The following is a 72,089-nucleotide window of genomic DNA, read 5'->3' as shown; positions in this document are numbered from 1 at the left end:
CTCAAAAGAAACAATGGGACATTTGTGGACATTTTTTGGCTCTTTTAATTTTTGGTGTTGTTTTACTTCCTAATAAGGCGGAATATGTTGATGATGCTGCTATCCATGTCTTTACCTCTTTCAGAAATTCAAAAGAGGATCCAACTCCTACCATTCTTGCTAATATTTACTATACTATCCATGATCGGTATGAAAAGAAAAGGGGAGCAATATCTTGTTGTCTTCATCTATTGTATTCTTGGTTGACTTCTCATCTTTACAAGGCTAGCTACTTAATCAAAGACTTGACTAGGCATGAATGGTCTCAAAAGCTAAGGGCTCTCAATGCGGATTCTATTCTCTGGTTTGCGAGAAAATTGAATTCTGAAAGAATTATCTATAAATGTGGAGAATTTAATAATGTGCCTTTAATGGGAACTTTGGGTTGCATCAATTATAATCCCGTGCTTGCATTGCGCCAATTGGGTCATTCTATGGATTGTGAGCCTTCCGATCAACAAGTGGAAGAAATGTTCTTAAGTAACAATGGGAAAGGAGATCCAAGGACACTAAAGAAAATCATTCAAGCTTGGAAACATGTTCAAACAAAGAACTATGGGCCGAAGAATATTGTTGCTAAGGAACCTTACACTAGATGGGTTCAAGAGAGAGTTGGGAAAATTTTGCTACCTTTTGTTGTGGATCCCGCGTACAAGCCCGATTCTCCTAATCCTATTTCTCTATCCATCGAAGAGATAGAAGGAATCAAGGCTGCCCTAGAGGCATCCCGTAAGGAAAAGGAAGAATTAGAGCTTGACATACTTCGACTTTCCAACGAAAAAAGTCAACTGCGCTTCGATCTTAAAGAGAAGAACCAAGAGCTTCAAGCTGCTAAAGAAGAAAATGATAGACAAAGGAATAAAAGGAAGCGAGCAACCGAAGGAGTCCTAAGTGCTAACTTTGATTTGATTGCACACAATGAAAGGTTGGAACAAGCGGGCATAGAAATTGCAAGGTGGAAAAGGCGCTATGAGAAAGCTTCCCATGACAAAGCTGAATCTGAGAAAAATCTAGAAGCTGTGGTCTTTGAATTAACTGATAGGACTAAAGATCAAGAGGAGGAAATAAGGAACCTCAAATATGATCTTCAAGAAGCTCGCAATTCTGGACAACAAGAGCGCGCAAGGAGATTGACCACGGAAGAAGCACTTTTACAGCGCACCGATGAGTACAATAGAGCATTCCAAGCCATGGTATCACTTAGGGAAATATTCATAAGACAAAGAGAGGTACACGAGGCAACCCTGAACGAAAGAGACCATTGGAAAAGACAATACACAATTGTTTCTACAGCAAATGAGCATGTGAGCATGGTTCCCAAGATGCTTGAAGAATATGAGAAGTGTCGTGAGAATTATGACAAGCTAGTCTACTTGTGCAATGATTTAATTCTAGACATTCCAAAGGGTTTAGAAAAAGCGGAGTCTTCTCCCATCATCCTTCCCAAAGAAGTGAAGGAGTTCTTGGAGCTTTGTAGGAGCATGGTGGACAAATTCAAGGAGGACATTCATAGGCGTTCTTAGATATTTATTAGTTTTCGCTTTAAAATTAAGAATCTTGTTTATGTTGATGTTTATTTCTTTTCACAAAGTTGAACAATTTTAATTTGTACTTCCTTTAATTTATTTCAAATTAATAAAGTGTGTTTATTTCCGCATTATTCAATTTTCTTGCAATTTTTCACCAAAAAGAATTATTCAAAAAAAAGGTTCCTACTACAAAAAAAAAAAAAAAAAAGAAGAAAAAAGAATATATATATATATATATATATATATATATATATATATATAGACATATATGTTAATATATAAATATATATAAATATATTATAATGTGGATAAGACATGAGCATAGCATTTGCATATCATTCATAGCACGCGCAGCATTGCATTTCTTTTCAAAACATTAAAAGGAAAACTGTCGTCATCTCCAGTCACACCATTGCAACCCGATCACTCATCCAGACTAGAGCTCAGAAGAAGAAAGCAATGGAACAGCTAGAGCAGAACCAAGCCGCACTTCGTGAAGAAATGACCCAGCTGAAAGGTACTATTGAAGACCTCCAGGGAGGAATGGCCCAAGTGCTGAGCTTCATGAAAGACCTCAAAGATAAGCAAGACAAAGCTAAAGAAGTTCATGATCAGTATGAAGAGATACCTAAAGATGGCAACCCATTGTTAGGATATGTTCGAGGCTATGACCCTCACAAAACGAATGCTCACGCATCTAAAAGGGTCACCACGACCCATGAAGAGGGAGAGGCTTCTCAAGAAGGATTTATCCCTACTACTCAGAAAGAAGGGACGTCTCGCACAGTTCGCATTCCAATCAACAATCCGCTTAAGGATGAGGACTACTTGGACCTACAGTATGGGGACACTAATGACACAGATCAAGTCCCTCAACCAAAGCTGACCTCTGCTGATTCTGGGGAGAATTCCAAGGAGAGTGGACAAATCAAGGCGCTGGAAGAAAGGATGAAAGCAATGGAAGGATATGATGCCTTCGATGTGGATACCTATGAAATGAGCTTGGTGCCGGATTTGACTATTCCTCATAAATTCAAGATACCCGACTTTGAAAAGTACAAGGGGCTCTCTTGTCCGAGGAGTCACTTGCGCATGTATGTGCGAAAAATGGCTGCTTATGCTCATGATCAAAAGCTGATGATGCATTTTTTCCAAGATAGCTTGAGTGGAGCATCGGTTGACTGGTACATGCAATTAGAGAAGTCTCACATCCGAAGCTGGACCGACCTTGCTAATACGTTCCTAAAACAATATAAATACAATTTGGACATGGCACCCGATCGGATGCAACTCCAAAATTTGTCACAAAAGAAAGAGGAATCGTTTAAGGAGTATGCACAGAGATGGAGGGAAATGGCCTCCCGAGTCCAACCTCCCCTGTTGGAAAAAGAACTCGTAAAAATGTTTATGGCTACATTACAAGGGCCGTACTACGATAAAATGGTAGGGAGTGTGTCCTCAGGGTTTTCAGATTTAGTGGTTATTGGTGAAAGGATAGAAGACGGAATTAAGAGCGGGAAAATACAAGGAGTATCATCTAACTCTTATCACTCAAAGAGGCCCACCTCAACCTTCGCTAAAAAGAAGGAAGGGGAGACCAACGCAGTAGTACATTAAGAGTTTAGACCTCCCATGACATACTCACCTCAACCAAGATTCCAAGGCCCTCCGAGGAAGTTCGACCCTTTGCCCACTTCTAAAAGCGAGATACTGAAGCATCTATTAAACGAGCAGTTAGTGGAACTCAGGCCTATGCCACCTCCGATTCCCGGAAAGACTATGCCCAATTTCAAAGCTAATGAGAGGTGTGAATTTCACGCCAATTCTCCGGGGCATACATTGGAAAAATGTTGGGCCTTTAGGCACAAGGTTCAGGACCTGATAGAGTCAGGAGCAATTGCTTTTGACAAACCTAATGTGAAGACAAACCCTATGCCCCGTCATGATGGCACAGTCAATGCAATAGAGGTAGTCACCGAGCAAGAGTTTGTTCAACTGCGGAGCTCCCCCATAGATGCCCTTAAGAGGTATCTACTTGCAAAGGGGTTCATCCTCGAACATAACGAAGCCTTTAAGACAACCTTGCAAAGACTCGTGAATCAAGGGGTAGTTCAGTTTAAAGAATATCCTGAGGAAGAGTATGTGGCCATGCTGGACAGGAATGAACCGTTAATGATACCAAGACAAGGGGCAAGGAAGACGTTGATCATCCCTTGCGCCAAAGCCACACTGCTGATACCCGCACAAGTACACACTAGGATTATCCCAGTCAGGGATCCATATCCTGTGGACAAGATGAAAGCAGTTCCATGGGAATATGAGTCTAATGCTAGTACCGATGTGACAAACATCGTCGGGCCTGGGGGTATGACTCGTAGCGGTCGCATATTCAATACTGCTAAATCAAAAGAGAATTCAGCACAAGCAAATGATCAAGCTACTATGGTCCCTACTGAAAGAAGCACACCCATAGACAAGGAAATCACTAACAAAGATGCCGAAGAATTCTTGGCATTAATCAAGAAAAGTGATTATAAGGTAGTGGATCAGTTGCACCAAACTCCATCCAGGATATCACTCCTCTCGCTGTTAATCCATTCAGAAAAACATCGAGACACCCTGATGAAGATCTTGAGTGCTGCCCATGTAACCAAAGACATCACTGTAAATCAATTTGATGGAATGGTGGCTAATCTTACTGCTGGGGCATGCTTAAGCTTCAGTGAACACGAGTTGCCCTCACAAGGGAAAGAGCATAACAAAGCCCTGCATATCTCCATACAATGTGGGAAAGCTCATCTGTCTAGAGTGCTGATCGACACAGGATCGTCATTAAATGTGATGCCAAAGGCCACCTTAGACAAGATAGATTTGGAAGGACTGGTAATAAGACCAAGCCCTCTGGTGGTCAAAGCCTTTGATGGGTCGCAAAGCCCGGTGTTTGGAGAGGTGGACCTCCCTGTGGTAATAGGCCCTCACACTTTCTGCATCAATTTCCAAGTGATGGAGATTGAGCCTGCCTACACATGTTTATTAGGACGCCCTTGGATCCATGCTGCTGGGGCAGTTACCTCTACTCTGCATCAAAAGGTGAAATTTGTGGATGGAAACTCTATAGTAACCGTTAGTGGGGAGGAGGACATATTTGTCAGCAATCTAGACTCATACCGATACATTGAGGCTGGGGGAAAGGCATTGGAGACTTCGTTCCAAGCACTAGAGATTGCCACTGCTGTCACACTACCAATTGAGAAAACACGAAGGGCGGTGACATCCTGGAGAGACCTGCAAGACACAAAGATGGAAGGCTGGGGAAAAATTCCAGAAGTGCAAGAGAAGAAAGATCGTCTGGGGTTAGGATACCAACCAACAAAGAAGGCTGCAAAGGAAGAGCAACGATTCCCTCCGATCGCACAGACTTTTGTTACAGGTGGATATGAGCATGTATCCACGATATCTAGCATGGAGGGAACGTCCAATTTTATCCGGATGATTAGGCCAGGAGAGCAGCTTCAGAATTGGACAAGCCTGGAGATACCGGAGATAGTTTTCATTTCAAAGTAATTTCCTATTGTGTGTTTTATTTCCCTTTTTAATAAAGAAAGACAATAACACTCATGCCTCGCCCGAAGCATAGAGTTAGTTTGTAAGGGCCCCATTTACTCTCAAGTTTGAAGTTTATTAATAAAATTGTCTTTGCATTTTGGTATTGAAAACATTGCCTTTTTCTTTTTCGCATTTATTCCTTTTCCATTTCTGAAAATGACAAATAAATTTCTTGCACAAACAAAGCACATTCACATCTGCATACTAAAAGAAAACAAAACATAAAACATGTGCAGATCACCTTCCGACACCACCGATAATAATACTGCTGAGACTCTATACAAACTCGAGGCTCTCGCTAATCAGGCTGAAGAAGGGAATGAGGAAGACGATGAACTTCCGGAAGAGTTGTCAAGGTTAGTGGATAAGGAATCCAAGAGCATGCTCCCTCCACAAGAGGCCATTGAAATCATAAACTTAGGAACGGATGAAGAACCTAAGAACATTAAGATTGGGGCAACGCTAGGTAAGGACGTAAAAGCAACGCTAATCAAGCTCCTCCATAAGTATGCAGAGATTTTTGCTTGGTCATACCGTGACATGCCGGGGTTGGATACAGACATCGTGGTACACAGGTTACCTCTCAAAGAAGGATGTGCGCCGGTCAGGCAAAAGCGCAGAAGGGTTCGACCAGATATGGATAGTAAGATTAGGGAAGAGGTGCTCAAACAATTTGACGCCGGATTTCTTGCTGTAGTTGACTATCCACCCTGGATTGCCAACATAGTGCCAGTTCCTAAGAAGGACGGGAAGGTACGCATGTGCGTAGATTACAGAGACCTGAACAAAGCAAGTCCAAAAGACGATTTTCCACTACCGCATATAGATATCTTGGTGGATAATACAGCACAAGCTTCGTGGTTTTCCTTCATGGATGGGTTCTCTGGGTATAATCAGATCAAGATGGCTCCCGAAGATATGGAAAAGACGACCTTCATGACATCCTGGGGCACTTTCTGCTACAAAGTAATGCCTTTTGGGTTACGAAACGCAGGGGCAACATATCAAAGAGCCATGGTCACACTTTTCCATGATATGATTCATAAGGAGATCGAAGTATATGTAGATGATATGATTGCTAAGTCTCGCACAGAAGAAGAGCATATTACAAATCTACATAAGCTGTTTGAACGTCTAAAGAAGTACAAGCTAAGGTTAAACCCGAACAAGTGTACGTTTGGTGTAAGATCGGGAAAGCTGTTGGGATTCATTGTAAGCCAGCGAGGCATAGAGGTTGATCCTGACAAAGTAAGAGCCATACAAGCGATGCCCGTTCCAAAAACAGAAAAAGAGGTACGGGGTTTCCTGGGTCGATTGAATTACATCTCAAGGTTCATTTCGCATCTAATAGCTACATGCGAGCCTATATTAAAACTACTCAGGAAGGATCAACCCATCAAGTGGAATGATGATTGTCAAGTAGCCTTCGAAACCATAAAGAACTACTTGCAAGAACCACCTATACTCTTACCTCCTGTACCCGGAAGGCCACTAATCATGTACCTCACAGTACTCGAAAGGTCTATGGGGTGTGTACTGGGACAGCAAGATGAAACAGGCAGGAAAGAACATGCTATCTACTATCTTAGCAAGAAATTCACCGATTGCGAATCCCGATATTCACCGTTGGAAAAGACATGTTGCGCCCTAGCATGGGCCTCCAAACGTCTAAGGCAATATATGCTGAACCATTCCACATGGTTAATATCGAGAATGGATCCTCTCAAATATGTGTTCGAAAAACAGGCTCTTACAGGAAGAATCGCTAGATGGCAAATGCTGCTGTCAGAATACGACATTCAATACGTCACCCAAAAAGCAATAAAAGGGAGTGTACTGGCAGAACATCTAGCTCATCAGCCCATTGAAGAGTATCAGTCTATGAAATTCGACTTCCCTGATGAGGACATTATGTTGGTAAGAGACTATGAAATACCTGGGCCCGATGAAGGACCCGAACCAGGATTGGTGTGGACCCTTACGTTCGATGGGGCCTCAAATGCATATGGACATGGTATAGGGGCAGTCCTGACGTCTCCTGACAATCGACACTTACCCTTCACTGCAAGATTATGCTTTGACTGCACCAACAATATTGCAGAATATGAAGCATGCATACTGGGGTTAGAAGCGGCAATCGATTTAAGGATTAAACTGCTTGAGGTGTACGGGGATTCAGCACTGGTAATCCACCAAGTCAACAAAGAATGGGATACTCGAGATTCAAAGCTAATCCCATATCGTGACCTTATACTGGAGTTAATGGCTGAGTTTGAGACAATCACTTTTACTCATATCCCAAGGGAAGAAAATCAAATGGCTGACGCATTAGCAACACTTTCCTCTATGTTCAAAGTGACCTGGCCAAACCACGAGCCACGAATAACGGTTAGACACTTTGATGAGCCTGCTTATTGTCTCACAATCGAGAAACAAGCTGATGACAAACCCTGGTACCATGATATTAAGGAATACCGGGAAAAACAAGAGTATCCAGAAAATGCCTCCACAATTGACAAAAAGACACTAAGAAGGTTGGCATCTAAGTTCTTCCTAAACGGTAACATCCTATACAAGCGAAACTACGATTCGGTGTTACTAAGGTGTGTGGATAAGAATGAGGCTAAAGAAATCATCAAGGAGGTCCATGAAGGAACCTTTGGGACTCATGCGAATGGACATTCAATGGCAAGAAAGATACTAAGAGCCGGTTACTACTGGTTAACAATGGAAGCTGATTGTTTCCAACACGCAAGAACATGTCATAAATGCCAAATATACGCTGACAAGGTACACGTACCGCCAAATCCACTGAATGTACTAAGCTCACCATGGCCATTTGCGATGTGGGGAATTGATATGATAGGGATGATCGAACCCAAAGCCTCTAATGGACACCGATTCATATTGGTGGCCATCGACTATTTCACTAAGTGGGTTGAAGCTGCCTCCTACACCAATGTAACAAGACAAGTGGTTACCCGGTTCATCAAGCATAACCTCATCTGTCGATATGGGATTCCAAGCCGGATCATTACTGACAATGGGTCGAACCTGAACAATAACATGATGAAGGAACTGTGCGAAGAATTCAAAATTGAACACCATAATTCTTCACCATACAGGCCTAAGATGAATGGCGCTGTTGAGGCCGCAAACAAAAATATCAAAAAGATAATACAGAAAATGGTGAAGACGTACAAGGACTGGCATGAAATGCTTCCCTTCGCCCTGCACGGCTACAGAACTTCAGTGCGCACATCCACAGGGGCAACCCCTTTCTCCCTGGTCTATGGTATGGAAGCAGTCCTCCCTATTGAAGTGGAGATCCCATCCTTAAGAGTCCTAGCCGACACAAAGTTAGAAGAATCGGAATGGGTAAAAACCCGTTTTGATCAGCTTAATCTCATTGAAGAAAAGCGGCTGACGGCTTTGTGTCATGGACAGCTCTATCAGAAGAGAATGAAAAGGGCATTCGACAAAAAGGTCCGCCCTCGAACTTACAAAGAAGGTGATATTGTTCTCAAGAAAATACTATTACCTCGACTTGACGCCCGTGGAAAGTGGACACCTAACTACGAAGGTCCATATATTGTAAAAACAGTGTTCTCAGGAGGAGCATTAGTTCTCACTACAATGGATGGAGACGAGCTACCGCACCCAATCAACTCCGACGCGGTCAAGAAATATTACGCCTAACAAAGGCAGAATTATTGGTCATAAGCTGAAGACAAACTACGAAGGATAGGGATTCGTGCAATCATCTGCTTCTAAGGTCGAAGGATTACTGGGACCCTTGATAAAAAAAGAGCGATAGCAGTATTAATGTCATTTCTATTTGTCATTTTTTTTCTTTTTCTCTCATACCTTAAGTACATTCGCCAATTTAAGGCAGTAATCAATAAAAGCTTTTTCCTTTCACACTGCATATCTCGTCATATCAATACCAAATGCAAAGAATAATTTATTTCTCATAAATTTAAAACTTTGAACTTAAAACAAGAAACTTACAAACTACCAGACTAAAATAAAGGGGGCGAAAACCACGACATCTCCGGTAGTCGATATACACCTGGCCCCGAAAGCATTATCCCAGTAGACTAACTTCAGACGATCTGAGTTGAGACCTGCAAAGCCGTTCGGAAAGCTAAACAAATCCAATGGGTGACAAGAGATGATACGTCAAAATCATCATACATACCCATATTCATATACACTCACATATGTGCCATCTGCATAAGCATGCATGCATCTGCAATAAGTCATAAGCATATACATTCGCAGAGCATCATTTTACAAATAAAGCTGGGTTTCTCTTGAACCCTATTTCAAACTCTATGATCAATTTCAAACCAAATCGTAACCCCCGCGTTACGTCTTATCACGGCAGTGATAACGGCAATTTCAAACCAAATCGTAACCCTCGCGTTGCGTCTTATCACGGCAGTGATAACGGCAATTTCAAACCAAATCGTAACCCCCGCGTTACGTCTTATCACGGCAGTGATAACGACAATTTCAAACCAAATCGTAACCCTCGCGTTGCGTCTTATCACGGCAGTGATAACGGCAATTTCAAACCAAATCATAACCCTCGCGTTACGTCTTATCACGGCAGTGATAACGGCAATTTCAAACCAAATCGTAACCCTCGCGTTACGTCTTATCACGGCAGTGATAGCGACAATTTCAAACCAAATCGTAACCCTCGCGTTACGTCTTATCATGTTAGTCCCTTGGCAGTGATAATGGCACCTTCAACTTCAATCCAAATCATCACCCTCGCAAATAACCCTATGGGTGCAGGTGAACTTGCTAGAACTATAGCAAGCAATCCTATTGGGTCCACAAACTACGAAAGCTTACTGGCAATACGGTAAGCTAACCACAACTGACGAAAAGTCCTCGCTATATAAGACTCAGGCATTAGCAGGACGATCATCTCGCTCACACTCAAGCACGAGGTAAATTTAGGGGTCTTCCATTATTTAATAACTCTTCGATCTGAAAAAAGTGTGAGACCTGCGTATTCTCACGCTGTTCAATCTAAGATAATTAAATAGGGGCAGCTGTCATACCCCAAAATTTACCCGGTACGATTCCCGTTCTAATTTATTAAGGGTGTTAAAAATTAGGAGTCATAGGTTTAACATATCCATTGTTAAACTCGATCTCTTATAAAATTCCCTTATAAATTATTTGAAATAAAACGAAGGTGTTAATAGCAAAATCCAACATGATTTTGGGGCTCATATATTCATCACCATCTAATCATTTTTATCTTCCAAATAATGTTTATATTGCTAATAACTATGAATTATTAATGTTAGTAATTCTTATTATTAATCTTTTTTGAAATTAATATTGGGATTATTAAGATTAATCAAGCCTCATTATTAGTATTAATATAATTATTGATTGTTGCTAATTACTGTCATTAAAATATTTTTGGGTCATTAGAAGTATACTATTAACCAAATAAGTTTATCTTATTGATTAATTAATTTGTTAAATAAGTTAATGGAGATTATTGGGTTTTTTGTTTGTCTGTTTTTTTTGGCGTTTTTGTTGCTGTTTTTGGGCCAAACGAATAAACAAAACTGGGCCATGGATTGGGCCGCGCGTGGATCAAAGCTCGGGTCAAACAGGCGGGTCAAGCTGGCCCGGTCCTGTTCACCTCCTTCCTTACACAGCTTCCACAAACCCTAGCTGCGGCCGCCGCTGCAACAACCACGAAACCCTAAAACAACTCCGCCCAGGCCCATGCTTGAATCAAACGCAATCAAATCGAAATCAAAACGTAATCAAAATCCAATCTTAACAAATATAAAATCAAATCAAATTTTTTATTAAAGAAGAATCGTGTACAAACTCACAGATCTCAATCGAATCAAATCAAATAACTAACTTAATAATCTAATCTAAGTTTTCCTAATTGAATCTAAACCTAGACTATAAGAACAGAAGAAGAGAACAGAAAAGAGGATCGAAAAATTTCTCCAGAGAACCCTAGCCGCCGCCGCTTGTTCTTCGTACCTGCGAATCACACACAGAGAAGGGGATTAAGAGGGGGACGAATTCATTCAGAAACTCAAGACATAAGGTAATCTCTAAAACGAAACCTAGCTTAGAATCTTGATTTGCATGCGCTGTTAGCGATTATTGTTTGAATCTGGGTACGAAATTGGGGTTAGGGTTTATATTTGGGGGTTTAGGGTTCATAGAGTTTGTTAGGGTTCATATGTTTTTGGTACTTCTGGGTAGAAAGTTGTTAGAGGATGTGTTGGGAAGATGAAGATCATATGATCTTCATCGGTTTTCTGGGATTAGGGGTGGTTCGTGGCAGGTTCACGGTGGTTTGAGGCCGTGTTCTGGGTTGATTGAAGAAGGGAAGAGAGAAAAGCAAAGAAAGGAGAGAGAGCGAGATCGGGGAAATGAAACAAATGTGGGTTTTTTTCTTTTTTTTGGTTTAACCCTGCACCGGCGTTGGATGAACGCCAAGTGGCTTCACGATAGCCACTTGGCTGGCAATGAGTCTATGATCTCATGCCATCCTTTTAGCATGCACCCTCAACCTCAAACACATGCAGGCCGTCCATTGTGTGTGGATTAAGATCAGACGGCCATGTCCTTGAGCATACACCCCAGCTCCGTGCACCTGCGTAATACTGGATCCAACGGATCCTTGATGTTAATGGGCTTGGCCCTTTACTATCCGCACACCCTCTAATTACTACCCTTAAAACAATGTACACCCCCTGCGCCTAAAAATTAATTAATGAATAAACCAGTTAATTTTGTGTGATAATTTTAATAATTGTTTAACTATTCTTTTCTTGGTAATTCCAACTAATTTTCTCCCCGAACCGACCATACCTATTGGTCGTATTAGGCGAGAAATAATTTGGATTAATTTGATATATACGTTAATAATGATTTAGTTAAATTGTTTATCAATAATCCAAATAATTCTTATTTAATTCTCTCCTCGACCCGATTGAAACTATCAGTCGCTTTAGACGAGAGATAAAATACTTAAAAATTAAAATACAACTAATTTGCTGCCCGCGATGATCGAATCTATCGGTCTGAGTAACCAGCAATGCCAATAAATCTGTTAGCTATACCGATTGAATCCATCGATCGCCGCATCTAACAGTAACAAATTAAATCAAGGTTGTACGCCAACCTCAAAACACGTTCACCCTTCAAATCAAATTCAACTACGATAGGCTATCCAAAAAGCCTCTAAAAACAATTTCAAATCACAAATTCATCACAAATTCAACCATAAGGCGTACAACCTTGTCCCCGAACTACGTGGACTCTGATCCTCCATAAGGAGGTACGTAGGCATTTGGTAACAAGGCGAGTCTCTCCCCTAAAAATCTCAATCCAGTTTTAAACCTTAATTTTTACCCTTTTCATTTTATTAGCTATAAACCTTATCTTTTGCCATGAACCCTTATCTTTGCAATGTTAGCCTTTAGGAAAGGGTTGAGGGTGCCTAACACCTTCCCTCAACCTGATTATAATAACTTACCCTGAATCTCATATCTGCGTAGGGTTTCCTATTCGCCCTTCAGAATAGGTGGCGACTCGAAAGCTGATAATTTTTAGGCAGGTTGCTACATTGTGGTTGAGCTGGAGCTTGAAACTGGTTTGGTCCTTGCTTTTGGAAGTTTCCTTGTTGGTCCTTCCATGCAAAATTAGGATGATTTTTCCAACCTGGATTGTATGTATTGGCGTATGGATTATTTTTCCTCAACATATGAATCTGTTCAACCTGTTCTTGCGTTGCCACACAATGCATAGCAAAATGCGGTCCACCATATATTTCACACAAAACCGAAGTGACTGGCTCAACCTGTGCTACTTTCTGTTCACCAATATTCATCTTCTTTAACCTTCTTTCTACTTCAGCCGCAATTTGTTCCTCCATTTTAACCACTTGATCTGCGAGCTTCAAATCAATTTTACCTTCCGGTTGGCTCATTGCACGATCATATAACTCAATGTGCTCGTTAGCGGCAATAGCTTCTATGATTCTCTTGATACCAAAGGCTGTTGAAAAATTAGTTGAGCCACCGGCTGCAGTGTCTATAAGCTGTTTTGTCTTGACTCGGAGACCATTAAGAAACGTCTGCATTTGCTCGGTTGGATCCATGTTATGAGTAGGACATGCAACCAAACACCTCTTGAATCTTTTATATGCATCTCCCAGCAACTCCCCTTCTTTCTGCTTGAAATTTACAATATCATATCTTTTTCGAATGAAGACTGAAGCTGGGAAGTACTCATTAAGGAAAGTTGTTTCCATCTGTTGCCATGTTGTGATACTTCCAGCTGGAAGTGAGTAAAACCACTCTTCCGCATCTTCGGATAAAGTGAATGGGAACATCACGAGTCTCTTGGCTTCTTCAGAATGACCTTCTATCTTTAATGATGTTGTTGTGGTGAGGAATCTCTGTAGATGCTTATTCGCATCTTCGTTGATTCTCCCAGCAAAAGGCTTGCTTTCTAACTGGCGGATAGTGGAAGGATGTAGTTGAAAGTGTGCCACATTAACATGTTGATTTACTATGGTCATTCTTCCAAGCGGTGCATTATCCCTTCCATAATCCCCTAAAAGTCTCTCTGGAGGCGGTGGATCAGCTGCCATAGTTTCAGCCTCAGAATCTGACTGCTCGGACTGAATTGATGGTGCTTCTTCTTCCGATTCTGAAACTATAGGTGATTCTTCTTTCGATGCCAGTCTTTTCCTCTTAACTTCTCGGAGTCGTGCTTGCAATGATCTTTATGGTTCTGCGTCAAAAAGAAGTTCAGCTGAGGCCTTACCTTGCATGCAAGATTAGACAATGATTAGATTAGAGTAACACAAAAAAAAAACAAAAAAAAAAATTTCAGAAAAAAATAATAAAATAAAATTTTAATTGCAGAGCAATAAAATTTTAATTGACTAATTAATGACTTATATTTTGGCAATCCCCGGCAACGGCGCCAAAAACATGATCGGAAAAATAGCAAGTGTACTATTTTCACCGGTGTAGTTATAATGGGTTTTACCCCAAGTATCGATCACGAGGATTGCGTAGGAAATACAAGTTATTATACTAAATCAATTAAACAAAAGAGCATAGGGGTGTTGTTTTAAATGATCAACGAAATAAGCTAAAATAATAAAAATAAGCTGAAATTAAAGTTGAACTTTTATATATAAATTTAGAGCAATGCCAAGGTAGGTGTATGATTTTCCTTATAATGACTCTGTAAGAAGATCTCTTTAACAAGTTCATATGATGCAACCATTTGTTCTTAAGGGTGTTTTCCCAAGTCCTTAGTGAAAACCTTTTGGTTTGCAATCCTATTGCCTAAGTCCTTAGAAACATAGGTTTGTAAACCAAAGATGTAAATAATCAAGAATGTTCAAATAACCTTACGGTATCCCTAGCCCTAGGTGATATTTTCAGATTCAATTGCCTAAAAACCTTAACAATCATAGTCCTACAAATTGTTAACCGGAGATCAATCCTTGTTTGTCCAACAAAGAAGGCATAAAAACATTAGACAATTAAATTGCATAATACGAATACTTGATTAAAGAAATACGAAGATCATAGTCATTACAATTCAAATCAGGGACACCCCCTGGCATTGGGGGGGTTTAGCCTCTCATAATATTCAAGAAACCAAAATTGACAAGTTTAGACATTACAAAGATTAGGAGAACTCTGATCTTCAATGGTGTCCACCGTTGAATCTCTCCGTCTTCCAAAACCTTGATGAAGCTATCTTTCTCTTCTCTGGAATTCTATCGTACGATCTCCAAAAAAGTGTCTTCTCCTTGTCTCTCAAATCACTTTTAACCTCTCTAGGTTTTCAGATCCCAGCCAGAATACCCAATTTCCCCCCGGGACTTAAAATTCGTAAAAACATAAAATTCAGAAATTCTGTCCGCACAGCTGATACGGCCGTGTCACTTGACACGGGAAGACCGTGTCAGCTTCTGGTCTTGGGGAAACTATGCTTCGGGAGGCCTGATACGGCCGTGTCAGGTGACACGGGCAGACCGTGTCAGCCTCTTCCTCTTTACTCCTTTTTGTTCCTTGCTTCCCTTTGCGTACCTCTTGGACATGCGATCTTTCATCCATTCAAAGCTAACCTGAAACCATTACCAAACAAGATCAAAAGCACCCAATTGACAATGAAAATGGCACAAAAGCAACTTGCAAACAAATAAACTACAACTAGATAAATTAAAGAAAACATTTGAAAACAAACACAAAGTGTTACCAAACATGACGATCATGTGTAGAATTCATGATGAAATTAAGTGTAAAATGGTGACCGATCAGCAATGAAAAAAGTTTAAGGGCTTACTTTTAAACTAAAATTTAAAAGCTTGAGTATGAGGGCTTAGTTAACCCACCCACACACTGTTGTACATATAGGTGCATATCTATAGTTATAGATACAAACATATAACATAATAAGAGCTGGGAAGGTTGGGAAGAAAAAGTTATAGTTATAGTTATATCAGCAACACAGTAAGGCAACCAAGCATCACCCCCACCAGCATTGAGAGGGTTGGGATGTGAGCAGAATCTAAAACAATAGTTAGTGTAAAATTAATAGAATTATGTAGGGGATCAATAGTTCTCATTTGCATTCAATCCAATATGGTTTTTAAAACATAATTCAATTCGTGGCTTTTGAACTAAAACAACTATTTTAACGTCTTTTCTCTTTCTTAAGAAAAATATAACATTTCACGAGTTTTCAATCAAATTTCTTGGTTGTTGTTACACTGAATTCTTCATCTAATGTAGAGTCGAATAGCTAACATATTCGGGTTGCCGAAATTTTACGGACCATTGCAAAGGCTGTAGAAGTATGGTTTCATGATAGAAAGCCTTTCCATGAGATAGATTATCCTTACCCTTGCTATCCAACTTGTCCCAACCGCAATTCTGAACCTCCTAAAAGCAGTCCAACACTATAGAATCATTTCATCAATATCAATATATAGCCATAGAAAATATTATTTTATTGGTATTAAAATATTTTGTGGTTTAAAATATTAAAAGTAGCATAAATAAGCACAAAAATTCAAAATAGAAATGCAAAACAAATTCAAGAGTTCACTTGGGTCAATGTAAAACTTAACACTAGCAAAGTAAGAAGTAGCAACTATCCCTTCCATCATCTTAATAAGTAGCTTTGTTTGATTCAGAACTTCAAACATCTGTATTCTTTCGACCGCCTTGGTTGTGTTCTTCTCCAAGATCTCAATACTAAAAACAAGTGAAAATTAAATAATAAAACACGTGCCTCACATAAGGCTTTCTACTTGCACTTCCAATCATGGCAACAGGCCTCACATAAATCTATAAAGACCTTTAAATAAAACATATAGTCATTTCTTGAAGCAGCAACAATCAGAGATGATATACCTTCCATGCATTTCTCATGGCATCCACTGTAAAAACAACAATCAGAGATGATATACCTTCACCAGTAACAAAAACCTTGACTATCAGATGCAAATTATAATTATGTTGAACTCAAAAGGATATTTTGTAGTAATTGTAGAGTTTATTCATGATTACAACAATGAGCTATCTAAGAATGCTAAAAGAGTCGTACTCAATAGAAAAACTACGGTATAGATAATAATAACAATTGCAACATAAGAAATGCTTTGTTTTTGCATTCAAAAAGAAGAAGAAGAAAACTCAACTGCTTCAAATACCTGGATTTTATTGTTTCTAGTAAAGGTGTTTTCCCTGCAACAAACTGATATAAGATTGCTCCAACACTCCTAATTTCAATGCAATGCTGAAAAACGAAATGAAAATCAAAATCGAAATCACAATATGAAGATTGCAACAATGGATCGAGAAAAAAAAATATTGAATCATAATGTGACTCAGATCAAAGTAATCGGAATGAAGCATGCCAATTACAACCGATAACTTCTTCAGCGCGATGATCGAGGACAACAAACCTACATGACTTTAAGATGGTTGATAATCTTCAATCTAAGGCAATCAATTGCGTCGTCGTTCATGAGTGATTCCAAAACATCTTCGGGAGTGATTACTAAAGAAGAAGCCATGAATAATTGTAGTCACTATCGAAGTCTATTTTATTTCACGTGAAATCGATGAGGAAAAAATATTGAAGAGTTTTGATATTGGTTTGTATAGTTGAATGGAGACAAAATGTAAGAATTGAAAACACATTAATTGGTGATGTTTTAATGGGGTTCAGTGTTGGTTTAAGGAAATTGGGATTCAAAAAACCCTAATATGGTGAAGGAGGGACGAAGACGATAGTGGAAACAAATCAATATGAACCTTGCATAGCTCGGACAACACTACCTTTAATTAGGAAAGTTATTATGGTTTCTAAGCGTAGAAAAAAAGGAATGAGGAGGAATAAAAAAGTTTAGAGAGAAAGGGGAGGGTAAAAAAGAGAGAGAATATGAGGAAAATTGAAAATTAATGCATTGATTTTTTTCATCTTTCCCATGTGACTTTTCGGTTCAAAAGATGCATTGAAAAGGTTAAGTGTAATTTAAATAAAAAAATAAAAATAGTAAGAAAAATTGGTGGAGTGACATGTCAGCAATATTAAATGTCAAGTAAATGAGGTTTAAGCAAGGCGTAGAATAGTCCTTTTTATCCTTGGAATTAGAAAAGTTTAGGCATTTAATCAGAAGGTTATATCTGGTATTTCCAAGTACTTTGATTTTTATAGATAGATAATAGATTCTCACACATCAATGTTATAGTACATAATCATAATTATAATATGCACATTAACACACAAACAATCACACATGCATTCATAAACCATGATTATATGATTAATAATTTTGCAGCAAATATATTGTAGGACACACGTATGAGCAGATCAACCCACATAGTCCCAGGTTGTGTATAGGGGTGGCAAAGCGGGTGGCCTGCCCCGTTTAAGCCCGTCCAAAAGCAGGGCGGGGCAAGCCAACTTAGGTATCCGAGCTCAATAGTCAAGCCCGCCTCGTTTACTAACAAGTTGGCGGGCCGACCCGCCAATTTTAATTGTTTTTATTTTAAAATTTGATTTACTACATAGTTTACAAAATTTTTAATTATTACCAAAGAGGTCGATAATTTTTTTTAACAACGCACAATAGAACTTCAATATGTCTTAAAGACCAATTACAACAAAAAATACGAAATAAACTCAAGCACAATAAAAAAGGTATCAAAATAAAGAAATAGACAATACATACCATCCTTATCCTATTTAAAAATAACTACTAAAAGAGCCCAATTAAGAATTTACACAAGAAAAATAGTGATAACACTTACATTGCATAATACATCACAATGCATAAAATAGTAGTGCATAAAATATCAACACCTGACTTTCTCACTGTTTACGTCATATAGACTCTTATATTGACCGATTTCTTAATACTTAAATCCTAAATTTGTTACACGTATACACTAATCAAATACTTCTTTTTCTTAAAATCAACATCTATTTCTAAAGAAAACATGTGAGCTAATGTATTGAGAACTCAATAATTATGCATGTCATACAATTGTTCTTTTATTTCAAGTTTTTCCAATCAACACGTGTATTATAAAGTTGTAGAAAGAACATTACAATTATAATTTAATTTATATGTATAATAATTTAGAATATAATTCAATCAACAAAATCCTAAGAGAAGAGTGTTGTTTTTATAATTAAAGTTGCTTTAATTCTAAGTAAAAGATAGAAAGTTTTAATAAAAATCCCGTGGGCAAAACCCGCCCCACCCCGCCTCGGTCCACTTTTTAAAGCGGGTTAGGCGGGGCGGGCCAACTTAAGGTACCGAGCTGAAAACCTCAGCCCAACCCGCCCAAAATGGCAGGTCAAACGGGCCGACTCGGCGGGCCTGACCCGTTTTTCTACCCCTAGTTGTGTATCACATATAAAAGCATCTCCATTATAAATGCAGCAACATTATTACACAATTAGATACTATTTACAAGTGGCAAGATAATCCAAACACTATGAAATCAATATAAAATACAAGTATAAGAAATTAGCTCTGACTTGGATCCTCTTGTTTATTTTTCCCTCATTCTCTCCCCATCCTCTCTATCTCTCTTAATCTCATTCTCACTCGTCATTAAAAAATAAAATATAATCAAGAGAGAGAGAGTGAAATTGAGAGAGATAAAGAGGATGAAGAGAGAAAGAAAAATAAAAGAGAGGATCCAAAGTGAATTAGTTATATGGCAAATAAACTCTCTTTTTTACTTAAAAACATAATAATTATAATGTATATAAAAAATTGAATGTTAAGGAAACATTTAGAGTTATTTGGGTTTCATATTGGCAGAGGAAAACAAAATAAACATGTTATTTGAAAATATATATTCATTTTCCAGAAACCAAACTTTTCTTTCTTCTTTCAATGGATCATATTTTCTCTCTTCAAACCCTATTTTCAAAGAAAAAACCAAACTCTTCGTCTTCTCTTAAATGAAAACACGGCAAACACAACACATATACACCAACACAACCACAATAAAATGTTGAAAACAAGGAATAAGGGGAGAGAAAACAATGAAGGCTACATGTGGCGTTAAAATCTTTACACATGCGAGAGATACCGGCAGTTGTAGAGGGGATTCGCGGTGATTTTCATGGTGGCCAAAGAAAATTGCAGTTTCCATCAAGCTCGATTTTTTCTTGTTTTTTGGTTTTTTAATTTCTCTTTCCTCTTTTTTGTGTTGTTCTTTTTTAGGATAAATATATGTTGCCCCTATCATTAGAGTGAGTTTTGTTTTATACCTCTATTAGATTTTTTTAGATTTCCCCTTATAAAACACAGATTCCATTTTCACTCACCCCTATTCACATGTTTCGTTGACTGGGCATAACAAGCATCCTTATTTTTAATTGCTTACTTGTTGACTGGATTATTTCAATTTAATATAATATCACAATATGGTTCATGTTCTTCCAATCTCTTTCTTCGCTTCCTTATTCATCATTCGTGTTTTTCTTCATCTTCGCATCCTCCGTGATAGTCTCTATCTTCTCGCGTGGCCATTAAAGTGAACTCATTCTTGCACACAATTGGAAGCATGGATGGAAGCAAGTCAGTTGGAAGCAGCAGTACACCTTCCGTTGGATTTCCATGTCTACCTAGATGCGGTTGTGACCGTGCAATAAAGATGTGGGTATCCAACACAGCTCAAAATCGTAATCGAAAGTTTAGGAAATTGTAATGATGGGGTAAGTTTCTTGTTGAATTTCCAGATGTTGTTTACTCAGATTTTGGTTACCCATATGGTCCAATAACAGACGTGTAATTTGTATGTGCAGAAAGGGAATAGTTGTGACTTGTTTTATGGGATGGTGAATTTGGAGACTCGGTGAAAGGGAATAGTAATATTCAAACATTTTGCCAAAAGTGTGACAAGGCAGAAGTGAAATTAGAAACCGCATTGAACAAGTTAGAAAAAGCAAAGGTGAAGGTTGAAGTTCAGAGGAAGATAAATGTGAAGCTGGAGATGGCACTTGTGATGTCTTGGTTGTTTTTTGCATTGTTGTACAACTTAATGTAATTTTATGTGGTTTTTATGTAGGTTGAACTATTGTAATTTTTCCGTTGTTGAACTTATTTATTTTGGTATTGTAATGTATTTGCAACTTTTATGTATTGATGAAAGGCTTAATATTTCTGTCAAACAATTGATTGCACAAAAAACTGTGGATTAGTCATTACTAAATAGCACCAAAAGTGTGCAATAGCCATTACAACATAGAACCAAAAGTATGCAATAGTCATTATAAAATAGCACCAAAATTGTGCATTACAAAATAACACTAAAAGTCAAGTCATTACATTCATTACTAAAGGTTATAAACTAATTTCTTCTTTGGAGCCTTTTTTGGCATTTTCTTTGGAGCCTTCCTTGCACTTTCAGAGCCATTGCCTTCTTGAATCAGAATTCCTCCTTCTTCTTCTTCAGTCAAATACATTGGCAGGTATGGGTTTAAACCAAGCTCAATAATTGGTTTTTGAAACCATTTCTGTTTAATTCTCTCACTTTTCCTCTTCCTCATTGGTTTGGTTTCTTGTTTAACCTTAGCCTTTCCTTTTCTCCTGGTACTTGGTGACTTGTTGGTAGCTATTGTTTGCACAGTTGGATTTATATCAGGTATATTTGACATCATCTCATCAATAATATCTCCAAACAATACTGTATCAGAACTTTTTTGAATTACAGGATCTCCATTAGTCTGAGTTGCAGCATTTGGATCAATTGCACTTAGACCGGCATCATTAGCACTTGGACCTACAACATTTAAACTTGTACCTGCAGCAGACTTCACCTTCTTCTGCAATACACCTAAGATACATAAGAACCAACAATAATTTCTAGAAAAATAATAACGAACAGGTCAAAAACAATAGCTTTCACTTCAAGACATTTGGATCTTGTTTCTTGCTCTTGCATGTCTTTACATTGTGTCAAATCTTATCACACTTAGTGCACCTATAAGATACACCAGGCAACCTTCTTCTAGTATCATCCTCACCAGACTCCCTATTTCTTAATTTTCTAGGTCTGCCAGGACCTTTTTTGTAGCTAGGAGGTAGAAGCTCTTCACTAATTTCAACCTCAGGCTACATTTCTTGTCCGTTAATAGGACTCACACCAAATCCATAACAATGGGCATATTTTTCCCTAAAGTCACATGCATCAACAAACCTTTCTGGATTTTGTTGCCTAAAACTTAGTGCTGTAATAACATGCCTATATGGAATGCCTACTAACTCCCAGAAATTACATGTGCAAGACCTTTTAGCTATATCAACAATGAATTCCTGTTTGTTGTAAGAATGTGCGACCTGAAATTTTTCATCCATAGCCCAAGTTGGCAACCAATGACCACTCATAGCTACCTCAGTATCTATCTAGTAATTGGCATAACCTTTTGTGGCCATTTTTCAACTTGCATGGCAGAAGTATTGCACCTATTCATCAGGTATTTTCTAATCCATTCACACATTATTAGTATATGTTTATATCTAGCTACTAAAATGGTGACATTAAAAGACTCAACAATGTTATTCATTAGTACACCACATTTAGGGTAAAAATAAAATGCATGTTTACACCAACACTTAGGAGGTACTCCCATTAGCCATGACCAAGCCTTTGGATCTACTTACTTCAATTCATTAATTTTTTGCATCCAGCCTTGATGCTAAGTTTCTTTGGCTGCTCCCAACATAAATCTCTTATCAATAATCCACCTCCAAACTTTTTCTTGAAGTTTGCATACAAATGTCTCAAACATAGCCTATGCTCAATTCTTTCAGACATCTCTTCGAATACTGCTACCAAACCATGTAACAATGATGCAAATGAGTTAATTTTTAACACAACAAACATTTAAAAATGAAAATATATTAAACAATGACTACTAACCTTTTGCTCATTTGAAATAAAGACATATCAATTGTCTTTTCCAACATATTCAATTAACAATTGTATAAACCTAAAATTCTTATTAAATTTCTCTTTCCTAAACTTCTCAAACTTAGGCCCTTTTTCATCTTCAGATTTATCTAGATCAGAACTGTCTAGCTCTTCACTAATGTAGTCATCATATTCCAATTTCCTCTTATTGAGACAACATAACAACCCAACTATTATTGGACCCTCACTAATTAGTATAATGACATCAATTCCATCAAATCCATCTACAATAACAGTGGTTCTTTCATCCTCACTGTCATTCAACCCTTCAACTCCCTCTTCGTCACTTACATCTAACTCAACCATTTCATTTACACACCTAGGCCTCCTAACTGTTACTTCTATACCACAGACATCATGTTCCACAAACATTTCCCCATCCACTTGTATCGCACAAGCATAAGCATAAAAATTATAAGCATCGTCATCATTCTTAATCTGAAAAAAGTTTTCATTTATGTCAGTGATTTTGGTCCACATTTGTACGACCCAACTAAGTAACCCCACCCATTAACCATATTACGAATGTGACTCATTTACCACTTTTCAATGTGTTGCCCATAACCTATTGTTGAAACACCACCCCTGTATATGGTTTCACCATCAATCAACCTTACAAACTCTCCTCCATGGTGGAAGACAACATTAAACAGTTGCATATTCTGAAATAAAACATGAAACTAAAAAAATTTGCACATGCATGTTCGATTCAAGAAGCATTGACAAAAATTCAAACTAACCTGAGTGGTTTCACCTGCGTCTTCGCCGTTGTCAGCCATTTCTTCGTCTTTTTCGACACAGTTCGTCTTCAAAGCTTGTGGTTTCCAAATGTGAACCCTAACATTTCATGGGAGGTAAATAGGAAAGGACAAAACAAATGTTTTCTATTTTATTTTTTATTTAATTATGACTTGGGAATTCATTTAATTAAGTCAACAAGTAAACAGTTGACAACAAGGATGCTTGCTATGCCCAGTTAGCGAAATATGTGAATATGGGTGAGTAAAAATGGAGTTTGTGTTTTATAAGGGGAAAATCTAAAAAAAAAAATCTAATAGGGGTGTAAAACAAAACTCACTCTAATGGTAGGGGCAACATTTCTTTTTTTATTGTTTAATGAAAGAGATGTTGGAATGATGACGAGGTTTAGGGTAGTAGTAATTTGTTGTGAATTAGTACGATGAATTTTGATTCCTTATTGATAAGCAACGAAACTTATGGGTTAAGGAATCAATAAGTTCCCACCATTGGAGATGCTCTTATTGATTCATTTACCCTTAAGTTCAGTTGCTTATTTTTTTTAACCATTAAAGTGTGTTGATGTGGCAACATGGGTTGCTTAAGTTTAAGAGATTGGGCTTCCTGAAGCATTCTCAAAAGTGGAGAACTTAACATTAAATATTATTAATTTTGAACTAATTCAATTGAAAAGTGATTATTAAATTAAAGTATAAATAAAATAATATAAATTGGTGGGGTCAAATATATGTTGCTTATTTATAATTATCATTAGAGTAAAAACAATTGAAATTGCTTGAATATTGCTTAAATGCAATGTGGTAATTTGGACCCACAAAATATGACACAGTGAGATTGTGTGATTGTGTGAGTGATGAGTGTGATGAAATGAGAAGAAAAGTGTGAAATGGTGAGGTCTCACATGAGAGAAGGAAATGAAGCGAAAGATATTTTGAGATATTTCCTTATTATCTTTTAGTGCATCATAAAAAATCATTATTAATTAATTAAGTAAAATGAATCAAATTAAATTTAAAATGATTATCCATATTTTTTATATTAATTGTTTCAACTAAAAAAGACCCGGATAAGAGGATTCAAACCGAACAAAACGCGACCCCGCATAAAATGCGAGAACAATCAGCACACCAAATCCACCTACGCACAATATCGTTTAGTAAAACATACAGTCGCAGATCATTTATTGCAGCTAAAAATACTTGGATAAAAGACTTGAACTGAATAAAACACGACCGCGCGCAAAATGTGAGAATAATAAGCACACCAAATCCATCTACCCACAATATCGATAAGTAAAAAATACAGTCGTAGATTATTTATTGTAGCTAAAAATACCAGGATAAAAGACTCAAACTGACAGACATGCAATTGCGTGCGAATGCGAAAAAATAAATGAGCGCACTATACTAACCTACACGTAATATTGTTCAATAAAACATACGGTCGTTGGCTCGAACTTAATAAATTTCGTTCGCAGATTTTCTACGCGATTGTAAATTGCTTCAACGGGACTTTCTGCAAAACTGCATTGTTATTCTGGAGAAAAACAAAGTAAAGATGGTTGCCTGAAAAAGCAATATATTCGGACAAAATTAGGGTATGACACACTCATCCTTATCCATTTATCTTTCCAGTTCAACCCAGGTTTCATTCCTCAAGACTCTGTCACATCAGCCTTAACACTGAGATTAAAAACCCTACCAACATTTTATGGCTCAAGGCCTATTGAAATTTGGGATTTTTTAGTTCTTATTAAACTTTGGGAAATTCTACTTTAATTTAAGTTTTTCTATGTATTCCACCTTTTCACCTGACTCAGAGTGAAATACTCATTGTTCCTCCAGTTTCGGGAACAAGAAATTTTTCACATGTTCTTTTGCACTTCTAATTCTTTTTCTCTTTTTTTCCATGCATTATAAATTCAGTAGCTCCCTTATTTCTTAACCTTATTTACTAGTGTAGAGACATTAACCCAAACAGTATGATCTATGCGTGACGAGAAAAGAAAGATTGCTAAAAAAACTATAAAACACCTTAGAATAAGGCAGAAGGGGCTCTGCGGTGGTCGAAGTTAGAAGTTGGTGGCTAGAGCGCTACGTGGGAAGGAATACAATGACAGGAAAATGACTGGCATGCTTACGAAAGATTTCACGGTGGTGGGTTACATAGGATATTCCATATATGTTTATAGCATAGATGGAAAAAGTGTAAAGCAGTTGCTGAAAAGAGGATACATTCAAGATTAAAATTGTGGAACAACCCAAGGATGAACCACTATTAATTCAATATAGAATTATGTAAATTTCTCCTGTCTTTATTTAGATCAAACTACTTATATTTATAATATTGTTACACTAAATACAATGAATGTTTAATGAATAAGAAATAACTTGTGAAGTTGTATACTCTAGGAATACTAATCATCTATATAGAATATATACAGTCTTAACTAATTCTATCAATGGTCATGAAAGAGATAATTATAGGAAGAAAAAAAGGAACCAAACAAGATTTCCCATTAATGATTAGGATTGAGGAAGAGACAAAATGATCAAGAAAAAGATAAGAGAATATACATTTCTCCAACTATATCCCACTAATATAAAAGCCTTGAAGGATCTTCTAAGATGCGTACAAATCCAACTTAATCGAGCTACCTTGGAAAAAGGAGCCAAATCTCGATTTAGACATGAGAACGCACTACAATTGTCACATAATACATGACCATTTCATTGATGATTGCCAATGATTAAAAATTCAAATAAAAATGTAACATGGAAAAGATATTTACAGAAGTATGTCAATAAAGAAGACTAACCTAGATACTTAGACCAATCTCAAACTTGTAGACGAAGTTTTAAATTATCAATACCTTAGAGAAAATTAAGAAGCCTATTTGGATAGAGAACTATGAAGAGTAATGTAACTTATATAACTAAACCCTAAAGAGGAAAATAAACACATGCCATAACTTATGGAAAAATTGAAGAAAAAAATCAATATAGTTAGTCCCAAAAATATGGCAAAGACCGACACTCAGTTAACAACTAAGGAGGAATCCACCTTGGTACAAACAATAATAAGTAACTTAGCCCTCTTTTCATGGATTCCATTAGGCATTATCAAAATCACCCTTAAGATAGTCTCTTATAGTTTAACCATTAATCACATCGTAGGACCAACATTGTAACTAAAAAGGAAAATGATGGAGGATAAGAAAATTGTTGATCAAGAAGAAACCAAAAATAGCAAAGGAAAGTTTCATCGAAGAGATTACATATCTGACATGGCTAACCACTGTCGTCATTGTAAATAAAGCAATGGCAAGTAACTGATGTGTATATATTACATGATCTTAATAAAGCATGTCATAGAAATGGGTATCCAATACTAAACATAAACACGTTGCTTAATTAAGGTACAATCATATTTGATGAACCCCACGTATGCATCAAACACGACTTTTATGACACATGAACTTAATTTATATTGTCAAGTCATGCTTTTGAGATTTAAGAATGCATAAGCCACCTACCAAAAAATATGGATAAAGTCTTCACAAAACATATATGTGTTGATATTTACATGAAATATATGGTGATAAAAACTGGAGGTAGAAAATCACAATCTAAAAATATAAAAATAATACTTAAACAAGTTTGAAGATATAACATGAGATTGAACAAAGAAAAAACACCTTCAAGGTTTAGGGGGTAATATTCTTAGATTATTTATTACCCATAAGGGAATAAAGGTCACCATGATAAATGTGAGGAGATATTAAAGATGCAAAGTCCAACGTCCACAAAATAAGTGCAACGAATAAGAAGACAAATAATATCTCTAACTCGATTCATGTCTAAGTCACCATAATGTTATTTACCATTCTATCAGTTCTTAATAAAATAATAGGGTTTTCGATCCCCCCACCCGATATGAGTCGACCTTCAACAAACTGATGAGTTCCTTATCATGCATAAAAGACGTCATTAGTTCGATGTTAGTTGAAGAAAAGGAATGAAGTCAGTATCTGTAACACCACATTTCTACCCGGTGAATATTATAAAAATCAGAGTTATAAAATTTTCAACATAACATGGGATGTTACACTTTAAACTTTAAAACAACGACAATTAATTGCAATTAAAACATATACATAACACATCACATTCGGATGAACCGATAACAACATACTTTAGTCTTTGAAACCAAATAACTTTTTATTGCTTACGCAGTGGAATCACAATATTTAATTTTAAATAACATATCATCTTGTTCAACTAAAACAACTTGAAACATCATGGTACTTCTTAAAATTCAACTTAAAAATTCAGCAACATAGGACAAAGGCTACAACTAAACAACTATTGTCCATCCCCCGAGTGTTAGGTATCAGAGCGACATCACCGACTCAAACTATCAAAGCTAACTAGTCTTCATTCTTGTTTACATGCACGTTACCAACATAGGGGTAACATTCAAATAGAATGGGTGAGATATCGAACTATATAAACAAGTGTATGATAAACAATATATTAAAATTCCAGTATATAAAATTACCACTTCATACAAACAGTTACTACTATCTTCACAACTTATTAACACAACAACTCAAATATGCGACTTAAAATATGACTCACGACAATGCACATGCATGTGGTACCATTGGAGTAGAACTCCTAACTTAAAAACGGCCAGTTAATAGAGGCGTCAACAAGGAATAAGCCTTCAACTTGAAAACAAGGCATAAGCCTTCAACTTAATATTTGCCAATCCAGTCCAACTTACTGAGCATCAGCTCCAACTTGATAATGCGATGTATGCGACGCAATATGGATGTCATACAACAACAACAATAATTCGTCAATAACACAACAACTTAGCAACATTGTACCAATAAATAGAGGTACTCATCATCACTTCGACACTGGCCACAGGCCTACAACTTAGTATCAACATATCAACAACAACAAATCAATAACAACATACCAACGACAACATATTAACAACAAATCAATAACCATAAATTAACACAAATAATTCAACGACAATTCAAGGACAAATCAATGTTGGCCATAAAGCCTACAACTTTATCTTGCCAATAATTAGAGGCAATTCAACTAAATTCATCACCTGCAAGTTACATGTTTTCAACAAATATTCAACATACCAATTCAACCGAAACAACCTACACGTGTTCCATAATTATCCGGAAAGTTTTCAACTCTAATCGGTTAATTAATTTTATCGGTTAAAATTACTAATACTCCTATTCGGTACAGTTCTCATCAATTTCCTATTACTGCTAATATTTCTCTATCATTAAAATTTACTTCTGCTATCAACATCTATTATCTGTCATTATTCTACTGTCACCCAAAATGCTTCCGCTGTTAAACCAATTTTCTGCTACTGTTACACTACCTCTGCCAATTAATACTTACTCTGTCATTTATCACCACTGAACTTTGTCAATTATTCCTACTGTCATCAAAAGCTCCTGCTACTAACCAATGCTTTTTTGTTAAAACTCCAAATTGTGCTACCAGCTAAGATGTACATATACTTCTGCCATTTTAATTGAGTTTGTTATCAAATTATTATCCTGCTACTAGTATACGATTTATGAAATCATGCTAAGATATCTATTAATTATGTTACTATATTTACATAATAGGGCTGAACCAATTAGTTTAATTGTTTTCATATCAAGCTAACAATTTAAAAAAATAATTAAGAAAAGAAACAAACTGAGTGGTCCCCCCTTATTTGCTCTGGGCGCCCACCCCACTCCTTGATGGTAGTCTGGGGCGCCCACCCCTTACACATGGGGTGCCCACCCCTTAGTTATGTGGCCCCCGCCACAACTTCTTTCTTCTTCCCAGATTTTCCTTCTTCTTCTACTAATTCCAGAATCCGGTTTCATTCATAATTTCATCGACCACTTAACACAACATCCAGTATTTCCAAAACATCAATTCAGGGTAAATCGACACGAATAAATTTTGCAACAACCTTCTATTGACCGAACATAATCAATTTCCTCATCGATTTTTAGAAAAACATCACAACAAACAACATTAACACAAACAACAACAACATCAAACAAAGTAGAAATTTCAACACCCAAAATCCCACATATCATTCATCATAATCCCGATTATAGAGTTTGAACGTCACCCTTACCTTGGAGACCACTCTATAATTTCCGGTCGAATTTCTTAGCTTCCGGCCTTCGCCTATTTGTTTTTCCTCTTTCTCTGCACTTTCTCACGGCCACCACATTCTAAAATTCTTTCACTTCTCTGCCACTTCCAATTAACCTAATTTCTACTATAACCAAATCTCACACCTTTTATTAGTTCTTTTGGGCTTAACTCCACAATTTTAATTGGGCTTGAATTACACCCCCACATTTCTACTGTCAACCACCGAAACAATCCCAACTAAATAATTACTTCATTATTTCACCACCGGTAATTAAATGATTAATTCCAATAAGGTAATTTAAAGTCCAATATTTCACATTCACTTCATAATTCATCCACTATTTCAAAAATAATTAATTAAATAATTAATCGAATTATTCGGGGCGTTACAGTATCAAATGTACTTTGAAAGAAAAGTGTTGCAAGGAGAAAATACACAATATCCATAATTAGAAAAAATGGCATTTTCATAAGTCATTTTAGCTCTTAGGCACTAATTCTACTCACGCCCGATAGTCTTTAGAATCGATTTTTTTTATCATGAAGATCATGAAAATGTACATGTTATCATAAAGGATGGTGACATGGCCAATATATCTCTCTGAATATCAAATTGAATTCAAATTAGAAAAAGTTATTAAATCCTAAATCTTGACAAGCTTTGTAGTCGATATGATACATCAGTTGAACACACTCTTATATATTATCTTCATTGATGGTTCATTCAAATATTAATAGAGTAGTTGAATGAAGCTCAATAAATAAAAATGTATTATTAAAAAATAAAATACATATTATAGTAATATTTTAAAGTGATACTTATTTTAATATATAAATAAATAAATAAATGGTTACATATGTTTGTGGTCCCTATAAATAACCCAAAATTCGATTTTAGTCCATATAAAAATTTCCTTAAAAGAATTGTCCTCCTAAATTTTTTTGTCCATAATTTTTGTCCCTATCGTCTTTTTGGTTTAACGGAAGTTGACGTGGACTTACATATGGCAAGTATATCTGATGATTCTTTAGACGACATTCTTGAATCAATAAGCATTTCTAATCTGCACACTCAAGAAACCATTAGAAACAAAATTGTTTACATATGAAATATATGTGTTGTTATCATCAAGACTAAGAGATATAGTGCAAAACTAAATCTTGTTGTAACACAAAGCCCAAAGGAACTAATGTTATTGGAACTAAATGGGTATTCAGAAACAAATTGAATGCGAAAGGTGAAGTTATCATAAACAAGGCACGATTGGTTGCACAAGGTTATAGTCAACAAGAGGGTATTTACTACAATGAAGCCTTTGCTCTAGTTGCCAGGTTAGACTCTATTCGTCTTCTAATATCATTTGCTATTAATAATAATATTATCTTATATCAAATGGATGTCAAAAGTGCGTTTCTAAACGGATACATTTCTGAAGAAGTATATGTATACCAACCTCCTGGATTTGAAAGTACCAAGTTTCCTCAAAATTTTTTTAAACTTAACAAATCACTTTATGGTCTAAAGCAAGATCCCAGAGCTTGGTATGATAGATTGAGTGTTTTTATTCTGGAGAATGGTTTCTCAAGAGGCAAAGTGGATACTACTCTCTTCTGTAAAAACTTTGGAAACTATCTTATGATATGCCAAATTTATGTTGATGATATTATTTTCGGTTATGCTAATCCTTCTGTTTGTCAAGAATTTTCTAAGGTAATGCATGCTGAATTTGAAATGATCTTGATGCAAGAGTTAAAGTATTTTCTAGGTATACAAATCAATCAGACTCCAGAAGTTTCATACATCCATCAAAGCAAGTATACAAAAGAACTCCTGAAGAAATTTGATATGACAGATAGTAAACCTGCAAAGACTCTTATGCATCCTACATGCATTCTTGAAAAGGAAGAAATAAGCAAAAGAAGCAGAATATATATATCAACATCAATTTTCAGCACTCAAATGCTCCGGATGAAGAGCCTACTTGAAGACTTTCAGATATACGAGAGTAACATTATGATACTGTTGTTATTTACTTAAGTAAGAATCCTATTTTACACTCAAGAGCAAAACACATAGAACTTAAACATCATTTCATTAGAGATCATGTTCAGAAAGGGAACCTTCTTTTAAAAGTCATATATATATAGACCATCAATGGGTTGATATCTTTACAAAACCCTTAGCTGAAGACAGAATTCTGTTCATTCTGAAAAATCTAAAAATGGAGGTTTGTCCTGAATGAATCTTGACTATGTGTGCTATTTACTTCTGAGACAAATAAGATTCTGATCTTATGCAAGCATGTTTTTCTGTCAAAGATAATTTTACAAGTTAAAAGATGTCTGAATCAGAAATATCTCTAATCAGAAACCTTGTGGTATTCCTGGCTCTAAGAACATTAATTCACGGGTTCTCAATTGAATGAATATGATCTGACTTAGGTCACATATATCATGACAATTTATTTGAACTTAACCTCGAGCTGTGGGAGATTTTTTTTTGAATAGTTGAAATCTTTATATTCCTATCCTATAATGTTTATGTATGAAATTATTGAGACAAGATTTAATTGAGAATAAATCTAGTTAAGCACGACCTTTCACTTTTCTATTTATTATGTCTCTTTGCATTTAATTTCTCTAACAAATTATCTTGAAAATAATGATCCCTTTTATTCTCTTCCATTTTAAAATTTATCTGAACTACTTTGAGCTTTCCAAGGATGATTTGTTACGTAATAAGATCATTTCTCTTATCAGTTACGTTTTCTCCCTTCCTATATAAGTGTTCTTGTTGTTTCTTTTGTTCTTTATTCCTTCATCAATTCGCTATTTTTTACCCCTTCGCTTTCTTTCTTCTCTATGGCAACTAGAACTTTTCATGGAGACGATGACCTTTTGGAAGTCATCAATGAAAAACTTACAAACCCTCAGGGTAATGGTCACGGTTTTTATCTCAATATTCATGTCCAAGGTTGGACAATTTATGTAACTACACTAAGAGGACCCATCTATAGAAACCTTGTGAAATCCTTTTGGAAGTGTGCATTTGTTACATGTGATAACAACTGCATTCAGTCAAGTATTTATGGTTTTCCTCTCATTATCACTCCCTCCTCCATTACTAAAGCCATTGGATGTGCTCAAACAGGTGTTACTACGGAAGAAACCAGTCTCTTGTATACTCTTGCTGAGGAATTTATGACTACCTATGATACTACTTCCAGCTATGAACCAACAATCCAGAAAAATTTCTACCCCTTGCCAAAGATTGGTTTCGCTTTCTGTTGACTAATCTTAAACCTCATGGTGTTAAAAAATACTTTGTGTACCACAATGACAAACTCTTGCTTTTATGTCTTTTTAATCGAATCCCTATTAACCTGCCTCAAACCATCTTTAATCATCTGAAGGAATCTGTATTGATCTCCAAAAGACAAAACAAGTCTTTCATACCCTATAGGAGAGTCTTATTTGAACTGTTCTATAAATCTAGAATTATTGGAATAGTTTGAAGGCTTATGGTTGGTCTAGATACTGCCCTTGTAGATGAAAGATGTGAAACTTTTGGAGGTCAGTTGTTTCAGTGATTGATGTTTTTCGTTCTCTTTCTTTGTATGTCTCCCTCTTGTAATTCGTTTCTTCTGATTAACAATGTGAAATCACTCAAATATTTGAAGCTCTGATTAATGAATGATTATGATGAAATCAAACTCTTATAAATTCAAACAAGGCTTTGATATCTCGTATCTGACTCAGGGGGAACTTGTACATCTCAGGGGGATTTTTCTCTATCTAACTCTGATTTGTTTTTATGATATTACCTTGTGAAGTTGTTCATCAAAATGCATGGTTTTGTCATCATCAGAAAGGGGGATATTATTAGAACAAGATTTGGTTCTGCATTCAATCTTTAAGTCTTGAGTGTGCAGATTCATTATTTTGATTGATTAAGGATTATTGTGCACAATATCATCAGAATCAGCGTTAACACATGTCAGAAGAACTATTCATCTATTTCTGAAGTGACATCAGCAATTATGAAGAATGTTGAATGCTCATCAGAAAAGGTTTTTGAAAGTGTTTCTAAAGATAAAATTCTATCAGATTAGAAGTCAAGATTTCAAGGCTCATATAAGCTTTTACTTCTAGCTCAGAAATCAAGATGCGTTGTTCATATAAGTTGTTGCTTCAACTCTGAAGATTTCATTCTGACTCTGAAGACTCAACTCTCTTGGGACGTCTACATTACCGGATCTCTTCCATGTTATCTTCACTTCAGATTAAAAGTACATTTCAAATAAGAATGATCCGAAACTTGCGCTAGAAGCTAATTTGTACAACAATACACTATCTTCTCCACTACTGAATGGATGTATTGTCCCCCATGATCTTTTTGAGCCGTTACATCAATTGCAAGGAAAGGTACAACTTTTTCTTCTCAACGGTCTCCATTGAAAAAAAAACATTAAAAAGGAAAATTCACTACTCAAGCTATTCAAGCGTTTCAAACATATTAAAACTCAACATACATATCTTCAAAGAGAAAAGGAAGAAAAAAGTATTTAAGAGATTGTTTCTAAACACTCCGTTGTGAGAAATCCAATTCTTATAATCTCTAGAACACAAGAGTTGTTACTCATTAGTTGTATTATCATTTGTTCTTAAGTTTTTGTTTCAATATGCTTATTTAGAAGCAATATCTTATAAATATTTTCGGTTGTAAATCTGTTGAGATTTGTATTCCTCAAGTGACTAGGTTGTTAGTCTGTATACTTGAGAGGGCTAAGGCGTCTTTCTAGACTCTTAGAGGTTGTGTGTAATCTTTCAAGATTAGTGGATTAAATCCTTTTCTAAGGAGAAACCACCTTGGCAGGTGGACAAGATTAGTATTTTTTGAGGTGAACTTGTATAAACCAAATGTGTCAATCTTCCTTCATTTCTTATCTATCTCATTGATTGTGGTGAATAATTTTTCTAGAAGAAAAAGTTTTTTGAAAATTCGATTTCAAACCCCCATTTCTTGTGTTTTTCTCAACCTTCACATTCATCCTTTCTTCTTCACTATCTTCAAAATGTATACTCTTGACAGACTCATCACTAGAATCACTACATGTTTCCTCATCTGCTTCACTTTCCCCCCAAGCTTCTCTCTCTTACTTTCTCCATTAAATTTGGTTCCACTTCATTTAGTTTGGGCTCATTGTTGATTTCAACCTCACATTTATTAATATCAACATATGCAGCTAACTCACGTGCATCCCCATCATCCATAAATGGCTTAAGACCATCTTATAGACTACTACCATCATGTTTCTACCACATTCTCACAACCTTATGCTCATATCCAGGATCCATCCCCTTTATTAAATAACACACCTAAAAAAGGACCAAAAATCAGGATCTTGTAAATGAATGCATATACTTCCCCCCTCATACCTTAACATGAGGTGTTTTACAAAAGCATATTTGGTGTAGAATACTACCTTAAATAAACCCATTCTAAAATTGGGTCAACATTGGTCAATTGCAATCAAATTACAATCCAACACATTCTAAAATTGATACTACATACCAATATTGGACCTACATACAACAATATAAAAGCTAGATTACGATACAAATGGTAAACCCTATATTAATATTCATTAAAAAACGTATAGATTATTATATAAATGGTAAACCCTAGATTAATGTTCATTAAAAACATATTTTTAAAGTTAAACATGTGGACCAACATGATGTTCAATGTCGAGGGACCTCAAATGATGGCTTGGACCACAAACACCTTTCAATAGCACCTTTTCACCACCACACAGTCTGGGACCACAAGAAAAAGTTGTGATTTTTCCTTCTCTCAGACGTGAAATCCTTTGTTTTTGTTGTCACAAAGCTGAAAATAAAACTATAGCAATGAGTTCATGCAAATTGGAAATAGAGTTATGAAACAATGACAATTAAGAAAGACAAACCTTTAGAAGGAAGAGAGACGTTAGGGTTCTTTCCTACACTATTATGTAATTATTTCAGAATAATCAAATTGAAAACATTGTGATTTCATGTCATCTTATCATCTTATTAATTATGTTCAAAGTGGCAGTTGATTATTCAACAATTTTTGTAGGTGTACGTCAGCTTTCATTAAATCAAATAAACAATATGAATCAAAAGTATGTCCGACAAAATTTAGAAGGACCATTCTTTAAAAAAAACTTTTTATAAAAACTGAAATCAAATTATGAATTATTCATAAAACAAAAAATATATTTAACCTATAAATAAAACACTTAAAAAAAACAAAAAATAATTATATGTTTAATTAATATTATATGCATTACTCACAAAATATTCCACCCTAAATTTATGAATTGATAACTGTACGACAGTTTGACACTACAATCATTTTGCAAAATCATTACTAGGGTTCATACTACGGTTCATGAGAAAAATTAGATCAAATCAAATTATTATAAAAATTCACTCGAACTGAACCTAACTGTTTCAATTTACTAATAATCGAACTAAGCTAAAATTATTAGTTTAGTATACTGTTTTGAAATTCTGAACCGTTAGAAGGAAATTTTTCCAAACCAAACCGAACCGTTAAGCTATTTTTTTATTTTTTATTTTTAAATTTGAATTTGTTTTAAATATTTTTTATTTTCAGTTTTGGTTTAATTCAGATTCAATTTCAGTTCGGTTCAATTTCAGTTACAGTTTGGTTCTAAAACTATTTATGCATAATGATTTTGTTCACTAACTATACATAACAGTGTATTATTTTATCTTCAATTCAGTTCAGTTTAACGATTCGATTTAATTCTTGAATTTTTTGAACAGCCTAATGATTACTAATCTATTGATAGTGTTTTCTTACTCAGGAGGAAACGAGTAATTTTAAATGCAAAAATTGTTCAAATCACAGTTTTCAAGAGTTGGTCAAACATGTCATCCCCTTAGATAATTCAACAGTTTTGAGATAGCCCCTCCCCCAACGCCCACGTGCCCCCAAGCAGGCCCCCACCCTCACCAATAATGAAAGAAATTGATTTTTCATCTTATATATTTAAGATATTTTTCATTTTTACAACAAATTTTTTATTAAGTTTTAAATAAATATTATCCACTTAATAAGACTCATATCTATCTCTGGTCTTTTTTAATAAAAGGAAATATATTTTTTAATTAATTTAATAATTAATATATTTACGCTATATATAGATAAATATATTATCATTCTATAAATTTAAAAAATAAATCTTTTATAAGAAGTAATAAAAATATATTTTTGTTAAGTGGTTTGGTGAATATAAATTTTATCATTTTAATATTTTGTACAGCACGATTCAACGGATTAAGACTGAAATTTATATATTTTTAATTATTATTATATTGTTTTACTATTTATAAATATATTTTTAAATTATTAAAATATTAATACTCAACAAAATTCATAGTGTGTTAGTACCTGGTAGGCCCACTAACTTCAGATTGACGCTGCTATATATTCCATTAACTGGGCCTAACTTTGTATATATTGTGGGGTCACATTCTCATTCAAACCCAATTCTCTTACACAACGATAACACACAAACACACTCTTCCATTCTCATCACTTCCACAGAAAAAACCCTAAAATCCATTCACAATTTCCAAACCAAACCCTACCAACAATGACTTCCCAAGTAGCTCCCCACACATTCTCTCAACCAGACACCAAAACCTCCACCGCCGTAACCACCACAGATTCCGATCCCAATCACCATCTCTCCACCGTTCGCAGAACTTCCACCACCGCCTCACGATCCACCAAAGATCGTCACACTAAGGTTAACGGCCGTGGTCGCCGTGTGCGTATGCCGCCTCTCTGCGCCGCGAGGATATTCCAGCTTACACGCGAACTCGGCCACCGCTCCGACGGTGAAACCATCGAGTGGCTCCTCCGACACGCTGAGCCGTCTATTATCGCTGCTACCGGTACTGGCACTGTTCCCGCTGATCCTGTCTCGACTGTCTCACCGGTTTCGCCCTCGACTGTGCCGTCTGTGTCGTGCAATGTTCACCCGGTGTCTTCGGTTGGTCACGGTAGTCAAGGCGTGTTTGCTGCGGTACAGCAGCCGAGCTGCCGGCTTGACCTCTGTCAGCCTTCTGGAATGGACTACGCGGCGGCGGAGAATAGATACCGGCATATGCCGTTCACGGCTTTGCTGTTGCAACCGACTACTGTGGAGGAGAATCAGCAAGAGGAAGCTCTGAGTGAACAATGACATCGTTGTGAAAAGTGTTTGAGTATGGTGTTATGTATGTTTGTGAAATAGAATCGAAATTTGAAGATTTCTTTTTTATTATTTTTATAAATAATTTTAAGGTTAGTTTTAGAGTGTGGTTGAATCAACAGATGTGTGTTAACCTGTTTGGTTACAACATACAACCATAATAATAATTAACAACAAGAACGACAACACCATTTTGTTGTTATTCAATTTATCGGGTCGGAATACAATTGTGTTGTTATTTAATTTATCGGGTTCGGAATAGAGTCATGTGAATGATTAGAATTTGAAAGCATGTGAATTATTGGTATGATGGATTGATCAAGTTCTATGATAATGGCTGAAGTTCCCTTTTGGCAGACGTGATTAATTGATGTTTTTTTAAGTTTTGTTTTGAAAATGCGATTATATTACTAGTGAGGCGAGTATATTAAATGGATCTTGATGTAAGTCTAGTAGAGAATCATGTTACTTCCGGATAAGAGTTTAGACCAGCATTTGACCAAATCATAGTAACATCAATTAAATATGTGTGAGGTTGTGAGCTGAAAAGTTTTTATTGAAGCCTCATAAGATGAGATTATATTACTATTTTGTCTATTTTTTAGTTTTTTCATGCATGGACATTAATATAATTATTTGTATTTTTTAGATAAAAAATGTGCATTATACGTGGGCCTGTTTGTCCTTATATTTTTGCGGAGTAGATTGAGATTTTAGGTTCTTGCCTTACACAATGGCCTTAACGTCTTGTTATGTCTTTTTTCAGACTTTTGTGGGGTGTACTTAAACAGAACAAACATGTTGTTTATCACCCTTACTCATAAGTGAACTTTTACATTTTTATATAACAGAGATAGGTGGCAAAAAAGGTCCACCTGTTGGGCATGTCCATTGCACTTTAGTGCGGAACATATCAAGGATTTACGCTCACGCCCTCTTATATGACTATCATGTTTCGCTTTACTTTTTTGCGCACATACATTTACATGATTTTTTTTTTGTATTTTTATGCCTAAAAGGAGTATTGCTCATTGGTACGCCTTTCCTCCCAAGGTTTTAGACTCGTACCTCAAGTCTGTTCGTCTCGTCCCTTTTATTTGGCTTTTGTGGGACGAATACGTCAGTTTGTCACCTCTTTTTAGAATATTTGTCACCTCTCTTTAGAATATGTCTCTAAAGTTATAAAGATTTTACTAATTAGTGACTGATGGAAAAATTTAACACTTAAGTGTGTTTGACACATGTGGCACATTCGAATCAAATGTTTTGGATTTCATGGGCCGATATTGAATTTTTCACTAAAACAAAATTTTTCTAGTTTTCTCTCTTCTATTTTTTGTTGCCTTTAGAGATATCTGACCCATTTTCTCTTCTTTTAGCTCTGAGTTTTTCAGAGAATTTTTCTTTGAAGAAAAGTTGATTTTAGACAAATTCTTCTATGAGAAATTATTCTCTTCAGATATTCGAATGATCTCAACATAATATTCGTGAGTGGTATTCATACCATATTTTTTGTGTAATTCTACACCAGCACATATATTGCAACAAAGTATCAATATAGTGTAATTAAGACGATGTTTTACTCCGAGAATTTTGTGGTTAATAGTTTGATTGTCTAATTTTTGGCAATGTTGCAAAACATCTTAGAGAGAACACTGCGACCCAATCTAATCATCTCTTTGGAGGAAAACAAATTCAAATTATTTTATTTTAAATAAAAATAATTTTAAAATTTTTCTTTCTGTTATGTTTATAGGAGATATTGCTAATTCAAATTTATTTATTTTATGACTTAAACAAATAATTCAAGATTGAGGGTAATAATTTCGAAAGAGAAAAATAAAAGATATTTTTCTAACTATGAAAATATTGTCATCGTCTTGATACATGACACGTCAGCCATTAATTGAAATAACCGAACAAGGCGAAAAAAATATATTCTAAGAATCACATACACATTTTAATCTATAAATATCTCCCACCTCAAATAATCATTGAATTGAGTGTCTGAGTGGATGTAGGTACATTCCCCCGATGTTGGACCAGAACATGAATACACCTTTTGTTGACTAGGCGACTTCAAACACAAAAGATGATGAATTCTGTTAAATGATTTTTGGATATTTTTTCTTTCAAAAATGTTGATTTTACTTGGTCAATTTTAAGAAAAAGGATAAAACAGAGTTAAACACGGAAGATAAATGGAAAGTGAAGAAGAAGAGTTATGATAGTGCACACCAGGACTTATATTGGTTCGGCCTTAAACCACATTTGCTACTCGAGTCCCCAAGACTTTCCCCTTTAGAATTTCATAATCAACTTGAATTTTTATCATAAGATCTACCCACAAGCCTCTTACACTAAAATTTCTCCAGGTTCAGTTTGCACCTTTATAACAATATCAATGTTACAAGAGAATAATACTCTTGATTTATAGTTACAATACAATTTGAATTAAATTGCATTTACATAACTCTTACTCAAGTCTTTCGTTCTTTCAACGCTAAAATATATAAAAGTGTTTCTAACAAGAGAGTGTGTAAGAAAGTAGAGTAGAATATCACATTTCTTATGTTGTTTAAAAGTGAACACAATGAAGGTTAAGGAAACACAAGAAAAAAGGAGGAGTTTGAATTGGGTTTCAAGAATGAAACTTTTTCGCTACCCAAGACAATCAAACAAAGAACTTAGAATAAAAATAAGGAACACAATATTTTTATCTTGGTTCGCTGTTAACGAAGCTACCTCCATTCCACCCGCTAAGGTGATCTCGCCTTCTTACAAGGATTTAATCCACTATAACCAAACTTGATTACAACCACAAAGACCTATTGTCAATGTCTTCTTGAGAATCCTGACTATACCCTAGTTTGTCAAGGAAAAAATACAACTCAAAAGTTGAGATACAGAGTGTGTTACAAGATTGCTTCTAAGTAAGCAGATTACACAAAATGATACATTGAATAACACAAAAGTGTTTGAGAGCAAGTGTATGAATAAAAGTTATTTTCTTGAAACTTTTCTTTTCTCATAGAAATGTAATATTCACGTTCAAGATCTTGAGACAATGTTATATACTTCTTGTAGAAAATTCTTTTCATTCCATTCTTCCAAGGCACACAAAAGATCTGTTGGAGGGTAGAAGAGGAATTTCAAAATTCTAGTTGTATTCTTACATAACGACTTGTGAAGGTGGGAGACAAAAAGGTACAATAGTAATGTCCTTAATCCAAAAAATTAGTGTAGTGGAAGGAATATTTGATCTTGTACTGTGTACAATTTTTCTCACGTAAAACCTTTTTGATCTTATCTTCTAATCTTCAAAGGCTTCAAAATACGTGTTGGTGAAGCATGCTTAGAAGGATAAAAACACCAAGAGAGTCTTTCTGAACCTTGTCTTCAGAGTCTTCAGAACTTGGTCTTCAGAGTGTTCAGAGCTTGGTCTTCAGAATTTTGAACTTGTGAAGTGAAGAATATCAGAGCTTGAAAGTCTTCAGAAGCTCCTTTAATAGAGTTAGAGTCAGAAGCCATTTGATGAGCATTCTTTCAGAAGCGTTGTCAAAGAGCATTTCAAAACTTGACTTTCCTTGTAACTCGCAATTTGATATCTCTTCAGAGCCAGAGTGTGTTGAGTTCAAAAACTGATGATGTCACACGTCACTTCTTCAGAGTCAGAACCTGTTAACATTCAGCTACACGCGAGACAAAACCATTAGGGTACAAAGATTGTTCTATAAGAAACAATATATTGTTATCATCAAAATTAAAGTCCAAATGCCGATCAAATCTTGTTCTTACACACAAGTCCTCTTTAGATAGAAAAAATCCAGCCAAAAGAAGAAAGAATGATGGGTTGGAGCCACTCTATAATCAATTAGTCTATGATGCTAATCGATTAGACCTTAAATTTTATGAAAGAAAACAACCAGATTCATAACCTATTCATTAAGAGGGATCCTAATCAATTAGGAGGTGAGTTCACTCCGTAATCGAATGGACAAATGTTCTAAGAGGTTAGAGGGCGAATTTTTGCTTTCTTGTTGATTAAATTTGATTCTTAATCAATTTGCATAAATCTTAAGTTGATTTTTTAAGAGCATTTTAAAACATGTGAAATTTGTAAAATATTTTAAGTGTGTATGCATTACTTTAATACTTTGAGAGCAACTTACACTTATTACACATAAATAATCTAAAAAGATTAAAACAAATAGGACATAGGATCACAGGCAAGCTTTCAAATACATTTGTTTCTTTGATGATATTCTTAATATTTGACTTTCTTTGCAACAAAAAACATAACCTTTTAGATCTGATTTATGATTTACTTCCATCTTTTTCTTCCTTAATGATGCTCACATTTATTTTTTTTATAATTGTCATCATCAAAACTACAGTAAAATTCATTGTTGCTTGCACATTACATAGAACTACACATTTCTCGTGCCAGATTTCACCATTAGATCCAAACTCATCATCTCATTTGTAAGCATCTCTGGTCTTTCCAAGATCATTGGCCCCATATGTGAAACATTCATCGATGTTTTAATTCTCTTTTTTGAAACCCAAATTGCAACATTCTGACCAAATTAACCAATTGAAGTTTATTTTATTTCATAAATGAGTGGAAATATATGGATAAAGGTAAAAGTCGACTTTTTACCATAAAAAATTGAGTCATTTTGCAATAAATAATGTATCATCCAAATTATATTATTAAATAATTAGGGTTTGATAATTTCCAACTTCATTCAAAATAAAATATAAACAAAATGGAAAAATGATTAGTAATCATGAAAGATATTTTGATCATTTCACAAATATTTTATGACACTTTACGAAAATTTAATATTAATTATGATTTAAAGAAAATATAGATAATCCATTAAGCTATACTTTGTTATCAATGACCATTAAAAAGTTCATTATAAAGTAAGGGCATTTGAGTAATATTACATTGTTTAATGAAGAGTAAAATAGTAAAGTTGTTTGGGCATTATATATAAAAGAAAGAGAAATGATAATATGTCACTGAATCATACACTTTACACCGTAATTTCTACCATAAATATATACGCATCATTTTTTAAATTAATTTTTATTTCATTTTGGTATTCTGCAAGACTCAAACCATTATATACATAGTTACATACAATGTAATTACATACGGTGTAGCAAAAGAGTGTCATCATAGCATGGCTCTAGAAGAAAATATGTATTTAGAGGGAGAATTTCATTTTATTCTTGACCTTTTTCTCACTTGTAAGAGAGAAAAGAGATGAAATATGGTGGATTTTGCAAGCCATCTTCATTTCATCCACTAACAGACCTATATTTAGGTGAGAGAGTGCAATTGCACCCCCTGAGATTTTAAAATTTAATATAAATATCATTGACTTTCATCTTTTAAAAATTAAATTATATTATATGAACCCCATGATTTTTACTAATGTCTAACATGTTATTTGTCTAAAAAGTACAAGTGTGTGCGTGTCCCCCTGCAAGGGTAGGGAGACTCAGATAACTTATTAGATATATTACACATTTGGATGGTGAGAGTTAGCTAACGGAATCAAGTAGCTCTATACGATGGTTTTTAGGCTATTGAAGGGACCCGCTCATGTGAGGTGATGGATCCTGTAGGAGGTCAGCGATGCTAGGTTGCAGGAGGGCGGTTACTTTGGCTGATGGTTATGAGCGTAGTGCTCTTTCAATAGTGGAATAATGTGTATGACTTAGATTATGTACCTCATCCCTTTAAGAGATGAAGTATTTATAGGAGACTCCAACACCTAGTGGACGATTGAATCTTTATTTCCAAGGGAGACGAGAGTCATTAGCGGCTATGACTTTCTATTTATCCAAGACACGTCTTACCCCATCCTATTCTTCCTTCCCTGGGTGAGGAAGACTTGAGGGCGAGGTGATACCTCCCTTTAGGCGACCATGTGTCATCGCCTTCTCCTAAGACGAACCTTAGGTATTGCCCTTGGCAAGGTGTTTTGCAAATATAAAACTACATATTCCCTCAATCGCGAGACCCTTGGCAGAGGGCAAAATGTTTTTTACCCACTAATAATGGGAGTATCCCGAGAATGAGCGCTTCCTCATGCGAGGTTTTTAATTGACTTTTTTAGAGGTATGGGTTTTTCTAGATTTACTAACGTGTAACTTGGTCGATGGGACATATTTAGTCAGTTATGAGAAATCTAAGTTCCTCATACGCTGTATTGCGTAGCCCGTTTAGAGAGACGTTGAGTCCCCCAGGCGTTCATTTAGTCTTTCACGCGGGACTTCAATCGAGCCCTCTAGAGAGACTTTATGTCGAGTTCCTTTGGTGATACTTTATAGTAGAGTCTATCAGGCGAGGCTTTATGCCGATTCCCTCTGGCTGTGTTATATATAGAGCCTAGATGATGAGACTATAAGTTCTTCTAGCAGGGCATTGCCCCTTCTCAGGCGAGACTTCCATCAAGACCCCAGAGAAGACTTAAGACTAAGTCTCTTAGGAAAGACTCCATTTGTACCTCTTGGGAGAGATTTGTATCTCTTGGTCCCACCCGAGGAAACTCTAAGTCTCTCAGACGGGGTATTAATATTTGTTATAAACGAGGTATGGTTCCCGAAGAACAACTCTTGTTCGATCTCAAAATTGTATGAACTGTATGCAGAAACAAAAAAAGACAAAAAAGAAGAAATTACTAGCCTAAAGAAAAATTTCAAAGAGTCATCTATTTCAAATCCTGAAACCATGTCAGAAACTAGAAATAAGAACAATAATAATAATAATAATAATAATAATAATAATAATAATAATAATAATAATAATAATAATAACAACAACAACAAAGAAAGAACCAATAGAAACATCAACAATGGAAACAACTACAATGGTGGCATGCGACACAACAACCTGAGACAACTAGCTCATATAGATAGACTGCAAAGGAATGCCTTCCTGATTGAGATAAAAATAGGTTTACTAAAAATTCTTTATTCCAATGTTTATGCATGATTGGATCATGAAGACCCTTATACATATCTAACAAAGCTTTACGAGTTGCCTGGTACACTTAAAACTCTAATAGTTGAGGAAGAGGCGATATTTATGAGATTATTTCCATATTCATTGATTGGCAAAGCTAAAGAATGGTATCTTACTTAACCAATACAAGTGATGACCACTTAGAACTTACTAAAGGAAAAGTTCTTGGATATAATATTTCCTTACAACAAGTTCATGGAAGCCAAAACAACCATTATTGTGTTCTCTCAAGGAAAACTATAAACTCTATGTGAAGCGTGGGAGAGATACAAATCCATGCTTTTGATATGACCAAACAACTTTTTTTATGATCTCACACAAATACACATCTTTAGGAATGGATTACAAAGGAAACATAAGTTGTTGCTAGATGCTACTGTTGAGGGTTCTTTAATGTCAAAAAGTAAACAAGATGCAATTTAAATAATTGAAATAATGGAGATGGGTGAACATCAAAGTTAGTGTAATATGAACCCTTCTAAAATAAAGAATGTCATCATGGAATTGAATACCAATGATGCAATTCTAGCATAGAACAAGTTATTAACATAAATAGTAGATGAGTTTACAAAGTAGTTGTCTAAATTCTTGTAACAATTGAAAGAACATGCAGATTGCGTTCTATGAGCTATGTAGTGGCAATCACCCGTATGATTTTTTTTACCTCTAACCGATGAAGAAGTCAATCATGCAGGAAACCAAAACAAAGACATGGGCATCATCAAAATAACAACTTCTAAAGAAACAATATTCAATCAAGGACGGAGATCCGAAGTTAATCCATCAAATAGACAACCATATAAAAAATACACTCAAGCACCTTCGCGAGATAAAACAACAAATTTGGAGGATACGCTTAACTAGTTTATGCATTTGTCAATTGCCAACCAGAATAATACTTTCATTTCTATCAAAAACATTGAAACACAAATTGGCTAACTATCAAAGCAATTGAATGATAAAAAAAGGGTTGATACCTATTTTCACCCCTGCCATATGGGCTTGGTTTGAAAAATCCCCCTGCCAAAAAAAAAGTTGCAAGAATGGTCTTAACAAATTTCAAAAGTTTCATTTTGGCCCTTTATTAGGCCACTTCATCAAAAAGTATGATGTGGCAGTGTTTATTTAAACTTTTTAATGAATTGAATTTCCACATCATTAATGGAAGAAGGGAAATGACATTAATACCCTTAGAGTTTATGTCATATATTCAAGAAAAATCCATCATATATTCAAGAGAAATCCTGGATGGCCAAAAGGGAGAAAAAGAAGAACATGGGCGGTGGATCTTCATGAAGGCACGATGGCAGTGATAAATACCAGCTACGACCGACGTGACTCGCGGCGGCGCCGCTATGAGAAATACCATATTCAAATTTTTTATATAGTTACACTCGGTTTCTCATCCTCTACGTGAATCCAATGTTAGTTTCATGAAAAACTCAACAGAAATTTATAGATCTTAAAAAAGGTTTCGGAGAAACTAAGTTTAAATATCAACAAGTCAACATAGAAAAGTCAGAGTCAAGGGCGGATTTGTGTTTAGAATCCATAACCGGGAAGATCAATGGCAATAACGCGAACACCTTTCGTGCAAAGAGATTCAGCAAGGTTACGATATGATTAGGAGCTTAAAGCTTGACCATGGAGAATGATAATGGTTTCGGAAGGTGTGAGAGCGGTGGGAGGTGGTTGGAAAGTGAAGAGGTTAATGGGTTGTTGGTTTGGGTGGGTTTGGAGTTTGATGAAGCGATCGTTAGAGTAGTGGTGACAGAGGGTGGTGGGTAAGTTGAGGAAGGATGTTTGTGGTGAGGGAGTGGAGGAGGAAGTGGAGAGGTAGTAGAGGGTTAGGAGAGAGAGTGGGAGAGTGAAGTATAGCCAGAAAGTTAATTGGTTTAGTGGTTGAGTTGGTGGGGGTTGGGTTGGTTGTTTAGGTTGTTGACATGGTTCTTATTCTGTGATGATAGCCAGAAAGATATTAAGGGTATTAATGTCATTGAACTAGCTTAATATATGATGTGGAAATTCAATTTTTTAAAAAGTAAAAGAAAAAAAACACTGCCACATCATATTTTTTGATGATGTGGCCTGATAAAGGGACAAAATGAAACTTTTGAAATATGTTAAGGCCATTCTTGCAACTTTTTTTTTGGCAGGGGGATTTTTCAAACCAAGCCCATATGGCAGAGGTGAAAATAGGTATTAACCCTAAAAAAATGATCCCAATGGAAATAAATTTTTTTTAATTTTTAGGTACACCAAATAAACGTCAAAACTGCTTTTTTGAACGGTAACTTGAAAGAAGAAATCTATATAGAGTGCACTTGAAGGCTTTATGGTTCATGGACAAGAAAGTAAGATTTGTAAGTTAGATAAGTCTCCATATGGTATTTAACAAGCTCCAAAGCAATGACATAAATTTTTTGAGAATCTAATTATCTTGAACGGATTTCAAGTAAATGAAAACGGCAAATATATTTACTATATGTATGAAAATAGCATATGCATTATCGTGTTTATATGTAAACCATTTAATCATATATGCTTTGAAACATTCTTGATATAAATAATGTGAAATCACCTTTGAGTATTAAATTTGATATGAAATATGGGAAAAACGAATGTAATGCTCAACATTAAGATCATCAAAAAAAATATTGGATCAATTTTACTATGTTGAAATGATAATAAAGAAATACAATTACTTTGAGTATAAACCTTCTATTGAACAGTGACTCCAAGCACAAAAGGGAGGGGTGAATTGTGGTATTTAAAATTCGTGATTAATTTAAAAGTGTTTATTAAAAAAATTATTTTGTGTGTTAAAAAAATAAAGATAAAAGCATAAATTGGAAGGAAAGAAATGTAAAGGATAGTAAATTACTGAAAGTAAATAAAGAGAGTTGAGAGAGATTGCACCAAGATTTATAGAGGTTCGATCGATCTCTTGGCTTAATCCTCTATCCAAGAAACAAACTTCTTGAGAGTTCTAATAACAATACTTGTGCATATTTTACCAGGTTATGCCAACGAACCATATTATAGTCGATTGAGAGATTTTACAAGGTTGATCCCTCAAACCAAAACTGGAGTTTTTCAGAGGCTAAGCTCACGAACTAAGAACAGGATTTTTAGCGACTGATCTCGGAAACCAAAAAGTGGTTTTACCAATACTACCTCTACAACCAAATAAGAGAGAGACTTTAAGAGAATCACATTCATAATAAAATAGCTGAATAACAATACAACTAAATCTTTGCAAATGTATTTCACTCACAAAGGCACTAAGGCAACTTTTTAGTGAAAGAAAAATAAAGATAGAGGTTTAAATGAAAGAGGAATGATTTAAAATTAACATATGGTGTGTGAAATAGTGAGGAAGCTCCCTCTTTATATAGGAGAAAATGCAGCTCATAAAAGAAAACGATTCATGGGCTTTTTAATGCTCATAACCGATTAATCATATAAAATAATCAATTATATATTTCAAATTGCATCATTACTAATCGACTACAAACCCTAATAGTCGATTATGAAGTTAAATAATCGATTAAACATAATGGATAACCGATTATCCAACGTGTTTTTCACTCATAATTGATTATTTAGACTTGTAACCAATTAGCTTTGCGCAAAAAAAACATTTTCATGTGATTTTATCAACAGAGAGGGTTCTAAAAAAATTGTGAGTGTGTGAGAGTTGTCTTAGTAACTTATGATTTACTCCACCATTTTACAATAATTTGATCACTCACACAATGTGATAAGTGCACGACCGACCAGGCGAAATTTTACACTTTCTCTGTTTAACAAATTTGAAGCTTCAAGTTTCTTGCTACATTATCTTAGACTTTAGCACTTTAATGAAATCTTGAATCTTCTCCCTGATGAGGCTAGAGAACTTCAAGATGAGCCACATGATTAGATCACTACTACAAATAATATAATTCATGAAAAAGCTTTCACCTCAGTAAAAAATGAACCAAGGTATAATGCCAAGGTGCGCCATGTTTTATTATTATTTTTGTAAAACCACTTATTCCCCTGGGTTTTAATATAACCGAGGGGACAAACAATTCAGGACTTGTTTCAAATCCCAACTATTGTAGTTTATATTTTTATTTCTTTATAAGTTTAAACTAAATGATTTATCCCTTCAGTTTCTGTAATAACCGAGAGATAAAATAATCAGATTTTACTATAAAGCACTTGTTAAACTGATTTTATCCTATTCCTAACTTATATGTAGCCGCCACGTACTCATATGCACCATTCTTTTGGGATGGATTGCAAAACAGAAAAAATCTTCAATGTTCTTCTATCTTGAACAAAACATTTTTTCTGCCTTTGAAATCTATCTCACATAATGATGTTGATTTTTTTGTATCTTTGGAATAACTTTCCAATATTGTCAATCAAAGAAACAACACTGCTTTTTCTGGGTTGACAATATTGAGAAATTTATTCGTAAAAATGGTGTAAATTGCATACAAAAAATGGTGACTGGTACAAAATTGAAATAGAAATATGACATGTTACTTTCAATTTTTTATCATTCACCATTTTTTTTCTTGAACCCTATTACCTCGAGTTTTTACTAAAATCGAGGGGTTACCTTATTTTATTTTATTTTTCTATTAAAAAAAGAAAATACTTTTTCCCCTTGTTTTTTAAAAACATTGAGGGGTTTTGTTAGACAGCCACAACAACAAATATCTACCATACATTCATAAAAAAACAATGCTCAAGATATTTTCAAAGCATCAATCCACAACAAACTATCTACATTCACCATTATATATCTTTCTTGTGAAAGCATTTGCCACAAAAACATTTGCTAAAGATAATGAAATCTTAGAACTTAAAGACGCTTGGAAAATTTTTCTATGATGGATTGCAAGTGTAGAAAAAACATTTTTCAATGTTTGGAACAAATAACTTCTTATTTAGAACATATAACTTCTTAGAAGTTGGATGCATTCAATTCTTAGAAGTTAGAATAACAACGACTATGATGAAACTGCATTTGTTGTAATAATGTATTTTAATATTCTGTGTAAATAATGTAATATTAAAAAAAACTTATTCACCTCAGTTTTCTACTAAAATCGGGGGTAAATATTTTTTACCTTGGTTTTTGAAAAACTGAGGGTATAATTTTTGCGTGATTAGTGAAGATATTGATCACCGTCCTTATCAAATCTTTGTTGGCCTTTAGATCATTGAGTCACTCATGATGGTAATCAAATCTAAAATACTGGATATCGCAATAATTAGATTTAGTGGTTGATAACAAGCTGGGAAGTGATATGACTTTAATATGCTGTTATATATCAACAAAAAAATGATTTCTAAAGAGACGATAAGATATAGTAGTAAAAATTCTTAATGAGATATATACTCTGCATGGAGTGGAGTGCCTTGATACATGAGCACTCTTGATATAGAAATATGATAGCTTCCTAAGGAACTTCAGGAAAATTCCTAAAGCATTAATTATAGTTGGATAGACATGCAAAATCTTTATGACAGAGACTTTTTCAGTATACACCATAATAAAAAGTTGTATGTTAATCTGTTTTGGGAGATAGAGTTCAAGTCAAAATAATGCTGGTTGATTCTTGCTTTACTTGTTATGGAAATGTTAGTCTTACAACACATTTCCTTCTTTAATTCATGATACATTTCATAAATTGATTTTTTTTTTGTTATTTTACTTGATTATTATTATACAAAATATATATTTATTGTTAAAAAATTCAAAACAATTTTTATATTTTGTTCCTTTTCTTATTATGATACATCTTCTATAAAATTTAAAATTTGAATACAAATTTATAAATCATCCCTATTTTATGCTTTTTCTTATTATGATACATCTACTATAAAATTTGAAAGTTGAATACAAATTTAAAAATCAGACTTATCCCTCTAATTCTAGTGGAAAAATGTTGTATAATAATGAAATGTTGAAATATGAGATCATATTTAGACACGCTTAATTGATAATTTAATTTAAACTTAATATAAAATTATTAGTTTAACTTTTTAATTTATAAATTTAAGTGTTATTAATGTTAATTGAAAAAATAAATCACAATTATTATACCATTAAAATTAAGCTTTGAAAAATTAATTTTGAATAATCGACAAACCTATATGGTTGATTGATTCTCTTTCATTTTCATGAATTAATTATGATTCTTGTAGTCATGTCGTTCAATCACAAACCATTACGAACTACATGCATGTCACCACTAATATATTGTGCATAAGAATAGCTTATCCCTTATTTTTCATGTATTGAATATAACTTTTTGAGTCGGATTTGCATCTCTCATATACTTTCTCTCATGTTTCTATTTAGTTTTAATATTAGTCATTCATTTGTCTTTTTCTTTTGTCTCTTTCATACTCTTTTTTTTTTTTTTAATTTGATCAGTCGTTAAATTAAAACAGAAGAGATGACAACGTATAAAAAAATGTAGGAGAGAATACATATTTCTTTGAGTCATGCATGTCATAAAATAATCAATTATTATATATGTAGCTAATCAACAATATTTTTATATTGTAAAAACTATTTTTAATTATTAAATAACTCATGCAAAATTCTTTCTCATTCATTCACATGAATTAAATGTGACTTTTGTAGTCATGTAATTCAATCAATCATGCATATCATAAAGGAATCAATATTGCATATGTTAAAACTAAAAAAATATAGTTTAAATTATTATTATATTAAATTTATATATTGTGTAACTATTATCTATCAAATAACATTTGTTTTAAAATAATCTCATAAAATTTTATTATTTCCCCAATATATATATATACATACATATATATATATATATATATATATATATATATATATATATATATATATATATATATATATATATATATATATATATATATATATCAAATAAATCAAAATTATGGAAGCTCTTTATAATCTAGAGAGAAATGGATTTCAAAATCTTGTTTCTATTTAATAAATTATTTATAATCTAAAGAGAAATGAATTTCAAAATCTTGTTTTTATTTAAAAAATTTATTTATAATCTAGAGAGAAATAGATTTTAAAATCTTATTTCTATTTAATAAATTCATTTATGAAATATTTTTACATTGTTTCAATCTAAAGAATAGAGCGCATAAAGTCATTAATACATTCATTTACTTGATACTTATTCACTCCTTCCATTAGAGTGGGTGAATTTTAGGTTTTTCTTTAATATGTTTTTACCCATGTTTTATAAATTAGACTATGGGTAGAAAACAAAAGCAAACAAAAGCTCCAAATAAATAAAAAAAAGAAAAAATAAAACTCTCACAAATGGGAAAGGACCAATATTAAGGGGAAAAAATAGAAAATATTGAATTACAAAAATGAAATTACAAACACTATGCCAAATTTGTCTTTTAGCAGCACCCCTACGAAAGCGCTTTTGGAAAAAGCGCTGGCATAGGCTTCACTAAAAACAAAATTAAAAAACACGCTAAAAAAACATTAAAAAAGCGCTGGTATAGCCCATGCCTACAAAAGCGCTTTTCAAAAGCGCTGGTATAGCCCACCTTACGAAAGCGCTTTGTAAAAGCGCTGATATAGGGGTATATATGAAAGCGCTTCAAAAAGCGCTGGTATAGGTATATGGTACGAAAGCGCTTTTAGCGAAAAAGCGCTGGTATAGGGGTACCTATGAAAGCGCTTTTGAAAAGCGCTGACGTAGGTCATTTTAAAATTAAATTTTTTAAAACAAATTAAAACAGACGCGTTGTACCTTTCATTATTTCATCGTTCTCAGTACTGTTTCTCACTGTTTCTTCATCGTTCTCACTCTTCTTCGTTCATCGCCAACCTCCACCGTCTATCGCCGCCGCCAACCTCCACAACACCGACCACCACTCAACCCTATCTCGCCGCCGCCGTCGTTCTTGCTGAGCAGTTTCATTTTCTGAAGGTTAGCGAAATTCACTGTTGTAGTTTTAGGGTCTGTAGTAGTTTTAGGGTTTTGTGTTAGGTTTTAATGAATGGGTTTGCTGTCATTGCATTGTTGCTGCCATAGGTCCGGTGATAATCTGATTTTGTGTTTTGCTCTTAAAAATCTGAAAATCTGAAACTCTGAAAATCTGCCATAGTCTTTTTATTTGCTTTGACAGAGGTAGATGTTGTATGAATATATTCTTCCACTGTTGTTTTGTTTGCAAGATGAAGCATATAGTTTTGGACATCAAATTTAGATAGGCAAATACATAGCAGTGGTACTACAATAGGAAAAAACTATTAAAACCTCAATGAAATAGTGACATTGATTTTTTATTTACTTAAAATGCATACTATAGTTATGATATAGAAATAAAGGAGAATTATAGTAGCAATACATACTAGTTAGAGCAGTTATCTTTTTGAGAATGAAAATGCTATCTTTATTCTAAACCATGATCGTTGTGCACTATGAGCATGTTTGAATGTAATACAAACATTTCAACTCTTCCTCTTGCTATTTTGTAAATTGAAAAAGGGGTCTTAGTTTGGTCTTGGATTTAATGTATGAGTTCATATTGATGTCTCTACTTTATTGCAACTTGGTTTATGGAATTCTACAAGTTTTGAAATGGATTGAATTATATTAAAACATGCTCATATATTAAATTGACTTTAAGAGATAAGAAGGAAATATCTATATTTATTTCTGAAATGAAATGAGATGGGAAACATTCACATTATTCTCTTTCAAATTTTACATTGTTCTCTTTCAAATTTTTACTAGTGATTTCATTTTCAATATCCTCTCTTACTACTTTCTTTTAATGGTTACGTCCATGGTTGAGTTTACTTTCATGTGAATTGTGCATATCTTCCTTTATATATGCAGTATGACTTATTTATTGGTTTCACCAACTTAATGGTTGAGTTTTCATTTAACAAAATTGTTGGTATGCTTCTGTTTTGTCTAGAAGGAAATAACTTGTACAACGCCGATTCAAACCTACCATCTCCCACATCAAGTCTAATTCAGGTTACTATCCCTTTCTTCTTGCTTATAGTTTGTTATTTTCTGCTTATAGTTTATTGTTTATGGTTCTATTTAATATCAATTTAGTGTCTCTCAACCAATTTTTTGGTTTGTGGACTTATATTACCTTGAAATAAGGTAATGTCTTCTTTAAGAAATTGGGTATTCTGATTAGGTATTCTATTATGATGATAGCTATTTATTATCTTGACAGAATTCCTTAGTACCTGATAGAGAAACCAAGAAGCATTTGTTTAGCTTAATTAAGTCATGGATAAGACATGGATGAGATCAAACCGATTGTCGAAAGAGTACGAGAAAGGGGTATGGGAATTCGTTGAGTTTGCGGTTAAGCACTCCGAAGACCCGCTTCGAATGCCGTGTCCTTGCTTGGGTTGCTGTTATGGGGATAAGGTTGACGGGAAACAGTTGGGATCCCATTTACTACGGTTTGGAATTGATAGAAGTTATACATGTTGGACAATGCATGGTGAGAAAAGGAACGGGAATGCTGGGTCGAGTTGTAATAGGAAGTATGCTTCAAACGACGATTGCACAGACACATACGATTGCGATCGAGTCGAAGAGATTGCAGAAGCGCTTGAAGAAGATCTTGCGGATTGTCCCAAAATGTTTGAGAGGTTGGTAAGCGATGCAGAGAAACCGTTGTATGATGGTTGTTCAAAATTCACAAGATTGTCTGCGGTGTTAAAGTTGTACAACTTAAAGGCGGACAATGGATGGTCGGATAAAAGTTTCACAGAGTTATTAGCCCTTATGAAAGATATGCTACCAGAGGATAATGTTCTTCCCAATCGAACGTATGAAGCCAAAAAGATGTTGTCCTCTATTGGCATGAGCTATGATAAGATACATGCATGTCCAAACGATTGCGTTTTGTTTCGAAACGAGTATGCAGCGTTGAATGAGTGTCCTAAATGTGGTGCCCCTCGATATAAGAAAAAGTTGTCTCCTGCTAAAGTCTTATGGTATTTTCCTATAATTCCGAGATTTAGACGCATGTATCGTAGTGAGACCGATTCAAGACACTTGACTTGGCATGCAGATGAAAGAATTATTGATGGAAAGTTGCGACATCCGGCAGACTCACCACAATGGATGAAAGTTGATACTGAATATCCTGCATTTGGAAAAGAAGCAAGAAACCTTCGGTTGTCATTGTCTACTGATGGAATGAACCCGCATGGTATTCAAAGTATCTCGCATAGCACATGGCCTGTGATTCTTATGATCTATAACCTACCTCCGTTGCTATGTATGAAGCGTAAGTACATGATGTTATCTATGCTAATTTCTGGGCCTAAACAACCAGGGAATGACATAGATGTATACTTGGCACCCTTAATCGAAGATTTAAAGTTTTTGTGGGAGAACGGTGTGGAGGTTTACGATGGGTATAGGAAGGAAAGTTTCAACTTGAGGGCGATGTTGTTTGGAACAATTAATGATTTTCCAGCATACGGAAATCTATCCGGGTACAGCAATAAAGGTCAAAAGGCGTGTCCCGTTTGTGAAGATGAAACCGATACGACACGATTGGAGCTTTGTCAGAAGAATGTCTTTCTCGGCCATCGTAGATTCTTAAATTCTAATCATCACTACCGTGGGTGGAGAAAAGCATTCAACGGAAAGGCCGAACACGGTACAGCCCCGCCTTTTTTGTCAGGTGATCAAATTTTTGAAAAGGTGAAAGATGTGAGCACTCAGTTTGGCAAGCCTTTTGCACATTCACTTGTCAAGGGTGGGTGGAAGAAGAAGTCAATTTTTTTTGAACTTCCATATTGGAAGTCGTTGTACGTAAGACATTTCCTGGATGTTATGCATATTGAAAAAAATGTATTTGACAGCGTCATAGGTACGTTACTCAATATACAAGGAAAGTCTAAGGATGGCCTTAACATAAGGAAGGACATGGTAAACATGGGAATGAGAACTGAATTGGGACCCGTGACGAAAGGAAGACGAACATATCTGCCACCTGCTGTTTACACTCTATCTAGAAAGGAGAAGAAAACATTGTGTAAGTTTCTCAGTGAAGTTAAAGTTCCAGAAGGCTACTCTTCAGATATTAGAAGACTTGTGTCCATGAAAGACCTCAAGTTAAAGAGTTTGAAGACGCATGATTGTCATGTTATAATGGAACATTTTTTACCAATAGGTATACGTTCTATTCTTCCAGAAAAAGTAAGAAGCGCAATAACTAAGCTGTGTTTCTTCTTCAGGTCAATTTGCAGTAAGGTGGTCGATCCCGCGATCTTACCAACATTGCAAAAAGAGATAGTTGTTACTTTATGTGATCTTGAAATGTATTTTCCTCCCTCGTTTTTTGACATAATGGTTCATCTAGTCGTGCATCTTGTGAAAGAGACACAATTGTGCGGACCAGCTTATATGAGATGGATGTACCCTGCTGAACGTTATATGAAAATATTAAAAGGGTACGTGAAAAACAGAAGTCGACCGGAGGGCTGTATTGCCGAACGATACGTTGTTGAAGAAGCGGTTAAGTTTTGTACTGAATATCTGTCAAATGTTCAATCTATTGGACTCCCTAAGTCTCATATTGTCGGAAAAAAAGAAGGAAAAAGGCTAATTGGAAATAAAGTTGTGACAGTATCAATGGTCGAACGGGATCAAGCGCACTTGTATGTTCTGCACAATGAGATTGAGGTTGAGCCGTATGTTGAAATGCACAAGATTGTTCTCCGAGATTTAAATCCAAATAGAAATGAGAATTGGATAGTACGAGAGCACAATCGAAGTTTCATACCGTGGTTTAGGGATCATATTTATTCAAAGTATCGTTCAGATCCTGCTTCAGTAACAGAAAGGTTGAGATGCTTAGCCTATGGTCCAACTGTAATTGTGCTTTCTTATAGCGCATACGCAATTAATGGATACACATTTTATACCAAAGAACAGGATGATAAAAGTACTATGCAAAATAGTGGTGTTACCTTGGTCGCTGAAGCAATGCACATATCAAGTGCGAATGACTTAAATCCGAAATTTGCAAATTTGTCATATTTTGGGGTTATCGAGCGCATTTTGGTGTTTGATTACGCGAAGTTTCAGATTCCTGTATTTGGTTGCAAGTGGGTTGAAAATAATAGTGGCATACGAATGGATAAGTCAGGATTTTTGCAAGTGGATCTCAATAGGGTAGGGTACAAAGATGAGCCTTTCATTCTAGCCTCTCAAGCTAAACAAGTGTTCTATGTCAATGATCCTTCAAGTACGAAATGGTCTATAGTGCTTTTATCTAACAAAATAGTTGATGAAAACATTGAAGATCAAGGTGATATTGGTGTTGGCATTGATTCTTGTACAAGAAGCGATCAAAATGAGAATGAATCTTGTACTAGAAATGATCATAATGAGGGTATTTGGATTAATCCAACCGTCCGCGTTGTTAAGAGACGCGTTGAACACAATCCTACCAAGAAAAGAAAGAGACGTTAGTGATAAAGGTAATAGTTTTATTCACTTTGTACCGATTGTTTTATTCAATAGTATAGTACTTATTCAATTTGTTTTATTCAATTTGTACCGATTGTTTTATTCAATTTGTACCGATTATTTTATTCAAATTTTACCGACTAATTTGTTTTGAACCATGTATCCGTTTGTCGACTTCTTTACATGTAAATATACTATTTTGACGATTCCGGAGCTGCTAATGCACTTATCTTTACATTTCGGGACTGTTTTTTTATCGGTTTTGCTTCTGCCCGTAATCAAAAGTCGGGCTTAGGGTCTGAATTTCGGAAAACCGACTTTATTTTTGAGTCCGTGGGGACGTTTTACCATAGCCATGTAAATTTCGTTCAATTCCGACAACTTTCTTTTTTGACGCTCATTTTGATTTGTACCGATTTCGTTTCCGATACACTTGTTCATGCATGGTTTGACTTGTATAGATTGTAAGCTTATTAATAGTGTACTAATGTGCTTTACTTTGTTTGATACAGGTTCAATGGCTTCAGATAAAGATGCTCCACCTGCAAACTCACAAGAAAACTCACAAGAAAGAGATGCTCCGGATACAAATGCTCCACCTGATACTGAAGCAAAAGAAGTTGCACGAGGCATCACGATTATGAAGGGAATCATACGACATAGAGACCAAGGATTAGTATACCCTTTGGAATGGAATTCTGAAAACCAACCAATTGGTCCTAATTCTGCAAAGTTGACAAGTTACATTGGTACACTTATTCGTATGCATATTCCAATCTCCGTAGCTAAATGGAATATGAAGAGTGACGACTTGGATAATAGAAAAAAGGCGATTTGGGAAGAGCTTCAGGTATATACCATATATGGTTGTTGTTATTATATTGACGATAAATTGTTTACATTACTTATACTAACACACTATGCGTATGTTTTTTTGCAGAGGACCTTTGACATACCAGATGAGCGTAGACGGTACATGCTTAGTTTGGCCGGAAAAAGATATAGAGGGTGGAAAGCTTTTTTGACAAATAACTATCTTAAGGATAAAGATGGAAACTTTCTTGAAGAGGCGCCGGGAAGACCACTAAAGTATAAGACCTTCATTGATGAAGAAGATTGGGTTAAGTTTGTAAATCAAAGAGATGAAGATTTCCGGAAAAGGAGTGTCACAAATAGCGCGAGAGCATCAAAACCCGCATATCCATACAAAAAAGGGCGTATGGGATATGCACGCTTGGAGGATAAAATTGTAAGTAAATAGAAATGCGTTTTAATTAATTGTCTAAATGTGTTTTATTTGACGATTTTGCGATTTGTGTCAATGCATAGTTAGAGGAGTCTAAAAGTGAGGAAACCTCACTTCCTGTGCATGTGTTGTGGAGGGAAGCTCGGGTGGGCAAGAATCAAGCCGTCGATCCCGAAGTTCAGAGAGTGTATACTGAATGTGTAAGTATAATACTGTGTCTTTATTTAAATCAAATGTTTTTTAATATATAAATGATTTTTTATCTCCACTAATAATTATTGAAATATAAATGAATTACAGGAGACCTTGTCGCAATCGGTGTCCACCGGTGAGGATCATGATGATAGGAGCGTACTTAGTAGAGCCCTACATGCTCCTGAGTATCCCGGTCGGGTGAGGGGTAAGGGTCATGGTGTGACTCCAACCTCTTATTACAAGAATCCTAGGAGAAGAAATCCTTCAAATGAAGAAGTGTTGCAAAAGTTGGCGGAATTGCAAGCACAAGTCTCTGCATTGCAAAGAGATAAAGATTTGTATATGAAAGAAAAGTGCAATACTGCATCGGTGAGAGAAACTAGTGATAAAGCTAGTTTCAACGGTCAAAGAAAATTTCCCGAGGTATTTCTTACAAATTGTTCTATTTCCTTACAAATTGTTCTATTTTGTTAACGATAATGACTTTATATTTACTATTGGTTTAGGGCATTTCATCTTGCCAACTATACTTATCGGAACCGAGTTATCGACTAGTTGGCAAGGGAAAAGTGCACAACACTGTGGGAGATTTACTTCACCATAGACCGCTCCCGGATGGACACCTGAAAGTATCGGTGGATGTTGTAGTAGATCATGATGCGATGCTACCGGTACCTGACTTGGTCTCAGAGACGACATTGCTGCGAGATGCAATAGGATCATTTGTTGCATGGCCCTCGGAGCTCATTGTCATTAGTGATGAGGTATATTGAAAACGATTAAGAAATCATTTAGTTTTCGAATGTCAATTCTAAACCGTTTATTAACTATTTTTTACATTTTAATTTTAGATTGCTCCTATAAAACCCGCAAATAAGGGTAAAGGGATTTTACAGGAGGAGGAGTCTGTTGCATCACTAAAAGAGGTACATTTAAAGTGTTAATAATTAATCTGAATCTAAATCTGCATGATTTTATATTTTACCTAACTTATATGATTTTTAGGCATCCGCTCGGGAGTCACAACAAGTGACGCAGCAAGTTCGTACCGTACCACCCACTGGTCCTCCGAAGCCAGCGGGAAAAAAAGGCGGTTCTTTTGTGCCTCGGTACCGGTCGACGCTCGCAACAATGGTTGATATGTCCGATTTGAAGGACGGTGCGTTACGTGAAATCGTTATGGATGAGAGTGTCTTCGGTATTGAATTCAAGTCATTTATTGAACTTGGTGACTTGGAGGAGATTTTTAAGCATGATCAACTAGGCGTCAATAACATGCACTCATACATCCGGTAATATTCCCTCATCCGATATATTATTTAATTAGTCCCACAATATAATTTATTTACACATTTCAATGAAAATAATCTAATGTTTATTATGTTTTTATTTAAGGTTGTTGTATGACAGAGTGTTGCGCGGGACTCCGTTGTCTAACAGATTCCGTTTCGTGTCTTCCGCCCACTGCAGCGGAATGGCAATTGCTTCGGAACGGGAATCAGTTAGACAGCGATTAGTCGATAGATTCATGTCCACCGGCAACACAGAATGTCTGCATCTTTGGGCGTATAATACCCGACCAGTAGGGTTAGTTTCTCATTCTTTGTTCATCTAATTTCTGTTTCTTTTGTGTATAGCCAAATTTTCATATAACCTATTGTTTTTATTTATAGAGCACACTGGTTGCTGCTTGCTATCAACCCTATAAGGGAAGTCGTGTATTATCTGAATTCGGTAAATGGTGAATGGACCAATTATCAGGCCATGAAGGACATTGTTGATTTGTAAGTGGGATCGTTCTAAATATATACTCGTGTATATTTATATATATATTTACTTATTTGTGGGATTGATCTAAACATATGCTTTTATATATTTGTTAATTAGATCAATACAAGTGTTCCGAAGTCAACGGGACGCACAGGTATCCCGAACTAAATCTAGCAACATTACTTGGATCCAAGTGCAGGTAAATTATTTTTCACAATGTTGCTTATAATATATTTATGCTACTTGATAAAACAATGCACAACTATAGAATTGTTCTTGTTTTTCTATGTAGTGTCCGCAACAGCGAAACAGTTACGATTGCGGATACTTTGTATTGAGGTATATAAAAGAAATCCTTCAGGCAAATCAATTAGAGATTCCGCTTACGGTATGAATTTATAACTTAAGATAATTTCATATAACTTATTACATTTAACTAAATGTATCATTCATATTTTTTTTTGTTTTGTAGTACCTTGACGAATTCCGTGCCGCTACATACCCGAAACTTAAGTTGGAAGAAATAAAAGAGGATTTGAGTCATTTTTATATTAAGCACTTTTTCATGTAGAATTTGTGTCGATTTACTTACAATTTTATATAACATTATTGATGTTGTAATATATGATGTATATATATAATTTTGGATATTATTTTGGTATATATATTGTCTTACTGATGGCTGAAATAATATCGTCGAAAATAAATTACAGGTCGAAAATAAATTACAGGTCGAAAATATTACAGGTCGAAAATATTACAGGTCGACTGGGAGGATTAAATTACAGGCTGCACATTAAAAAACCTCACAAACCTACTAAAGCGCTTCTTAGTAAAAGCGCTGCCAAAGATTAATAAAAAAGAATTAAAAAAAAAACGCAACATACGAAAGCGCTTCTGGAAAAGCGCTCTTATAGGGTGGCCTTTAAGAGCGCTTTTTCCTAAAAAAGCGCTCTTAAAGGCCACCCTATAAGAGCGCTTTTCCAAAAGCGCTTTCGTATGTTGCTTTTTTTTTTTTAACTCTCACAGGGGGGCTATAAGAGCGCTTTTATGGAAAAAGCGCTCTTAAAGGGGGGCCTACGAGAGCGCTTTTTCTGGAAAAAGCGCTCTTAAAGGGGGGCCTACCAGAGCGCTTTTAGAAGCGCTTTTGTAGGCTACGCCAGCGCTGGCTTTGGCAGCGCTTTTAAGCGCTTTAGTAGCCCAAAAAAAGCGTTGTAGTAGCCCTTGGCCGTTGTAGTGAAAAAACATATAACATACTCCATTCCTCTAATGAAAATGGACAAAAATATCTTTTAAGAATGTTTGTTTGACTTGTGATAAATTTTGTTACATAATCTAATGGCGTAAGAAACCAAAAGTTTAAAAATGTATAGAATAAAAGAGTGTATTCTCTTGATTTATGTTTACTTTTTTTCTTTTATTATTTTTATTTTTCTCTCTCAATTTCATATCTACTAAAAATTTAGTAAACTCATAATTTACGGCGTGAACACCACGTTGTGATATTTCAACAATAGTTTCTCAATTTATTAATAATATTTCCATCACATTTACAAAAAATTTAAACTTAAGTGTTGTCGCCACATGGGGTGGCGACTTGGTCTTTTTTTTAGGTGTATTCACCACCTAGGATGGGGACAATGTGTAAAATGAGTAAAAAAATGGACATTTATGAAAAAAAATTGAAACATAAGTTATTTACGTAATTTTTTTGAAAATTATGGTTATTCTAAAAAAAAATTCATATAATACATATGGACATTTGTCTACTCCATATCAAATTACAATGAAAAAATTGATGAAACTATTCAAAGAGGTCAAATTTTTATGAAATTGAGATTTTATTTTAATAGTATACATTTTTTCCTGTTATAGGCCAACAGGAACTTGAATTCATACTCATAAAATATAAAATCCTATAATACAACAAATCAATACTTCGGATTCAGATTAAATAAAAGCAGGTTTTCACTTTTCCAAGGAGTTATCCCATTCGAGCTTCCCAACAACGACATTTGTGAAATGTTACTCCTTTGTATTTTGAACTCCCCTTGAGAAACCATTATTGTGGCGATGTAGTATGTGCACAAACTCCTCATTTGAAAGATTCTTCATCTGTTCATCATACAATAATGAATAAATAAAAGGTGAAAACAAGTCATACACTTCATTTATATATCTTGCTTTCTAAAAAAAACTTCATTTAGATATAGCTTCAACAAAATTACACAGATAAATCTATCGATAAAAAAAGTCCACAAATCATAACTCGACAAACAAAAATTGATATTATTAGATTAAACACTATCATCCGAATTGATCATGTGCACGTGTTTTTACAGGTTTTTATTATTCTGTCTACTGACCCCAAAAAAGTATAAATCAAAAGGTATTTTTATTTTACAAACCTGATTCATCTCTTCTTAATACTCAACTAGATTGAAATTAATGTCAGCACCAAGTCCTATAAACTTTATAGCAGCCTAATCATAGGCTGTGAATTAAGTTAATGTACAATTACAACAATCAATCAAATCATTATAACAGCTGACTGCATCCCATGACATTCCACACGCGTGCGGGTTACCAATCATTTTTCTTATTTAAAGAGAAAAGCGTGCCACTTCACATGTATTAAAATATTTTCTCATTGAAACTTCATTTTCTCTCCCATAGTGATTTAATTGTTGGAGTTCTGACCTTGTAGGCTAGCCTTTTCTCCACGGCATCAGAAGCTCTAAACTACTGCAGCAAAATCTAAGTCCATACTTTCCGAACAACTTTAGTTCCAGCACCAATGAGAACATGTTGCATTATAAGCAAAAGTAAGTTTTACAGTTATCAAAGTGTTTAATATTGTAAGTAAGTTTTACAATTATAAACTTTAGTTGTTGCACCAATGAGAACAGAGTAGCAGTGATTTATTATTCTAAGTAAGAAAGTGTTTTGTGTTTGTTGTGATGCAGAAAAAGTAAATGACAAGAAAATAAATAACATAAAATAAAGTTGGAGATGTCGGTGTAAACATTAAGAATGCTTGTTGGGGGTAGATTTCATTATTACGTATCTATCATGCATATTCATAGGTCACTAACATGCTCCTCTACTCAGTGTATAATACTACCACGTGTTACCCTCATTCGTATCTCCTTTCGGTTTCCACGATGTGAGATCAATGTATTACCTAATAAATTTATATATGTTATTATTTACTAACACAGAGCATTAGGTCTCAACTGTCCCAAAGGAGCGAGATTCGACACCAATCCTACTACAATGTGTGTGGATATTGAGCCTACACTTATTTCTAGGGTTCATACTCAATAGATGATTATCTTGGATCTAGTAATAACAAATATTTTTTGATGTCATGTCACACCATTAAAACATGTTTTAGGTTGCAAAGCAAAAACAAGCATTAATATTAAAGAGTCGTCAATATTATAGCACGAGTAGATTAACATAGAACTCCATGACCTATTTAGTACATTAATATAATGACTACATCTAACCCAAACAATAGAAATTTTAGGTATGCTTATACATTTTTAGTGCAACAACTAGTCTTTCTAGAGATATCGACTTCGGAAACGCGAATTTCCTTATCACTTGAGCATCACTTACGCCTACAAACTTCCTTACCTATCCTCTTGTTGTAGATAAGAGCGAACATGCTCCAATTTTGTACTCCTCTGATTCACCAAAACTCCCTTTGCACTAAAATGAAAAATACTATTTATAGGAAAAATTCCGAGCCTCGCGCTCGACTCAATGTCCTCTCTCCCAGCTTTCCTAACCTACTATGATAGCCTGAATAACCTGTTATCTTCTACAACTAGTAATACTTGCGTGTCTTTCACGTGTCCTTGACCGCCTTTGCTCGTCCTGCGCACCACCTCTTGAATAACATGCTTACCCTTGCTTCCCCATGAAGTACTTGTACTAAGTAATGCCACCTAGCCCTATACAACACCTAGCGCGCCTGTACACGGGGTCTAGTGAGCCTTGATCCCTCATGGTTTTGTTTCTGCCTAGTTTTTTGTTTCTGGTTCATGGTTTTCCAATTCTTTTCACTTGTTTTTGATAAATACTTATAAGAAAAATCCAATTTGGCATTTCTTTATTTTTTATAGATAAATTGAGTATTTTTGTGATGATTTCTTGTGAAATAAGAAGATAAGTGTCGACGTTTTTAATGGAAATATGGAAATTATCAACTCTCCCTAAACTACCCTTTTGTTTATCCTCAAGCAAAATCATCACATAACTAAAAAATAGTGCATCTTCTTTCAACCGATTGACTACCTTTGGGTCAAGAGTCTTTGAAATTTCTTTTATGACATATTTTTTTCTTTTAAATGCAAGTTTATAATTAATATCAATCCTCTCCATGAACCATATCATACAAATGAATACTATGCTTGACCAAAGTAAGATTTTTAAAATAAGTAAAAGTCAACAGTTGATCATTTGGCAGGATCATGATCTCATTGAATATCTCTCAATGGTTAGTGTTTCCCTACAAAATATAGACAATGCATGTACTATAGTTATGCTTTGTAATTTGTCTCAACATCATTCTAAGATATATCATCAATCATGGATCACTAAGGTTTTTTTTTAGGTTGTAACGTGGTTGGACTTAAAAAATTATTCGTTTTTCTTTTGATGCAAAAATCCTGAAGATAAGAGAGCCTAAGGTATTTCATTTTCACATATTTTGTTATTCATTTCCACTTTCTTACAACCATTTTTTTGGTACCTTTTTTTCTTTTGTATGCTTGACTTTTTTTTATCTTTGTGTTTGGTCAAAGCATTTTTCTTTCTTTCCATGCACTAGTACTACTTTAATTTCTTTTGAAAATGTCCCCTTTTTCATTTTTCTCCCCAACGTTTGCTTTTCCAATACACTTGTTTTTTACTTTCTTTCCTATCATTAAGATAAAGTAGTAAACATTGTTTTTCTTTTCAATTTTAGTTTTGAGTTGTAGCTATAAAAGAAAAAATATTTCATTGTACAACTCAAAGGGGTTTGTAAAAATATTCTCACTGTCACTAAGGCTCTGTTTTGTAAAATTAGTTGATAACTGGTTGCTGATAGCTGATAGCTTATAGCTGGTAGCTGATATGTGATAAGCTAATATGAGTGTTTGGTAAATTAGCTGTTTCATTAGTTGATAGATACATGATGACATAAAAGGTCATTTAATTAATAAGGGTAATAATATATTTTTGTTAATCATAAGGATATAAATGGAAGAAAAAGTCACAAGCTAAAAGATACAAACTCAAAAGCTACTTGAAATAACTTTTAAAGAAAAGCTAAAAGCTAGTAAAAAAGCTACAAGCTACAAGCTAAAATAGAGTTACCAAACAGAGTTTTTTATTAACGTGAGCTGAAAAGCTAAAAGATAGAAGCTCTTTTTTGGTCTTACCAAACAGAACCTGAGTAGGCTTTTTAGGTCAAGTAGGTTTTTCAGTGAATATAAACAATGCCTTGATCCTTTCCAAGACTTTTCAAACATATCAAAAAATTAGCAAGATTGATACAAATTCTACTTGATTATTGTGCATGTCTATTCTCATTATTTAGTAAACCATGGAGTTGGACACTTCTTACTTTGTTAGACTTTATGATTCCTAACTTATGTCAACATGTTTTCTATAAACCAAAGTAAAAAAATCAAACTTTGAATAAAGCAAATATTTCATAATCATGCTATTTTTCACGAATATCTAGGCATTAACTATGAATGAAGCATTTAAAAAGAACAAAAAATCTTTTATCATGCCATTTGATCCCTGACTTGTTGTAGTCAACCTATTTTTGGTGGTTCCATGTGTTTTCACATTTTTCATATCATTATCTAAATCATCTGTAGACAAACTTCCTCTTGGAGCATTTGTCAAATTTTTATAGAAAAATCTACACTTAATCATGAAAACAATTTAAAATATAGGTATGGGTTAGTTTTGGATCATTTTTTCCTTCCACCCTGCATAAAACATTAGCCTGTCCTCAGCAAACAAAATAATTGAGGGTTAACAAATATTTTCTCGTCCAACCCCATTTTCCTCGCTTATCTAGCTTGTATGACCAAACTGCTATAAGTGCACTAGGTGGCGCTTAGCCCCCCTTTACTTAAGACTACACTTGGCGTAGTGCTGTCGCTCTAGGCGTGACTTCTGTGACATAAACAAAACCTATATTTTTAGTGTATTTTTCTGATTTTATACAGACATTAAGGGATTGATTCACTAGCATAATGTGCATGGTGTTCATACGTGAAATTCTGGTGTAACAGACCCAGATGTCTTGAAAGATGTCGAGATATTTGTTCTGTCAAGAAATATTAGCAAGGTATTTACATAGATTTATGCCAAACTGAAAGATAAATGACACCAGTAATTGTTGACCCAGTTCGGTGACAAACACACCTACTCTGGAGGCATACCAAGCCCGGAATGAAGTCCACTATTAGCAGTATTAATTCGAAGCTAAACAGACTCAGTTTACAACTTCTCACTTAATCCCTATCCAATGACCCTTCTACCTAGATCCTCTCTAGATATGAAATATCCCCATCCCACTTCCTAACACTGTAGTGATGTTGTACAGTTCTCTAGTCCCAAGAGCTGTAGCAACGACCTAATACCTAACATTCTGATTACACAGACAAATAGTTTGGAAGACACACTTACATGATAATCCCTAGCCAAGACTCTTTACTATGAACACTAACTTGGAGTTACTTCAAAGCTTCCTCCAAGAACAATACATACTCCTCTTACCTACAGGCTTCGAGGACTACTGTGACCTTCCCACAACCCGGGAGATTCACTTAACCTAGCCCTAATGATTACATCTTTTCTATTCTCGGTTGGCTACTTTTCTAGGTTACAAACACTTCTATTTATAACTTATACCCAACTGGATTTGGGCCTTCAATCACAACATATTTGCTGTTACAATCTAGCAGTAACTTCTGCTACAAACAAGGTCTTCAATCTTTAGTTTCCATGAATATCTCCATATTTAGAAACTATATAACCTTCAAATATTCTGATTGATTCTTCTGACCTTTAAAATATATAACGCCTTATATGATTTGCATAATATTAAGAGAATATTCTGCATCTGTTAAATTGAAACTGAATCTCATTAATCCAGCTCAGCAGCCGCGATGTTAACAATTGTTTCATAGGACATGTTATTCCAGAACATATTCCAACATCTCATATGACATCTTCTTGCTGTACCTATTGTGTTTTGTATTTGTTTTCTATATGCAAGTTTTACATCCTATGATACATATTGTTGCTGTTATAGTTTAGCCAAACATAAATGCCAATAATAAAATCCAGAGAATTAACAATATGATTACCACTCAAAGAAAGAAAAGGTCATAACCAGAATATAGTAAAGCAATCTCAAAAAAGCAAAGTAACTTAAAGCACACACAAATTCAATAAAACCATTAAACAAGTTCAAAAGAAATGCCAAAGTTTTTATAGTTATTAATGTTCATTCCTTGGAGTCATATTCTTCAGGGTCTTCTTAATAATCTTTTGGATCATCTTCTTCTTCCTCCTCTTATTCCTTTATCGCTCGCACTTTTCAATTACAAAACTAATAATACACTAACACGTGTCTAGTAAGACATATACCCTATAGCTGGAGATTCTAGGCCCCTAAATCCTAGAATTAGACTATAAAAGGAAGACAATAAAGAAATACAAGGTACACATTTTATTCAACCTAAAATACATCTCTCTACCTCTGGTAGTTACAAACTTAGGCGACATAGTGTATGTAGTTATCCACCATCTAAGATGTTAGATTGCGACACCGAATATCTACCTCAAACTAGAGAGTAGAAAAATACTTGCATGAACACAAACATAACAAGTGGCTTTACAAACAACCAATCACAAATTTTTATTAATTAAAAAAAAAATGTTCTCTCTCCAACTCAATGACAACCACCTCATGAATCCAATTAAAAAAGAAGTTAAATTTTAAATAAATTTTAAAAAATTTCTTTTCTTATTGATTGTTCCTAACACTAATAATTTATGTGCGTATCCATGCAAGTTTTTCTCTTAGAGAATATCATCAAGTGTAGATAAAAATTTTAGTACTAACCACTTTAGTTATATATTAGATAACCATCTTATAGAAATGGATTCACAATAATGGAAATCAATATACTTCTAGGCAATGACACATACATGATGGATGCATTTTTATTAGTTTTGAGCAAAAGAGAAATATGCTTATGACCCTTACCTATTCCAAAAGCCTTTTATTATTTGATGTCGACTCATCAACAGAAGGAACTTCTCCATTAGTTTTTGGAATTTTCTACTAAAAAAGGTTAAAAGAGAACTTTTAAACTGACCATACAACTAATTAACAGACTAACATTCTCTTATCCTCCACATATTTTTTAATGAGGCCAACAAATATGTCATGTTTATATCTAATAAAGTACTGAAGTAAACTCATTTATCTTGCAAAGGAATGGGTTTTTAATGAGAATCATGTTTACTATTAACCAACTTAATACTTTTTATGCAAAGATCAACATGAAGGAATCATCTACAAGTCGGATTCTTATCAAGTCTACAAGTCGGATTCTTATCAAGTTTAAGTCCCTCAATCACAACATCGTGCTTCTCACAGTGCTTAAAGGAAAACAACCAGATTTTCATTTGGGTCTGAAATCTCTTTGACTCGATCCTTCAAGACAATAACATAATTCTCCAAAGCTTCTAATCTGTCACTCATCTCTTTATCCAACACAATTAAGTGACAAGTTTATCTTTCAAATTCTTTTGAAACACTCCACTGTTGTTGGATGAGAATATGGTGTTAGAAAACAGTCTAGAGGGGTGAATAGACTTTTAAAAACAAAATCAACTAATTCTTCAAATGAAATTAACTTGAGGTTTTTTAGAGTTTGCATGCGGAAGTTTATAGAGCAAAAATGTAAAACTATACTCACTTGACAATTACTTGCGTAACAACTCAAATCACTTTACGAATATCACAATTTCTAGATGAAGAACCACAATGTATGCAATTGAATTAATTGAATAAGTCATGAGGTATGGTTAAACAATTAATCAACAAGGAAATTTTAAAAGCAGGATGTTCCTCATATTTTAATCACCACTAAAGCTCTGGTTAGGTCTTAAATTCCAACAAAACCTAAGCTTATCAAATAAATCACTATGACAGAATTTAAATCTAAGCACGCATGTTCTACGAAATTAAAATTCAAGAGTAAGGGATAAAGAGGTGACACTGGAATTTATAGTGATTTGACTCTATCTTCCTCGCGTGTGTCTACATTCACTTTACTAGTTTTTCCTTTTATTTTGACAAATATCTTGAGAGTATATACAATCATCAATCCATAATAATGCTGAAGAAAAATAACAAATAAAATCTTCAATTTGGATCTTGACTTGTATATGGCCAAATATCAAACTCTTCTACGCAATATTTCCTCAATCAACGCTTCGAATCTTTCAATATAACCAATTCTGCTCCAAGTCTTCGTGTGTAGAAATCAACCCTTTGATCCTATCAATTCCTTGAGCAGTAAATTTCCTGAAGATGTAAAGAAAGCTGCCTTATCTGTAGCCTTCCACACAGTCACTACTAAGACAATTCTGGAGAGAATACCTTCTTATTTTCACTAGAATTTGTCAGCATCAATGACAACAACCCCAATCTTGCAAGAACCTAAAAATGTTTCCTCCCTCAAACAATTATCAACCACTCATGATTAAGTAATGAAATTGAAACTGAGGTTGAAGATGAAAGAAATTCTCATGCAAGGGTTTCAAAAGAGATAGTTGATTTCTCACAGAAGTTCACAAAATGATTATGAAAATATTACATGAAAAAGTGTTAACCAATAGATTTTATACGTGCTTGAGATTAAGCACAAAAAGACTGGAAAAAGGTAGTTAGATTCAATTAAAGAAAGTTCAGGTTTGAGTCAAGTGAGCAAGTGCAATGCAATAAATGAAAATAAGATTTTTGACCCATTTTTCTGTTGATTCGAATCAAGCATAAAGTGTGATTCAAATCATGGACCCCGTGATTCGAATCATGTTCAAAATTCGATTCGATTCAAATCAAACAGTCCCAACTGGAAAATGCAGAAAAAGTGTCTGATTTGAATCATGTTCAAAGTTTGTTTCGAATCAGACTGGGCAAAATATCACATGAAGAGGTTGATTCAAATTATGTTTAAAATTTGATTCTAATCAATCATCTAAAAAATTCTTGGAGAGAGTCTGTCCAATTTGATTCGAATCAGAAAGCATGTTTAGTTCTTATGATTCAAATCAAACATGTAAAATTCCAATTTTTCAAATTTCAAAAGGCTTTGAAATTTTACATTACACTTCCTTTAAATCAAATGTTCTCATTCCACCAACTCATGCAAATGACTTAGAACCTCATGATCAAGTTAGAATATAACCAATAATTTATGCATGCTAAAAAGATTTACGAATTGATTTCAAACTTGATTCATGGTGTGCAATTTATGAAGTTCTCCTTCTGCATATGATAAGGACATGTAATCAACTCTCCCTAGGGATATGCAGCTACATCTGCAACCCTTAAAAAAGAAAAATGTGTATTATATATACACCATATATATTATCGATTCTTAAGCACACCGCTCTTACAAATGAGGTTTGTGAACCAACATAGTATATTAAACATGTCGTCCTTACATGCCTCATATTTAAGGATGGTTGACTAACATAATATTCTTAAACATTTTGCCCTTACAAAATGTATACTCGAGGGATTATGAACATACATATAAATATAAAGTACAAAATCAACAATGAAAAGGCATAGTTAATTTCTTTATGCATCCATAGGGTTGAAAAACACCTCTGAAAACCCCAAAATATCTTTCGGATATGCATCTCCGAAAACATTGATATCACATTATTTCGGAAATGCATATCCAAAATTATCCTTCTTTGAACTTTTTTCATTTAAACATTGAATTTAAAATGTCAGGTATTTTTTCGAAGATACATATCCGAAAAAACCCTTCATATACATTTTTCCTCCTTCACTATTTCATTCATTTTCTTCCACATAAAACCAAAACCCTCTCCAAATCCACCTTCATTTTGAATCAATTTTTTGTCTCCAAATCAAATTTCAAGTGGTTCATCATATCAAGGAGAGCATATAAAGCTACAATTTAAGGTAAAGTTTTCTCATTTCATCTCTTATTTCACAACATTGATATTGATTTGTTGAAGAAGAAACCACGTGACTTCGAATATGCATTTTTAAAATCCACCAAACTTATTTTGGA

At 34.8% G+C, this 72,089-nt stretch overlaps 2 protein-coding genes across 2 annotated transcripts; both read left to right on the top strand.

Annotated features, from left to right (window-relative positions):
- The first annotated feature begins 3,500 nt into the window (after nucleotides 1-3,500).
- On the top strand, nucleotides 3,501-5,205 carry LOC131658918 (uncharacterized). The gene is made up of 2 exons (XM_058928168.1): nucleotides 3,501-5,012; nucleotides 5,170-5,205. Exons 1-2 carry the CDS (start codon nucleotides 3,501-3,503, stop codon nucleotides 5,203-5,205), a joined length of 1,548 nt encoding a protein of 515 aa, XP_058784151.1.
- A 32,030-nt stretch (nucleotides 5,206-37,235) lies between these two features.
- On the top strand, nucleotides 37,236-38,284 carry LOC131620031 (transcription factor TCP11-like). The gene has a single exon (XM_058891058.1). The coding sequence runs from the start codon at nucleotides 37,359-37,361 to the stop codon at nucleotides 37,950-37,952; it is 594 nt and encodes a 197-aa protein (XP_058747041.1). The 5' UTR covers nucleotides 37,236-37,358; the 3' UTR covers nucleotides 37,953-38,284.
- Nucleotides 38,285-72,089: the final 33,805 nt, after the last annotated feature.

The sequence above is a fragment of the Vicia villosa genome, linkage group LG1 (genome assembly GCF_029867415.1).
Source record: "Vicia villosa cultivar HV-30 ecotype Madison, WI linkage group LG1, Vvil1.0, whole genome shotgun sequence".
NCBI lineage: Eukaryota > Viridiplantae > Streptophyta > Magnoliopsida > Fabales > Fabaceae > Vicia > Vicia villosa.
The sequence above is the reverse complement of the archived record's forward strand: the minus strand, read 5'-3'. Positions and strand labels throughout refer to the sequence as shown.

What these genes read in the sequence shown, in the direction of transcription:
- LOC131620031 (XM_058891058.1), top strand. Translation starts at nt 37,359, where the DNA reads ATGACTTCCCAAGTAGCTCCCCACACATTCTCTCAACCAGACACCAAA.
- LOC131658918 (XM_058928168.1), top strand. Translation starts at nt 3,501, where the DNA reads ATGCCCCGTCATGATGGCACAGTCAATGCAATAGAGGTAGTCACCGAG. An exon ending in TTACAGGTGGATATGAGCAT is followed by an intron (nt 5,013 to 5,169) that starts GTATCCACGATA and finishes TTTTTAATAAAG; the next exon opens with AAAGACAATAACACTCATGC.